Here is a 72,089-nt window from a genome sequence, read left to right on the forward strand (position 1 = left end):
TCTCTTTACAGTATTTCCAGGAGAATCTTTGCATTTGAATAAATTCCAATCTATCAACTTTTTCTTTCTTGAATCATCCTTTTGATGAATTTAAATGTCACCATCAAACCCTAGGAATTCTAGACTTTCTCCTATATTATCTTATACAAGTTTTATACTTTTTCTGTTTTACAGGTATGTCTAAAATCCATTCTGAAACATGTAAGCTTTTGTGTACGTCGAATCACTTGTTGAAAAGGCTATCCATTCTCCATTTTATTGACTTTACTTCTTTGTCAAAGATTAACAGACTATAATTGTGTCAATCTGTTTCTAGGATCTCTTCCATAGTACTGATTTATATGTTAACTCTTCTTCCAATACCATGCTGCCTTGATGGCAGATTAGGGGGAAGTGATTTTTCTCACAACCTGGAACTCAAACAGCAGCAAGAGAAATACTTCTTTGGGAGGTGAGTGAAAAAAAAAAAAAAAAAAAACTCCATATTGGACAGAGTCTTGAAGACAGACATTTTGGATACAAAGACAAGACAAGACCAAGGAACAGAATTGGAGCAGATCTCCTGACAGAAGCGGAGAAAATTAAAACACAAAGTCGGAAAAGATCCAAAAGTGCTGGGAATCTTGGAGCGGTGAATCCCAGAATCGGAGGGGCAGCCTGCCCTGGGCCGACCCAGAGGCTACTCGGCCCAGTAAAGCGGCACCGGGAGACGTTTGAACACCGCTGTGAGACTGCAGCCACTCAGACTGAGAACTGAGGTCCCTGAGTTTGGGGGATGAAACCAATACATGAATCCGGCAGACGACAACGGTGAGACCTCAACTGAGCCTAGCAGTAGGAGGATCTCTGGCACGGAGAATTTCTGGCATGGAGACCATTTTGCCTGGGGGTAACGGAGATCAGAGAGGCCAGAGGAAGCCTGAACCCAGCCTGGGTCCCCGCAACCTTGAACCCAGCAGCGAGTAGGACCAGAGGCTGGAAGAATCTGAACAGGGCGTAGTGACTGAGCTCCGTGCTCAGAAACAGTGGGTGAGGCCTGAAAAGGGCAGTAACCCCAAACAAGAGAACCAGAGAAGGGTTGACTGCCCCTTCCCAGGAGTGGGGCCCTAGGGAGAGCAGAAGTTCCTTGAGCCACTAACACTCGAAAACTCCCCACAGGATAAAACACCTGGGGCAATACTAGACAAAATCCCCGCCCCCGGGAGCTTCACTCGCAGAACCTCATCTACAGAACCCAGGAGCAACTATACCCAGCAAGTGAAGCCGGAAGCATCTTCCATAGCTCCTCACACCATCCTGCTGAGAAGCGAAGCTGAGAAACCAAAGGCAATCAATCTGACACACACAGTGGTCAGATACCCTCATTGACTATTCTGTTATTTTGCTTTTGTTTACCTTCTGTTCTGTTTTGCTTTTGAATGCGTACTGATTGATGAATAATGAACATTTATACACTGATACACAGTTTTGTTTCGGCTTTTTCATTTTCAGCATTTTTTAAAGGTACCTATTTATTCATTCTTTGTTTTTAGAGGGTTAGGGCTGTTATTATTATATTTTGGATTGATTTTGCATTGTCTCTTTCAAAACTCTGTTTTCATTTGTTTCTATTTCTCTTGTTTCATTCTAACAAACTTTTTTTGTACACTCTCTTACTCTTCCTTTAATTCTTTTTTTAATTATGTATATATTTTTTATTTTTTAGACTGCATTTTGATTAATTGTACACAAATGGGGTACATCATTTCATTTCTTTGCTTGTGCACGATGTAGATTCATACCATTCATGTAATCATACATGTACATAGGGTTATGATGTCTGTCTCATTCCACCATTTTTCATACCTCCCTCATGAACATATCCTGTTTCTCCTTTGCATTTGCCTTATTCACCCATTTGAATCTATAAACCCTTTTCTATCACCCCATCTCTTGTAAAGCCTTATCTTGCAGAAAGCAAATCACCAAATAAATAACCTAACGTTACATCTTGAAGCCCTAGAAAACGAAGAAAAAAATCAACATCAAAAGCAGTAGAAGACAAGAAATAATTAAAATCAGAACTGAAATTAATGAAATAGAAACAAAAATAATTGATAGAATTGATAAAACAAAAAGTTGGTTCTTTGAAAAAAATCAACAGAATTGATAAACCCTTAGCCATGCTAAGGAAGAAAACTCAAATTACCAAATTCATGATGAAAAAGGAAATATCACCACAGACACCACTGAAATACAGACAATAATCAGAAACTTCTTTGAAAATCTAGACTCCAATAAAATAGAAAATCACAAAGACATCAGCATATGACCTACCCAAATTGAATCAGGAGGACATAGAAAATTTAAACAAATCAGTTTCAAGCAATGAATTTGAAGATGCCATCAAAGCCTACCAACAAAGAAAAGCCCATGACCAGATGGATTCTCAGTGGAGATCTACCGACCTTCAAAGAACTTACACCAATACTCCTCGAATTATTTCAAGTAATAGAAAAGGAGGGAACCCTTCAAAACCCATTCTATGAGGCTAGTGTTACACTAATACCAAACCCAGAAAAAACACATCAAGGAAAGAAAACTTCAGGCCAATATCCCTGATGAACATAAATGCAAAAATTCTCAATAAAATACTGACAAGTCACATACAAAAAGCATGTTAAAAAGATAGTGCGCCATTGGGCACTGTGGTGTACTCCTGCAATCCCAGCAACTTGGGAAGCTGAGGCAGGAAGATCAAGAGTTCAAAGCCAGGCTCAGCAAAAGTGAGGCACTAAGCAACTCAGTGAGACCCTGTCTCTAAAAATAAAACACAAAATAGGACTGGGGATGTGACTCAGTGGGCAAGTGCACCTGATTTCAGTTCCTGGTACCAAAACAAAACAACACAAAACAATAAATAGTGCACCCATCATCAAGAGGGATTCATTCCGGGGATGTAAGGTTGGTTCAGCATATGGACATCAATAATTGTAATTCATCACATCACATCAATAGACCTAAAGACAATAATCACATGATTATCTCAATAGACAAAATTCAGCATCCATTCATGCTCAAACTAGAAAAACTAGGGATAGCAGGCACATACCTCAACATTGTAGAAGCTATATGTGCTAAACCCAAGGCCAACATCATTCAAAAATGGAGAAAAATTGAAAGCATTCCCTCTAAAAACTGGAACAAGACATGGATGCCCTCTTTGACCACTCCTATTTAACACAGTCATTGAAACTCTAGCCAGAGCAATTAGAGAAAAGAAAGAAATTAAAGGGATACTAACAGGAAAAGAACTCAAACTATCCCTATTTGCTGACTACATGATTCTATATTTAGAAAACCCAAAAAACTCCACCAGAAAGCTTCTAGAACTCATAAATGAATTCAGGAAAGTAGCAGGGTATAAAATTAACACCCATAAAACAATTGTGTTCCTATACACCAATGGCAAATCATCTGAAAGAGAAAACAGGAAAATATCCCATTCACAACAGCCTCAAAAAACAAACAAACAAGCAAAACCCTTGGGAATTGATCTAACAAAAGAGGTGAAAGACCTCTACAATGAAAACTGCAGAACACTAAAGAACAAAATTGAAGAAAACCTCAGAAAATGAAAGATCTCCCATATTCTTAGATAGGCAGAATTAATATTTCAAAATGGCCATACTACCAAAAGCGCTATACAGATTTAATGCAATTTCTATTAAAATTCCAATGGCATTCTTCATAATAATAGAAAAAAACACTCATGAAATTCATTTGGAAAAATAAGAGACCTAGAACAGCAAAAGCAATCCTCAGTAAGAAAAGTGAAGGAGGAGATATCACAGTACCAGACCTGAAATTGTACTACAGAGCTGTAGTAACAAAAATGGCATGATATTGGCACAAAAAAATGCATTAAGACCAATGGTACAGAATAGAAGACACAGAGACAAACCCACATAACTACAGTTATATTAAACAAAGGCACCATAAACATACATTGATGAAAAAATAGCCTCTTTGACAAACGGTGCTGGGAAAACTGGAAATTCATATGTAGCAGAATGAAATTGAACCCCTATCTCTCACCCTGCACAAAACTCAACTCAACTCAGATCAAGGACCTAGGCATTAGAACAGAGACCCTGCACCTACTAGAACAATAAGTATGCTCAACTATCCATCATGTTGACTTAGAAACCGACTTCCTCAAGACTTCCAAAGCACAGGAAGTGAAATCAAGAATCAGTAAATGGAATGCTTCTTCACAGCAAAGGAAACAATCAAGCACATGAAGAGAGAGCCTACAGAATGGGAGAAAATTTTTACCATCTGAACCTCAAATAGAGCATTAATCTCCAGGATATACAAAGAACTCAAAAAACTTGACACCAAAATAATAATAATAATAATAATAATAATAATAATAATAAATAAGAATAATAATAATAACTCAATAAATGGGCAAAGGAACTGAACAAGCATTTTACAGCAGAAGAAATAAAAATGGTCAAAAATATATTTAAAAAATGTTCAACATCTCTAGCAATTAAAGAAATGCAAATTAAAACTACACTGAGTTTCTGGGACCAAGGCAGGACAGCGAGAGGCTTTGCCGAGCAGCCCAGCTCCCTCCAGTGGCAGGTGGGGTCCACAGCCAGCTTCTAGAAGCAGGCCGCCCAGTGAGAGCTTTTCTGCACAGAGCCAACCCCAAGCCCTGAACCCACCAGCGGTCCCTGACCAGCAGGTGGCTTCTGGGACCAAGGCAGGACAGGGAGAGGCTTTCCACCAGCAGCCTGGCTCCCTCAGGCAGGGGCAGGCCCTGTCTATAGCCAGCTTCTAGGAGCAGGACTGCCCAGTGAGAGGATTTCCATGCAGAACCAGCCCCCAGCCCTGGACCCAGTAGCGGGCTAGGGGCAGCTTTCTTCGGAAGCACTGCATTATCAAGTTCCTCCAAGACTTCAGGCTACTGAAGGCTGGGAGGTGATATACTGGAAATCTACAGGGACAGTATAAGCCAATAGAGGAGATCTACAATATCTCAGAGTCCCACTGATATCTGACCACTATGAGAAAACAAGGAAAGAAAATGTCCCAAACAAACCTAGATACAATATCAATAAAACCCAATGACAGCACAGCAGAAGATATGTCAGAAAGGGAGTTCATCGTGTACATAATTAAAACAATCAGGGAAGCAAACGAGGAGATGAAAGAGCAAATGCAGGCATTGAAGGAGGAGATGAAAGAGCAAATGCAGGCATTAAATGATCGCACCAACCAACAGTTAAAAAAGCAAATACAGGAAGCAAAATATCATTTCAATAAAGAGTTAGAAATAATGAAAAAAAAAAAAAAAAACCAGAAATCCTTGAAGTGAAGGAAACAATAAACCAAGTTAAAAACTCCACAGAAAGCATAACCAAGAAGATAGAACACCTGGAAGACAGAACCTCAGACATTGAAGACAAAATATTTAATCTTGAAAACAAAGTTGACCAAACAGAGAAGATGGTAAGAAATCATGAACAGAATCTACAAGAATTATGGGATATCATGAAAAGGCCAAATTTAAGAATTATTGGGATTGAGGAAGGCTTAGAGAAACAAACCAAAGGAATGAACAATCTATTCAATGAAATAATATCAGAAAATTTCCCAAATCTGAAGAATGAAATGGAAAACCAGGTACAAGAGGCTTATAGGACTCCGAATACACAAAATTACAACAGACCCACACCAAGGCACATTATTATGAAAATACCTAACATACAAAATAAACACAGAATTTTAAAGGCCGCGAGAGAAAAGAATCAAATTACATTCAGGCAGAAACCAATAAGAATATCAGCAGATTTTTCAATCCAGACCCTAAAAGCTAGAAGGGCCTGGAACAACATATACCAAGCCCTGAAAGAAAATGGATGCCGACCAAGAATCTTATACCCAACAAAACTTACTTTCAGATTTGACAATGAAATAAAATCCTTCCAAGATAAACAAAAGCTAAAAGAATTTACAAAAAGAAAGTCAGCATTACAGAACATTCTCAGCAAAATATTCCATGAGGAAGAGATGAAAAACAACGATGCAAATCAGCAATGGGAGGAACTAGTCTAAAGGAATAGCCAAATAAAGGAGAAACCAAATCATGTCGAAAAACAAAAATGAGTCAAATGACTGGGAATACAAATCATATCACAATAATAACCCTGAATGCTAATGGCCTGAACTCATCAATCAAAAGACATAGACTGGCAGATTGGATTAAAAAGAAAAATCCAACAGTATGCTGCCTGCAAGAGACTCATTTCATAGAAAGAGATAACCACAGACTAAAGGTGAAAGGATGGGAAAAAACATACCATGCACATGGACATAGCAAAAAAGCTGGAGTATCCCTCCTCATTTCAGATAATGTGGACTTCAAGCCAAAACTAGTCAGAAGGGATAAATAAGGACATGACATAATGCTTAAGGGAAGCATAAATCAGCAAGACATAACAATCATAAATATCTATGCCCCGAACATTGGCTCATCCATGTACGTCAAACAAATCCTTCACAATTCCAGAAATCAAATAGACCACAACACAATAATACTAGGCGATTTTAACATACCTCTCTCACCACTGGATAGATCTTCCAACCAAAAATTGAATAAAGAAACCATAGAACTCAAAAACACAATCAACAATTTAGACTTAATGGACATATATAGAATATACCATCCAACAAAGAACGAATACACTTTCTTCTCAGCAGTACATGAATCCTTCTCTAAAATAGACCATATTTTATGCCACAAAGCTACTGTTAGCAAATACAAGAAGATAGAGATACTACCTTGTATTCTATCAGATCATAATGGATTGAAATAAGAAATAAATGACAGAATAAAAAACAGAAACTTCTCCAACACTTGGAGATTAAATAATACACTATTATATGATGACTGGATAGCAGAAGACATCAGGAAGGAAATAAAAAAATTTTTAGAAGTAAATGAGAACAAAGACACATCATATCAAAATCTCTGGGACACTATGAAAGCAGTACTTAGAGGAAGATTTATTTCATTGGGCGCATTCAATAAAAGAAGAAAAAATCAACAAATAAACGACTTAACACTACAGCTCAAAGCCCTAGAAAAAGAAGAGCAGACCAAAACCAAAAGTAGTCGAAGATAGGAAATAGTTAAAAACTCAAATTGCTAAAATTTGAAATGAACAAGGAAATATCACTACAGACATGAGTGAAATACAAAACATAATTAGAAGCTATTTTGAAAATCTATACTCCAACAAAACAGAAAACCTCGAAGACATCAACAAGTTTCTAGAGACATGAATTACCTAAACTGAACCAGGAGGACAGACACAATTTAAGTAGATCAATTTCAAGCAATGAAATAGAAGAAGTCATCAAAAGCCTACCAATGAAGAAAAGTCTGGGACCAGATGGGTTCTCAGCCGAGTTCTACAAAACCTTTAAAGAAGAGCTCACTCCAATACTCCTCAAAGTATTCCATGAAATAGAAGAGGAGGGAACCCTCCCAAACTCATTATATGAAGCCAATATCACCCTGATACTTAAAACAGACAGAGACACATGGAGGAAAGAAAATTTCAGACCAACATCATTAATGAACATTGATGCAAAAATTCTCAACAAAATTTTAGCAAATCGCATACAAAGATATATTAAAAAGATAGTGCACCACGATCAAGTGGATTTTATCCCAGGGATGCAAGGTTGGTTCAACATCCGAAAATCAATAAATGTCATTCACCATATCAACAGACTTAAAGTTAAGAATCACATGATTATGTTGATAGATGCAGAAAAAGCATTCAATAAAATACAGCATCCCTTCATGCTCAAAACACAAGAAAAAATGGGGATAGTGGGAACATTCCTTAACATTGTAAAGGCCATCTATCTATTGTAAGCCCATGGCCAATATCATTCTAAATGGTGAAAAAATGAAAGCATTCCCCCTAAAAACTGGAACAAGGCAGGTATGCCCTCTTTCTCCACTTCTATTCAACATCATCCTTGAAACTCTAGCCAGAGCAATTAGACAAACCAAAGAAATTAAAGGGATACAAATAGGAAAAGAAGAATTCAAACTATCCCTGTTCACTGATGACATGATTATATATTTAGAGGAACCTGGAAATTCCACCAGAAAACTTCTAGAACTCATGAGTGAATTCGGTAAAGTAGCAGGTTACAAGATCAATGCTCATAAATCCAATGCACTTTTATACATAAGTGATGAATCTTCAGAAAGAGAAGTTAGGAAAACTACCACATTCACAATAGCCTTGAAAAAAATAAAATACTTGGGAATCAATCTCACAAAAGAGGTGAAAGACTTCTACAGTGAGAACTACAGAACACTAAAGAAAGAAATTAAAGAAAACCTTAGAAGATGGAAAGATCTCCCATGTTCTTGGATAGGCAGAATTAATATTGTCAAAATGGCCATACTACCAAAAGTGCTATACAGATTCAATGCAATTCCAATTAAAATCCCAATGACGGGGGCTGGGGAAATAGCTCAGTCGGTAGAGTGCTTGCCTTGTAAGCACAAGTCCCTGGGTTCGATCTCCAACACCCCCCAAAAAAAAAAAAATCCCAATGACGTACCTTACAGAAATAGAGCAAGTAATCATGAAATTCATCTGGAAGAATAAGAAACCCAGAATAGCTAAAGCAATCCTTAGCAGGAAGAGCAAAGCAGGGGGTATGGCAATACCAGATCTTCAACAATACTACAAAGCAATAGTAACAAAAACGACATGGTATTGGTACCAAAATAGACAGGTAGATCAATGGTACAGCATAGAGGACATGGTCACAAACGCAAATAAATACAATTTTCTCATACTAGACAAAGGGGCCAAAAATATGCAATGGAGAAAAGATAGCCTCTTCAACAAATGGTGCTGGGAAAACTGGAAATCCATATGCAATAGAATGAAACTAAACCCCTATCTCTCACCCTGCACAAAAATCAACTCACAATGGATCAATGAAATCAGACCAGAGACCTTGCATCCTAAACAAGAAAAACTAGGTCCAAATCTTCAACTTGTTGGCTTAGGATCAGACTTCCTTAACAGGACTCCCATAGCACAAGAAATAAAAGCAAGAATCAATAACTGGGATAGATTCAAACTAAAAAGCTTTCTCTCAGCTAAGGGAACTATCAGCCATGTGAAGAGAGAGCTTACAGAGTGGGAGAAAATCTTTGCCACTCATACGTCAGATAGATCACTAATTTCCAGAATATATAAAGAACTCAAAAAACACAACCCCAAGAATACAAATAACCCAATCAACAAATGGGCTAAGGAAATGAACAGACACTTCATAGAAGAAGATCTACAAGCAATCAACACATATATGAAAAAATGTTCAACATCCCTAGTAATAAGAGAAATGCAAATCAAAACTACCCTAAGATTCCATCTCACCCCAATTAGAATGGTGAGTATCAAGAACACAAGCAACAATAGTTGTTGGTGAGGATGTGGGAAAAAAGGTACACTCATACATTGCTGGTGGGGTTGCAAATTAGCGCAGCCACTCTGGAAAGCAGTATGGAGATTCTTCAGAAAACTTGGAATGGAACCACCATTTGACCCAGCTATCCCACTCCTTGGCCTATACTCAAAGGACTTAAAATCAGCATACCAAAGAGATACAGCCACATCAATGTTCATAGTTGCTCAATTCACAATAGCAAGATTGTGGAACCAACCTAGATGCTCTTCAATTAGTGAATGGATAAAGAAACTGTGGTATAGTTATACAATGGAATATTACTCAGCCATAAAGAATGATAAAACTATGGCATTTGCAGGAAAATGGATTAAATTGGAGAATATCATGCTAAGTGAGATAAGCCAATCTTAAAAAACCAAAGACAAATGATCTCACTGATAAGTGGATGGTGACACATAATGGGGGGTGGGAGGGGGGCAAGAATGGAGGAAAGAAGGACTGTATAGAGGGAAAAGAGGGGTGGAAGGGGTGGGGGAAAGAAGAAAAATAACAGAATGAATCAGACAACATTACCCTATGTAAATTTATGATTACACAAATGGTATGCCTTACTCCATGTACAAACAGAGAAACAACATGTATCCCATTTGTTTACAATAAAAAAAAAAACCTACACTGGGATTCCATCTCAGTCCAGTCAGAATGGTAATTATCAAAAATAAATGAAATAATAAATGTTGGCGAGTATGTTGGAAAAATGGCTCACTCATATATTGCTGGTGGAATTGCAAATTGGTACAACCACTCTGGAAAGCAGTATGAAGTTTCTTCAAAAAACTTGTAATGGAACCACCATTTGACCCAGTTATCCCACTCTGGTTTATACCCAAAGGACTTAAAATCAGCATACTACAGTGACACAGCCACATCAATGTCTATAACAGCTCAATTCATAATGGCCAACCTATGGAACCAACCTAGGGGTCCTTCAACAGATGAATGGATAAAGAAAATGTTACACACACACACACACACACACACACACACACACACACAGTGGAATATTAGCCATAAAAAAAGAGTGAAATTAAGGCATTTGCCAGTAAGTGAATGGAACTGGAGGATATCGTGTTAAGTGAAATAAACCAATCCCAGAAAACCAAAGGTTGAATATTCTCTTTGATATGTGAATGCTAACCCTCAACAAGGAGGGGGGAAGAATAGAAGTCCATTGGATTAGACAAAGGGGAATGAAGGGAAGGGAAGGGAAGGGGCAGGGGAATAGGAAAGACAGTAGAATTAATCTGACATAACTCTCCTATCCTTGTATATGAATACAAAACCAGGGTAACTCCATATCATGTACAACCTCAAGAACAGGATCCTAATTAGACTGTTACATTTATTCTTATGTATGTACAATATGTCAAAATACACTCTACTGTCATGTATATCTAAACAGAAAAAAATTTTTAAAAAGAATATAATATCAATATCACACTCTAAAATCAATACATTTCATTCACCATAAAATAGAATGAAGGAGAAAAAAGATAATATAGAAAAAAATAGGTGTGGAAAAGACAAAAATAGTTTGATTGTTTGAAAATGGGAGAAGGTTCACTATGCCAGCAGTAAGCAACGGATTTGGAATGGCTGTACCAAGATCAGACATATTAGACCTTAAGACAAAAATTGGCATTAGAGACAAGAGCATTTCAAAAAGATAAAAATGCTAACTCATCAGGAAGACATACCTACTGTAATCATGTAAGAACCTAATGAGAGAGCTCCATTAAAGAACTTTAATATCTCACTTTCAATAATAAATAGAATAAATAAGAAGAAGATCAACAAAAAATAGAAGATTTTAAAAACTCTGACTATACCTGTTAAATAAGCTAGAGAACATTGGCCCGAGACTCTCCCTACTTTTAGTTGCAATGTCACAAACTGCAACCTAGTTCAATGCATAAACAAGGTGAAACCTTAGCTGGATGTTAGCCCATCTCAAACAGGCAAGAGTCAGCAACAGGAGGTGACCAGTTGGTCTAGTCATGCCCAAATACTTCATCACATCATGCCTGGGTGAGGGAGATGTCTAGCTGTAGTCAATTAAGTGATTCCTCTACTCTGTTTCCATGTTGGACTCATAAAAGGCAAATTAGTCCAATTAGACCTGATAGATAAATTTATATTAGAAACAAAGAACATTTTCTATAGATGAAAAAGGTTACCCCATCTACTTTGCATCCATGTTTGGCTCATGAGAGCTTACTGCTTGCACCATAGGATGGAGCTGTCTGAACCTCTTCTGACTCTGAACGTGGTTGCCCTTCTCATGAATTGTTCTCTGCTCAAATTATGCTTTGCTAAATTAAAAAGAAAAAAAGGAAATAAGCTATCATAATTTCCTCAAGTTTGTTCTTTTCCTCCAGTATTTTGTTGTCTGTTTCAGGTATTTTACCTTACTTTTTTTCTATATAAATTTTAGAATCACTTTACTGATGTCTACACAGTAACCTGCTGGTATTTGATTGGGATAACACTGACACCATAGATTAAGTTTAAAATACATGACATCTTAAAACAATTAAGTCTTCCAATCCATGAACCCAGAATCTCTCTTTAGATTATTTTTCTTTCCTTGAGCTTTATAGTTTCCACATAGAGATCTCACACGTTTTGTTAGATTATAGCTAAGCATTTCATATTTTAGTATTATCGAAAAAATAATATTTTTAAATTTCAAATTCCAACTGTCAACTACTGATGTATAGGAAAGCACTGACTTGCATATTGACCTAATATCTTCTGACCTTTCTACATTCACTCATTGGTTCCAGAACTTTTTGCTGTGTTGGTGATTCTTTGGGACTTTCCCCATAAACCATGTCATCTACAAATAAAATACACTTTCTTTTCTTTCTTCCTGATTTATTCACCTTTTATTTTCTTTCCTTTTCTTATCACATTAGCCAAGATTTTCAGAATATGTTAAATAGAAGTAGTAAGGATGTCTTTGCTTTGTATCTGACTACAGAGAAAGCATCCATTTCCTACTGCTATGATCTTAACTATAAACATTTGTAGGTGTTCTTCGTCAAGTTGAGGTTATTTTCTTCTGTTCCTAAGATATATGTTTTGTATCATTTCAAACTGCAATTTTCTCTCAAGTTTCAGTATTCTACAAGTGATGTCTCCTGATATTTGCCCATGGTTGATCATTTCCTTTTATGCTTGTAATTTTATGAGTTTTCTGTTTCTGTGTAAATATAAACTATTCTCTGCTCACAAAGATTCACCTATCACTGAATTTGCTTGAATGTATTCCTTGAATAGATTTTGAAAGGAAGTAACTAGCTTAGTCTTTAATATTCTCTTTAAAAATCTCTTTTCATCCATGCACCTAGGAGGCAAAGTTAAGAGGTGAATAATAGATGTGGATTCAGTGTTTTGGTTAGTTACAGAATCTTGGTTAAGTTTTTCAATTCCAAATTTCTTTAATGCTACCATTTCTTTATATAAAAAATTAAGATTGTAAAGTTCACCATTCATTTTTACTCAAAGTGTTTAAAGGAAGCTCGACACCTCTATATTACTAAGTCTGTGAACTCCCTAAATGGTGTTGCAAACTGACTTTAAGGTGGTCATTTATCTTTGCTTCTGTTTGGCTCTACAGAAAAGGTGATGGGATGCCACTCACATGATTGTATTACACTAGATGGCAAAGCAATGGGAAGTCACTTCAGTGATTATGTTACATTAAATGACAAAGAGTATGAATTTTACCCCTGTGATTACAATATTTGAAGATTCTGTCTTGCTTGCAGCCTCTCTATTGCTGGCTTCAAAAAAGTAAGCTGTCATGAATCATTCAGCCCTAAGGAATTAATTCTGATAACAACCTGAGGGAACTTAAATTTGAGTGGCTTTCCCCAGAGGAGTTTTAAGGTGAGAGCTCACCTCCTGACCCACAGAAACTTAGAGGTAATAAATGCAAATTAAGTCTCTAAGTTTATAGTAATTTGTTTACAGCAATTAGTGAATATAAGCACCAAGTTTCAGTTAAGTGGGTTAAGGTCTTTTAATGGCTTCACAGAAGTCAAGAGATGACCAACTGGGCATGGTGTCACACTCCTGTAATGCCAGCAGCTCAGAAGGCTGAAGAAGGAAGACCTCGAGTTCAAAGCCAGCCTCAGCAATAGTGATGCACTAAGCAACTCAGTGAGAACCTGTCTCTAAATAAAAAATACAAAATGGGACTCGGGGTATGGCTCAGTGGTCAAGTACCCCTGAGTTCCATCCCTGGTACCCCCCCCAAAAAAAAAGAGGTGATCAGGATTAAAAAACTAAAGTCTGCTTTCAAAACAATCATCACATTTGTTTAGAAAAGTAAAGAGAGAAAAAGAGAAAGGAAGAAGAAAGATCTCCTTTTATGAAAAGTCTTCTTTATTTCAGAAAGGCACTGGATTTTGATTTTTTAGTCCATAGTTATGTAAGGGAACAAATATAAAGTAACAATACTTTTATGATCTGAGGGCTTAATGTAGAAATGCACTATTTAGTCTTTTTAGTTTGTATACATTCATGTATACTTATACTTTATGATCAGCTGTACACACAAACTGTCTCCAAGTTTGATTTCTTCATTTCAAACTTGGATTTTTAATACTATTTGTATCAGCCACCTAAGATACTAAAGTATTGCCATGTAGAATGTGAGGAATAAAAGTCAATTTCAAAAAGCGTATTTCCCACCTGTTTGACAGTTATGGTCCTTCAGCCATGTGATAAAGTAATTCCCAAAATGCTTGACTCAAATTTGGTTTATCAAATACCGTTCTGCAAAAAAGCCCCATTCAGGTCAGACTCAGGCTAAAAAGCTACGCTGTGAAAAATTACCCACATTTCCACTAAACAGCTTGTGAACACACCAAATATGACATACCCTCCCTTCCTGTACCTTGGTTAACCAGCTTTGCTTTTTTTCCCAGAACATAGATCAAACTCTTGACTTCTTATTACAGACTGAAGTGATACTTGCTCTGTCCCTTCCCTGCCCCGATTTTGCATTTGACATTTACTGTCATAAAGAAGAATTACACTTCTGAATTAATACCACAAAAAAGCAAACGACCTATATACTCAGCTTTCCCAGATGACCTGTGGTAGTTCCCTAAGCATTTTTTCACATCATAGAAGACTTTGAAGTCATCTCTCCCAAAATAAATATATTTCTTTCTCCTTGGCTTTGTGGAATAGGGTTAATAGGAGATGCTGCCTTCATGTAAGCTAATCTTTAATATAATTCCAAAGAATAAGCAATAAGCAATGCCAGTTAGATTATATGTGATTTTCAAGTTCTTACTGCAAATAAATGCTTTGCCAACTATACAGGTATTAGGGTGCTTATATATAAAAACTTGCTTATGGAAGCCGGGAGAGTAACCCTAAATGTTTGTTTTCTTCTGTATCAATGACAATATGCTTGTCTGTGCAGTATCTACAATTTGCATTTTAATCTCTCCTGCCAGGGGAATAAACAGTACTCTGGTGATGACTATACAGAACCAGCAACAAAGTAAATAGTCTCTACAGATACTAAGAGGATAAGCTAGAAGCAGGAAGAATTGACTTCCAATTTCAGCCCTGCCACTGACGAGTCCAAATATCTCCAAATTCCTGCCTTCTTAACTCTATGTCCTATTCTCACTGTTCCAGAATCACACTGAAGTACCTTCAGCCTGTCAGGCAGTCAGCAAATGGCAGGAAGGGTTGCTATTGTGCCTGAGAAAGGTGCTGTACAGTGCCTTTCATCTGAATGACTTTCATGCATATTCCACTGGGTGTTTGTGATCTCAAAGAACAGAAAGCATGCCCCACCTAGAAACCTTTTCATATTTTATTATTTATTTCTTACCATACAGACTTCCTTTTTTTTCTCGAAATGACTAATTCTGTAGATTAACCCCAAGTTTACACGCATGCGCGCACGCACACACACACACACCCACACACACACCCACACACACACACACACAGCTCAAAATCAGTGAGGGCTCGTTAACATATAGTCCAGATTTTTCCCTTAAGAACAACTGTATCACCAGAACAAAGAAACCATGGATTTTAATGAATAGTGAATAAAATATAGTATGACTGAAAAACTATAATTGATACAAATTGATAGAGTGCTGAGGTGGTTAACCATCTGGAATATATAAAGTAAGAAATAATGTGAAAAAAAAATCTACGGGAGGGAAAATCTTTTCCTAACTTAACTTTTTTGGATTTTAGACACAACAATCACAAAGGCGTAGGATGCTGAGAATTCAGACTGTGTTGTCACTGTTCAGACAGAATGAAATTTGAATTGGACAAAAAGAATTAGATTCCCACCCATTTTATTTAGACGTCCCGTAACAAAGATCTTTCTGTGATCTTCCTTAGCACCCATCTCAGACCCTATGTTTCATTGGTCCTCATGAAGCATAACCCTTTATATTAAATCTTATGCTTCCTGCTTTATTATAACTATGGATGTGAAAAAATGCTGATGTTCATCTTTGCTTATAACCCTTTAAATATCTGAACAGAAACATTCAAAACTTCCTTTTCCTAGGGTTCTCCAGAGGCTACCAAGTTTAAGCAAACAAGGTTCTGTGGCCAAATCATTATATTCTGTCACTCCTTGTTCACACTTGACTCTAAAAAATTCTCAATTTTTCATATGCGTAATCTAGAAAGTAAATATTAGTCTTGCTTTCATAGGCAGCATTAGAACCAGGCACTCGTATTAATTTGTTTTATTACCTAACTTTTTACTTAATTTCCCTAAAGTCTGCCTAAAACTTTAGCTGCTCTGGCTGAAAAAAATGATTCAAAAATCAAAAATTCTTAAATAAAGGTCACCATAGCTGTGAAACAGGACATCAGTTTTGCAATCCATCTGTGCTTTCCCACTGAGCTGGGTGGAGCTGATCTGGTGGAGTCTAGAGATAATTGTGAAAGGAGCCAATCCAAAAGGGCAGTACGACCTATCAAAAGCGGGACTCTTCCTCTTCCACGGCTCGGTGAAGGCCAGGAATGAATTTCAAGAGTTGCTTCCGAACACTTCCCCTTTTGCTTTTCCGGGGTAGAGTCCCAAACATGCTTGAGTAATTGCCTTCCCACAAGGGAGACAGGGACCCACTGCTGGTGGCACTGATGCTCCGGTTCCTTCTTGAGGAAGACCTCCTCAGAAACTCCTCCCCCTCCTTGGAGACGAAGCACTCGTCGTCAGTGCTCGTCTGGCGGCTGAAGGCGCCCTGGCTCGAGTCCTCAGACACACTCATCTGGTAGCCATCCTCGCCGTCCACTGTCATGGAGCTGAGCCAGCTCTTACAGCTGCTCACACTGGATAATCGATCCTGGTCCATGAGAGCTGGGGCTGGCCCAGGCAGGATTCCAAACAAAGACAAGTCATCCATGTCCATGTTTTCCAAACTTGGGCAGCTACCGGCATCACCTAAAACATAAGAACAAAGTCTGCTGTGGGACGGATCTGATCATCAGTCATTACAAAGACACCAAAATTTATCTTTAAGGAGAATAAGAATAGCCAGGCGCCATCGCATGCCTGTAATCCCAGGGGCTCAGGAGGCTGAGGCGGGAGGATTGCAAATTCAAAGTTAGCCCCAACTATTTAGCAAGGCCCTCAGCAACCCATGGAGCTTTGACATGCATGAATAAGGGATTTCTCAAAGTCATTTGATGAACCATGTAGTAGGGTTTCATGAATTGTTGTTCATGGACTAGCTTCCAAGGGAAGGGTTCCATGGTCAGAAAATTATAATGTCAGAATAAATTTAAACAAAATGACTCATGCTATATTTTGATCTGGAATGTCCTCCAAGCATCCAAGTGGTTAAGGCTTGATCCCTAGCATGGAGCTGCTGTGAGGTTTTAGATCATATGGGGAGGGAGGAGGTATCCCTCAGATTAAACTATGGGATCTTGGACTCTTCCTCTTCTCTCTTTCACTTTCTGGCCATGAAGAGATGGGTTTTGTCCAGCCACATGCTCCCCCAATAATGTGCCACCACAGGTCCAAAGCAATGGTACCCATCCATCATGAACTGCAACCTCCAAAACTCTGAGCCAAAATAAACCTTTTCTCTTCATATCTTGATTACCTCAAGTAAAACTGACAGTAAACTAACATCCTTTATATGAGAACAGTTTGACCTAGCTGAGAATATGCCATTATGACTTGTAAGTCGCCAAATGATCATTTCTTATACTTAAGTGATTCTGGATACTTTCATTAAAATTCTCACAGAAATGAGGTTAAAATTAAGAAACACTTGAGGAAATTCTGTCTTGAGGATCTTCTAATTTAATTCCTCTGATGCTTAGTTACTACTTTTTTATAATTGTAATATTATTATATACCCATTTGAAGTACACGGGAAACACAGTCATAAATCAAAGAATTCACAGGTGTTTATGACAGAAGGATTTATGAGGTCAAATATAGCTAACGGTCTCAATATTCCAAGTTTTGTCTTGGGATACTTAAATGCACTAGAATGGTACTTACAAAGCATCCCTGCCATCCAATTTATCTGAACAAATTGAATTTTATCTGCTTGACTAATTTTTTTCCTCAGTCCTTCATAACCTACATCTAGGTTCTTCAAATTCAAAGGTCCATCACACCGCATCTTCCTGTTCATACCTGCCTGCTGTGGCACTGTTTTGAGTTAGTTGGTATGCTACTAAAGGAGAGTACTTTTAATGCTGGCTTTAGAAAAGCATGATGAGAATGTGAATCTGCCTCAGGAAAGGGTCTAGAACACCACATATTCACCACACAAACACCTATGTTTTGTGCTGATTTTTTCAACTTCTGCTCTCCTTTGTCCTTGGTTGACAATATAAAAAGAGTGCTCCTTTTCCATTTGATCTGCAGGGTTGAACATAGCTAGCTCTGCAGTAACTAGTCATCCTTTACTTTCTTCTACATATAACCTACACTATTTCATCTTAAAATGAGCTGATACATTTCCTTTGATTCTACAGTCAATTACCTTACAGAATCTTACCCTTTGGGTGTTTACTCTAGTTTTAGAAAAGGCAGACTAATAAACTCCCTCAATTCCTCAAATGTTGTGTAACAGTGACCTTCTGAGGATCCTGACCTGAAGACTGCACTCATGTGGGGCCATTCTTGTAGAGCCCAAGGACCGCTACATGTGCCCGACCACTTGGGGTACACCAGACATTGAGGTGATGTCTTTTCAAATACACTCACATCTATGAAAACCAGGAAGTAGTTTCATTTGCAAGACTGCAAAGAAGTTTTTGTATGTCTATCTAACAAATTTGAGACTCTCAGAAATGTTTTATGAATTTTTAAAAATATTAACTGAAAAACATAAAAAAGAGAAGTATCTGGTACATGTTTCAAAAACATCTATTTAAAAAAAGGAAGAACTTCAACCCATATCACTAAGCTATAAATAAAGACCTAGTTAGAGTTGTATCTGTTTAGATTAAATAAGGAACTCCCAAAACTAAAGAGCAAAGAAATAAATAACCTGATTAAAAAATGGACAATAGACCTAGGTAGACATTTCTCCAAAGAAGACATAAAAATGGCCAACAGGTATGTGAAAAAAAAATGTTCTACATCATTGATCATCAGGAATATGCAAATCAAAACCACAATGAGGTATCACCTCACTTCAGTAAGAACAGTAGCTATCGAATAGACAAAGGATAACAAGTGCTGGTGAGGATGTGGAGAAAAGAGAACCACTGTACACCACCAATAGGAATGCAACTTAATATAGGCATTATGGGAAAGACAACAGAGATTTCTCAAAAAATTAAAAATAGAACTATCATGTGACCCAGCAATCTCACTGCTATTACTATATATTCAAAGGAAATAAAACCAGTATGCCAAAGAGATATCTGCACTCCCATGTTTATTGCAGCACTATTCATAATAGCTAAGAGATGGAAGCAACCTAAGTGTTCATCAAATGATGAATGGAGAAAGAAAACATGGTACATGTACACAATGGAATCCACTGAGCCATAATGATGAATGAAATCCTCTCATTTGTGACAATATGAATGGAACTAGAAGCCATGATGTTAAATGAAATAAGCCAGGCACAGAAAGACAAGTATTGCATGATCTCACTCATATGGGAATATTAAAAAGTTGATCTCATGAAAGTTGAGAGTAGATTGGTGGTTACCAGAAGTTAGGGAGAATGAGAAGTGGAAAGAACCAGGAAAGGTTGGTCAATGGATACTAAATTATAGTTAGGTAAGAGTAAGAGATTCTGGTCCACTATTTAATAGTAGGGTGACTACTATAGGTGACAACAATGTACATTATATTCCAAAAGTTAGAAGAAAGTATTCTGAATGCTTCCACCACAAAGAAATGATGAAAGCTTGAGAAGACAGATAAATTTAACATGATTTAAATATTAATGTATCAAGTCGTCATGATACTCCATTAATATGTACAATTTTTGTTTTTATGTATCAATTTAAAAATTTTTAAATTGTATCTTTTTCTGCAAAGTGATTATCATTTTCAACAGATATCCTAGGTTATAAATAGAAAATTGAGTTAAGCGTTATCCAAAGAGGAAATAAGAAATAAAGTGTATTTCACACCCACACAACTAGTGGGTGTAGAGAATTGTTTGTACATAAAAGTTCATTCGTCAGGTTACATCAGTCACAAAACAAGTAGCAACCAACAAATATTAAGCTCAGTGCTTCCCTCCAGAATGCACAGAACGGCAATAGCTATGGATTCCCCATTGCAGAAATCTTGTACATGTCTGTCTTGGTTAGGGACAAGATTTCTCTGTATAAAGGTAACTTTTACAATTTGAACAAATAGTAGGAACTCTACCTGAAAAAAATGTGTGACCAAGCCAGCTTCAAGAAGCTTCAAGAAGCTTCAACAGCTTCTGAGAGCTACACAGCCCTCACACCATAATCACTTTCAGGAGTATAATTCATCTTCTTAAATAGTGGGCAAGTGAGGCAATTTTTCCTACTGCTCCTCCAATCTCCAGACACCTCTTGCAAGTGTGTGCATGAATGTGCATGTTTTATGTGTATAGAGAAAGGGTGTGATCTGACCTTCCCTCCTCCAAATATAGTTACTCCAAAGTTTATGACAATGAAAGACTCCTACCGTTGGTGGGTGCTGGACAATTGTTTCTTGTAATAATATTAATCAACTTAAAGGCAGAAATACTGAAAGGATGAAATGTTAATGTGGTTTCTGAACATGGTTCTGAACAGGAAACTGTCTTTACCCTGAAGCAGGCGCTGTTCCTGTAACTGCAGAGATCTGAACTCCACCCATTTTTTCTTCAAGGTTTGCTGTAAGAAAGAAAAAAACAGAAGTTCTTATTATTAGGAAGCCCCAGTAAGGAAAGCAATTTAATTCTAGGTATTGAGATTTATCATGAAAACTTTCTTTTCTTTCAAATGCTACAAACCCCTCCCATTCAGTTAAAAGATTTTTGTTGTATTTTGTACTAAAGGAGAATATTGAAAATACTAATTTCTCAAGGAATAAACTCGTAGCACCAATTCTTCTTTGAAAAATAAGAGAAACAATGAAATTTATATTTTTTAAAATGCTATAAACCTGGATTGTCTGTGTTTGTCAGACTTAACTAGCCATTTAGGGAAAGACTTGTACTCTAAAATTTCTCCAGATGCATGTGAAGTTAATAACAGAAGCTGAAACTCAAGAGCCCTGGGAGGATTAAATAAGCTGACAATGTCAAATAATTAGAGGAATGCCTAGAACTTACTAAATGCTCAATAAAGATCACCAATCACCTGCAAGCCTAGGTAGGGCACTAAAACCATGTTTTTTGTTATACATCTCTTTATTCTCTATACCACAAATGAGAACAGACCTGTTTTCAAATGTCTCTTGGAAGGCTAATCTTAGAAAACTGCTCAACACCCTGACTTCTTAGCAGTTCCTTCCTCGGCTGCTGCAGCACATGAGAACCATGACCCACATTGAGAAGGAAGTGTCCCCTCCCAAAGCGGCATGCAAGATCTGGCCTCCAGCACAGGCAGAGATGAGGCCACAGAAATCCAAAGCTGACCAGGCAGAAGGCATCTGACCAGGCAGTTGTCACAGGCTCACTCGCCCTCCCATTCCTTGTCCTCTGCTCTACCCTCCTTTTGCCTTTTCAGGTTTCCGTAGCCAGCCCAGCAAGTGGACACAGCTCAGATGTGCCATGGACACTCATCCTAAAAGAAAGACCACGTAATTGTAAATAAGCAGTCCTTTGTATAAAGCAAGCTAGAAAGATTGGATGAAGGTTAAAAGAAAGTGAAAAAAATGTACATTTGAGAGGGAGAAGTTTAAGGGACAGAAAATAATAAAATTGCAAAAACATCATTAAATGCATGAAATAGGTCTTTGCTCATTCTTCAAGGACTGAACAGTAACAAGGCAAAATCTTCCAAGCCTCAATAATCATAGCAGTTAAAAGTAATCCTTATGGTTGCCAATATAATATGCAAATAATAAATCAAAGCAATAAAATGCTTGGCTCAGTTAATTTCTTTCTCCTTCAGAGTCATAACATCTCTAATGGGTACAAGACTGCTGGGCTGCCTGAGGCACAGCCCTTGCTGACTTCCTAAGCCTGTGGATCCATGAGGGTAAGAATCAGGGATCCAGGAGGTATAGAACTAACCAGAACTAGAATGCACACTACCCCTTCTTTCCTGAAGAGATTTATCTCCTACAAGGGAACAGAGTCCAGTAGAGAAGCATAATAGTAGGTTGACAGTCAAAACTAAATATAGAAAGAAAAGGAAGTGATATGTCTGCATTTACTATCCAAAAATACAAAGTCAGGGCTTGCCAAGTATGTAATTTTTGTGAGCATACAGGTTTTAAAATAGCTAATTTGTTGATCTGGCCCAGTCATCTAAGTATGTCATCACTTAACACCAAGAAAATACCAGTGTAAAGAGCAGATGTGTCCAAGTGACTAAGAGTTTTTAGTCTGTAACTAAGTTTCCTTATTTTTCTCAGAGTCTGTTTCTTCCTGTGTTACTGACAGCACATTGTATATTTGAATAAACATGAACTCTCATCATTCCATGAGAACTGAAGCATATGTGAGTTCTAGCCATCCTGGGCCACATCACTTGACTGAGCCCAGTTCAGAGCCTGACCCAGAGCAGCTGGCATAATGTTTGACTATTGTTTGAAAGACCACACAAAAATGGCTTCAGGAAAGGACCTGCCACTACCACACGTTAGATTGGTTCCAAATATTTTTCAAGTGTTTTCAATCTACGTGAGACATAAAACTAAACCTCTTCCTAGCTTTAATACATTAACTGTGATTTCATAGGTAATATGCTATTTTATTTTTAAAATTTTCTCCCAAATATTATGGACTAGAAAATAAAGTTTTGCCATATTTTTTAACGGCTACAAACCTAGAGAATGGCAGGGCTAGATTTAAAACTAGACACCTCAGCTAGCCCATCCAATGTGCTGTTTGCATATTATCAATCTGAATCATAGGTTAAGAGAAAGGGAATCCCTGAAAAAAATGACTCAGAAGAGATCACTACTTTCAAAGAAGAGCTTTTGGACCCACGGAGAATCTTTGGGAAACAGAATGCTACTAACAGTGGACGCACAAAGAAATGCCATCACACAGATGGGAAGCCAGCCTGACCTTGGTTCTAGCTCAGACCCAGACATTTCTGACTCAAGAGATGAACTGAAAATTTCAAAATTAGAAGTGGGACAAAAATGAACCTCAAGGTCTATTGAACCTAGAGAAGTTAAAAGAGGTAACTATAAATTCAAATCCTATGGGGATGTATGGTTTAAATGCACCTGTTTGAGGCACAGAACTGAGTCAAGTTTCCTGCTTGAGAAATGGAACTTGGCTAAAGCTTTCATGCTAAGAAAAGGAGGTTGAGAAAAGCTACTGCTGTCTACCTAGAGAGGCAGGAGTACTTAGCATACTCTCATGACCTGAGCCAAGCCCCACACTGACTCTCCAGGGTAGGCATCCAAGCTACCAGACCTGGCTCTGAATTGGGAGTCTTGAAGTGCTGTGTGGAGGCAACTGTCCAACTATTTCATTTAGCTGAAGGAGAAGCTACCACTTAAGGGAAGCAGGTGGTCTAAACTCCAAAACATCCATGCATGTTTAACAATAGCAAAATCATAAAATTAATAATAAAAACTTGGATTCTCTACAAGCAAAACGAAAGCAAAGTGTTCAAAGAATGGTTGAGGTCGTGGCTCAGTGATAGAGCACTTGCCTAGTATGTGTGAGGCACTGGGTTCAATTCTCAGCACTGCATATAAATAAATAAATGAAATAAAGGTCCATTGATAACTAAAAAAATATTTTTCAAAAAGTTTCAAAGAAGTCCTTAAAACAAGAATGTTTATAATCCTCTGAGAGAGATAAATGAGATCAATATTCGTAAGAATAAAAAGTTTGAAACAAAGAAATGAAACAAGAACAGGTACACATGAAAAAAACTACTTGATGATAAAATATAAATAAATTTTAAAATTGAATAAAAAGAACACATTCTACATAGAACAAAGATAGTAAGAATGTTACTGAAGTTATTACTAAGGAAGATAAATCAAGAGACGCTTAAGATACGGTTAACAGGATTTCTAGATGATAATGTAGGAAGTGGTAAAGAAGGAATAGTCAAAGAGATCAACGTGATAGTTTCCAAATTTGAAGATAGTCACATCTTTAGATCAAAAGAGCACTGAGAATTCTAAGCAGTATAAATTTAGAAATGAGTCTGGAACTAATTTACATGTGGAGAAACTGTATTTCAATAAATATTTTTGTTAAATCTTAAAAGTTGCCAGAAACAATATAAAAGATTGCCTCAAATACAAATATTGGTATTTTAAGATTTGAAAAATAGTACTTGCCAGGTGCAGTAACACACACCTGTAATCCCAGCAGCTTGGGAGGCTGACGCAAGAGGATTGTGACTTCAAAGTTAGCCTCATCAACTTAGTATTGCCTTAAGCAACTCTGTGAGACCCTATCTCTAAATAAAAAAAAAGGGGGGGCTTGGGCCAGGCATGGCGGTACATGCCTATAATCCCAGTGGCTTGGGAGGCTGAGGCAGGAGGATATTGAGTTCAAAGTCAGTCTCAGTAACAGCAAGATGCTAAGCAAATCAGTGACACCCTCTCTCTAAATAAAATATAAAATAGGGCTGGAGATGTGACTCAGTGGTCGAGTGTCCCTGAGTTCAATCCCCAGTACCAATAATATTATTATTATAATTGTCCTCTAGAGAAGATTACCAATGGGGGGGATGGTATAGAAAGGGGAGTGCATAAAAGGTAGCTCAAGTGAAAATGGGGACAAAGTCACATTTGAGACAGAAATTAAGAAGTATTTATCAACTTAATACAATACATTTAAAACTTTTTAAAACTTTATCAATAAAATTTAAACACCAAAACAGTTCAAAAAAGAAAAGCAAAAGAAAGCCTGAGTTGTCTTACAAATAAGAAAGAATTGAAACAGCAGTTAAAAAGTATTCTCACCAAAAATGAACCTCAAACACAGATGATTCAGATGGCATTACAAGAATTCTTCCAGACAACAAAAAGCGGAAGGCAGTCCCCAGCTCGTGTTAAAAATCCAGTAAACTTGATATCAAAACTTGAAAAGGTGTCTGAGAAAATGAAATTATAGGCCAGACTATCTGTAAAATAAAGCCATTTCAAACAATGGCAAATTAAACCTCTAAGTACAGAAAAATGATTGTAAATTTAAAGGATAAAGCAAGTGGGCCTATCATAGAAATAAAAGTATGGTTTCACATTTTAAAAAATCTTTAAATGTCATTCACCATACTTTTGTTTCTGAGTATTTTTTTTGTCATTCATCATACTAACTGATATTTTTAAATGAATAAATAAGACCATCTTAACCGATGCAGAAAAGGTATGTGTTGAAAATTAATACATAAGCATTATAAAAACTACCAGAAAAGCGTTTTCATAGAAAGAGCTCATTCCTAGTGGAGAGAATTGAAACAATTCTTTTTAAAATCAAGAACAAAAGTTTACCTACTATTATGTTTTCTGTTTATCTTATATGGTAGGTCCTGCCAGTGTAGTAAAGTAACAAAAGGAACTGAATGTCATTTTGATAGATATTATCTTTCTAGAAAACCCCAAATAATCTACAGATAATTTTTTAGAAATTATATCATTTAACAAGATATTAGAATATAGTAATAACATGGAAAAATTGATTTCACATATCTGTACATTAACCATAATCCAAACATTTATCTCCCTTTTGCAAAAACAAATTAACTTTGACAGTTTTAAAAATCTAAATAATATGAAGCACTTTTTATACCTAATAAAAATGTAATGACAAAATATTAGAAGCATTCCCTTTGAATTCAAGAAAAATGCTACTACTATTTACAACTTACTAAAGATCCTAGACAATGCTATAAGAGAAGAAAAATAAATTAGTTAAATAATTGAACTAGTGCTTAGGATGTGGTTCACTGGTAGAGTGCTTGCCTACCATGTGTGAAGCCCTGAGTTCAGTCCCCAGCACCAATAACAACAGCAACAATAATAAATATTACTAATAATAATTAATATTGAACTAAAGGGGCAAAACTTTCATTAGCTTCAGTTATTTGTTTATATAGAAAAATTTAAGGAATTTATAAAACTATTATCCAAATAAAGTAAGTTTAGTATGACTACTAGATTTAAAAATCATATAAAAAACCAAAAGCAATGATTGAAAAAAAGATTATTTTATTGCAGCAATAAAAATTAGAGCATACATAAGAATAAATATAATAAAATATGTGAAAATGTCTGAAGTAAATTACAAAATATTTTGAAGTGCGCAAGAGACCTAAGTAAAAAGAGTGAAAGGTTTTGTTCAAAGTGAAAAAGAAAAGGTTATAAAGATTTTAATTGATCATTGATTTGATAGATATAATCTGATCTAAATCTGAAAAAAAAGGTTGTTTTCTAAAGGCATTTTTTAAATTGATTCAAAACATCACAGGAATGAGCAAAATGACAGAAGTATCAAAACCATTGTTGATGAAGAAGATAACAGAGCTTGTTAATGTACTAAACATGCAGGAAGAGGATACAAGATAAAATATAAATGTAATGGATAATTAATAAGTTCATAGTTTATGAGGAAAACCAAATAAAGGGAAGCTGTTTTAAAACAAAGCACAAATAAATACACTGCCTGTGATAAGCCACACCATCTCTGCACAGACAGGCCTCCTCACTGTAATGCAGGGGTACTATAGGAGGAAGAGGTCACTGGAGGCTGGGGAAGGGTCTGCAGGACTCTACCTCATATAAATGTCAAAGAATCTGGACTTCATGACTTGGGAGACTCTCCCCAATCTAGAAAAATGAGTTTTTAAGACCCTTAATGAACCATTTCAGGAAATTTTCACTGAATATCCAGCACTATGCACTGTCCCTTGGAAATTCTTTCCCCTTTCAGAATTGATAGTGTTTGCCAGTGAAATCAGGCTGAAGGACAAGAACAGCATTAAAGAGAGATAGTCTCTGTCTTAATAAAGGAAAAGAAGGACATTGCACAAGTCCTCTTTATTTTTCCCCCAAACAAAATGTAAATCAAAAGAGATCACAGGTGCATCTGTGAAAAGTCCTTCAAGCAACGTGCCTTCCTACTGCCTTTCTGAGCCCCATAGACACACTGAAGGAGGAAGGAAGAAGGTGATTTATACCTGTTTACAGAATTTGACATTCCTGCAAAGGTAATTGTGTAGCTCTTGATAATTTAGCAGTTCAGATTCATCATAACATTTCATCTTCAAGGGCTATCTCACTTCCTCAAATGGATCTTTATTCTACCACTCACTCATTCAAGGATGAAAAACGTACCTCGCCTTATTAAATCAAATTACCTTTAAAACCTGCAGCTTTTCTTCAAGTTCTGTTCTTCTGAGAATCATTGTTCCATCAAGAGTCTCTATCCTGTTTTAAGGAGGAAAAAAGGTTGGGGGTAAATAACGTGAGTGATTCATTTAAACAAGTTTCATCTTTATGAAGTTTGATACTTGAAGGACAGACCATACTAAAAATGCAACATAAATGTCACACTTCCACGGCCCTTCAAGTAGCTGGGACCTAAGCCAAATCTTCTCACAACATTTGGAGTAACAAAATGTGTAGCAGGGGAGCGCTCCCCTTGAAAGAGTAGATGAAAAGATCCTGCTTAATTCTTAAGTTTTATTTCATTTTATAAAAGTCTCTGTGTGATAACAATGGCTGCTCTCTACCAGAATCTATTCTTTTGGGACAGGTTGAATCGGTTCATGCACTTAATGACTATTTATTGAGCATCTACCACGTGCCAAACTCCAGACATTATACTATACGGAAAAGGTAGGATTAAAGCAGCAGGTACTGTGGCTCTCTCAACAGTGGAATCAACATGCTATTTCTTGATCCAGGGAGTAATCCTTTCCTCCTACGATTCAGGGAGCCTTTACCTTTATAAATTGCCTTATCACTTGAGAACAAGAACAAAAGAACCAGAACAACTATAAAATAATAACTCTTCTCAAACCTCTAGTTTACAAACTTTAATCCCAGAATTAACAGTATTCTTTCTTTCCTATGCCAAATGCTTTTCTAAAAATAGAAGGCTTATTCTATCCTGAGTGACGTGGTTTGTTTTGTGTGCTCAAATTACCTTTATTTTGACTACTAAACCATCAATCATTTATGAATCACATCTAAGCATTTTAAAATACTGGTTCAAATTCTTTCTGATAAGTAAGCTGTAACTGTGTTTAAAAAGCTGCAAGAAATTTCAGAAGGCATGGTAAACGCATTAAATGTGGAGACCAATTTTCCTCTATTTCTAATAGTGTCATATCTGAGATAATGAGCTAACAACAAGCCAAAATGCTGTCTGCTTTCTAATTAAGGCAGTCTTGATTCTCTGAGCCATAGAGGGGATTGCTGTGAACCTCTGTCACTGAGACTGTCAATGTGGATCTGACTTGTCCATGTAATAGATGTACACAGGCAAACCTACAGGCATTGGCAGGCCCTTTCCTTCAGTATCTGTGCAGATTTCCTTCCATTTGCCTGATCTGTGAACTTTCAAGTGCTATCCCCTCTATTATCCTTTATTCACCTGCAGTCTGCCCACTTCATCCATGTGAAACATACTTTTCTGACTCTTTTCTGACTCTGCCAGCATTTTCTCTTAGACTCTACAAGGTTCTGCCTTCGGAATCCAACTTTCTCTGAAGCAAGAGTGATCTCATCTTTTCCCTGAACTCACAGAACCCACAGAGGTGTCTCTGTCATTTACCCCCACCAGTTATCCTTCAAAACTACTCATTCACACCCCCCAAAATATCCCTGAAGCATCAAAGAGTATCCACTAGATTCTTTTAGCAGCTTATGATGAGAGCTGTAGCTGCAAAGAATGGATCCTGGTATCCAGAGTATGCGACCAAATCCAGCCCTGTCACTGACTATTTGGGTCACCTGTTTAACAAGGTCTTCTATAAGCCTCAGGCACTTCATGGACTAAAACCAACAACTAAGGGGCTGTGAAGAATGGATGGATAATATTGGAACTACATCAGTGAGAATAAAACCTAAACTCTTTGGCACAGCTGATGAGACCCATGATCTGCTCCCTGATCAATTCTTTTTTTTTTTTTTATGTCCTATATTCTCACCAACCTACCAGCTACCCATTACACTGGGTTTCCCTCTGTCACTTCGATATGCCAAGCCCATTTTGAGGGCTCAGAGGCCTCTCTCTTTACCGAGAATGCTCTTACCAAGAATTCCTATGACCAACCTTCGCTCCATTAGTCTCAGCCCCAGGTTTCCCTATTCAGAGAAGACCACTTAAAATATGTAAACTGAACAAGCAGACTTCTTATGCAGTGTTCTCTCCCCTTGCCCTATTTTACTTTCCTCAAAGCAATCATCAACAACCAAAATATTAAATTACTTATTTTTCAGACTTATCTATCTCCTTCCACAATTATTAGAGCTCTAAGAAGATCTTCATCTTTGCCTCTCCTGAACATATCACTAGTTACGTTAGTATTTATCTAATGGTATAATTTTAATGATTGAGTGAATGCCATTTGCTAACTACTCATGAAGGTCTTACTAGGGTCTAGGAATGTTATGATAGATGATGATGAAGCTGTTTCTCCTTAAGTCAGTCTTGACTCATGGAGGCTCTTAATGTCAATCTGAAAGTCAGTCAGGTCTCCAGTTGGAGAAACCAATATCTTATTAATAAGTCTGGAATATTGGTAGATGTTTTTGTGTTTCATGGTTGGAAGGGTTGAGCACACTTTATTTTTTTCTCCCAAATGGAACAAGGGAAAAATTAGTTGTTTGTGTCGTAAGAGGAAAAAACTCAGTCTTCTGACCTTTTATTTGTTGTAGCTACAAGGTTATATCAACAATGGAAATTGAATCAATTTCTCTCAGTCCAAAGAATGTGTGCCAGTTTAATTGAATTTGACATTGAAAATGCATTTGTAAATTCACAAAGACATTGGGGCTATCGATACCCACTGACTTCAGATGTTGGCATTATGTTCAAGCCTGAGGAAACCTTGAAAGACAAAAGGAACTGATAAAAATATTTGTACCCAATCCCAAAGCTGCAATATGCTATTGCCCCTCTTGTGATCCCTAGACAAAAAGTCTATTCATTCACTCCGCAAGCATTATGAATGAACATAACATCTTTGAAACCTGAGGGGAACTAAATGGATAGTTACCTTAGCATGTTTCCTGAGGATCTGATCAGGTCAACCACTTGCTTGTGTGTAAAGCCTTCTGTGCTCACTCCATTGATATTTACAAGGACATCACCTGGGAGATACCAAGAAAAATGAATGTTACATGGGTTGGTTAAATATCCCTCCTGACATGCAAATGAAACATAACAAGCAAGTTTTACACAATCTTAGAAATATTCAAAAAAATTTAAAGCAACAATCTCCACCTAACCTTCACTCTTCAAAAGTTTTCTTTCCTTGCTATGTAATTGGTTCCTAACAGGATCAAAGTTAACTTACCAGCTTGCAGACCAGCACAGTGAGCTGGACTGTCCTCCTGTATTTTGCAGATCATAGTGCACATTTCCGAGGAGCAGATGTTCTGATTCTGGAGCCTGTGGGTCTATAAAATTTAAAAAGATACAAAGTTACTATTTGAAACACTCAAACTGTAAGTGTGAACACATGAAATTGTGTCAATTATTGTTAAGTGGTAAATAGGTAAGTGCAAAAACAATTTGGAAAAGCTTTCTTGACTATAAATTGAATGAAAGGTAGCAATTTTGCAATTCTACCGGACAATGTGCAACCGACTTCATTCATAAAAAACATCTGGTATGAGAAATAAAGTGGGATGAGAGTGGCTCAAGATTTCCTGTTTTCAAGTCTAAGAAACCACCTGATGCTATCATCATTGCATATTTATTAAGAAAAATTAAATTTCTTATTTCCCCATGGGATAAAACAATGGTGACCAAGAGTAAAATCCTTATGTAGTTCTTGCAAGCTAAAACACTCATTACAGAAGAATATGAAACAGTATGCATTCAGCAAGGGAGACATGCCAGCAATGATTATTTTAGAGTTTTGCAAATAATGACAATCTTCCCTGCATTTATTCACAAATGCTACAATTGACTCCATTACTTTCATTTCTAAGCACTCTCCACTATGCCTGCCCTAAATTCTCACCAGTTTATCAGTCACCAATTAGAAAAAGTTTGATTTTGCCTCCTGCCTCAATGTGGCACAGAAGCAGTTTGTTGGTGTTACATTTTTGTTTTTGTTTTCAAATTATACCAAAACATTGAATAAATGTGTGCTATGTACAGCATCCCAATGACCCAAAGCAAACATATTGTTGTTTTTAAAGCATTTAAGTTATGGAATCTAACTCCCTTTAAAATCAAAATCAGCATTTTAAGCTGGGCGCGGTGGCACACGCCTGCAATCCCAGCAGCTTGGGAGGTAGGAGGATTGTGAGTTCAAAGCCAGCCTCAGCAAGTGAGGAGCTAAGCAACTTAGTGAGACCCTGTCTCTAAATAAAATACTAATTAGGGCTGGAGATGTGGCTCAATACTGGAGTGCTCCTGAGTTCAATCCCCAGTACCCAGAAACATTTGAGTCCTAAAAGTAATCCACATTACATTACTGCTTTATTGTGTAGAAATTAATGTCCAATGTTGATTCTTTCTTATTTGACAACCCCTGAGGCTCCACATGTCAGTCATGTGCAAGCAACATCTAGAAACTTAGATCCGTTAACCTCCATGGGATTTCTGCTCAATCTCTTAGACATTCAGAGTCCCCATATCTTAAAGGTAGAAGGGATTTTTAAAAGATCATGTAACACATTTCTCATCTATATCAGAAATGGCTTTAAGAGTTTTCCCACAAAATGTCTCAATACAGCTCAGATCCTTCCAGAGACAGAGGGTTGGTCTAGTTCATGTAGTTCATGAACCAAAGACAAAAACTGACATTCCTTTTGAAAACCATTGTTATAACAATTTTCCTTACCAGTGAGGATCTACCCTCCATCCCCAGGGATCAAAGTGAGAACAATACTGGGGAAAAATTGGATTTATGTAACTGGCACCTAAGTGTATTCTCAATGGATTTACATTTGGGGATTAGAAATGGGAGTAAAATAACAGACACCCCAAGGTTACAGAATAAGTACTTAAATATTTTTCTCCTCTCTCACTGATCTTCTGTCTCCCACTACAGGAGCAGTGACAGAATTATCACCTGCATTTCTTGGGGACATAAAGATCACACTGCCGTTTCTCATGCTCGATGACCTTTGTTCCAACCTGTCATGTATTGATTGTCCACTGATACCAACCACATTACTAGAGACTTTATATGTGTTATTGAAAATTCTCAAGGACCCAACAAGACAGTAATTAAGAGAATAAGAACTAAAGTGTACATGAGTGTAAAGTCTATGTTCTTATCAAGCTGCATTATTTCATATGCAGTGTAAAATGGGCACCCATGGAGAACTGGGAGGCTAGATCTGGTATTCTCCAAAATGTCACTCTCCTGGTAGGCTAGGACCCAGATATGTTTTTATACATGGTACACATGAGGGAGGGTATGTGAGGTTCTGTATGGCATGCAAACTGTTCCCCAAAGCATTTCCCCTACTTGTTGACTTCCTGCCTCACCAAGATAATAAACATACTGTAGCTCACAGGTTAAGCCATAAGCTCATGTTGATCTAAAAGGTTCAGTGGTTCTGTGGCCTGTTATCTACTCATGATACTCTTGACTCTTGGCCCATGTAGAGTAAGCATTTATGGCAGGAGAGAAACATAAGGAACTAGTGATAAATATAGCAGGATGAGAAAAATTAGCTACATGTATAATCATTTATCATGTTTTCAGTAGCAATTGCTGCACATTGCTCATTTAAAAAGAAGCAGTCACTGAATACACCATGTCTCTGTAAAAGACTAAGTAGTGTTTCATGTGACCAGAGAATAAAAGAGTACTATACTTCTAAAATCTGATGCATTTCACCAATTACTATGGAAAATTATAGATTTTACCAAATTTAAAAATGGAAGAGGTCAGAATTAGAAGGCATCTTCTTTTCTCCTATAACTTTCTCCTTGTTCATTCCATTTTGTTTCTTTACTCATAAAAAGTGTTTTACTTAGCACTTCCTGTTCCTGATCTTAAAATACATACTGAGTTTCCAATTGTGGGGCTGATATCACACCAAAGTGTTCTGAAAGCAGCACAAAAGCTAAGATCTAAAATCTGCAAAACACATCTAAAAGATATGTACAACTGCTATGGAAAGAAACAGTTATGCATAAGCTACTATCATTGTGCTTCACTGGACCAGATTTCATTTGACCTTACTCACCACCTCTCCCAATGTGGTCATGAAAAAGCAAACAACAAATAAAAAGTTAAAATTTTATGCATTGACACTGAAATACAAAGACAGTTAAAAATTTTCCTACATAATGAAGAATCTGAGTAGAGTCAAATTTCTTAAGTGTTTCAAGTAATAAGAGTGTCGCCATCAGAAAAAAAGAAACAAATCTCTCATTATGTCCACTAAGAAATCATGAATATCAAAAGTATCAGTAACTACACATGAGTACATGCATTCCACGTGCACAGTCTATCAAGTGTTTCTCAAATACTGAAGACTTGGAACCTAATATCCAATAAAAGAATATGATTGTGTAAAAACACATAAAGAATGCACATATTTAAAATGCACATCTGTAAAAAGTATCTCTGATCCATCTTACACTTAAGATGGAAACAGCTCAGTGCAAGGAGCTGTGCATATCTCAGGAGTAATATTTTCTCAGCTTCAGTGTTTTCTGTCTTTGACACCACTCAACACCCTGGAAAACTATTGCAAAACCATATACTGAATGAAATTCAGTCTCCATAGCTCTGTAATCCTAACTTCATTCCACTTTGCAAACATCATGACGCTATTTGCGCCACTTTCTTCCTTGCGAGTCTGGAAAATTTGAAAACTACCCACCTGAATTTCAAATCCAAATGTTCCATTGTCCTGCTTTTCCACAGTAACAAGCTTTCTGTAAATAATAATAATAATAATAATAATAATATTTTTAACTGCATGAAATTCAAAGTATCACATTTGGCACATATTTATCATTAAAAAATCACTGCAAGAATTAAGAATAGCTGGTATTTATGTAAACTATATTATGGTTTGTGTGTGTGTGTGTGTGTGTGTGTGTATGTCTTAGCAACAGTCTAGAGAGCTATGTTCTTATGTGTCCTGGTGAAAAAACAAAAAACAAATAAATCTCTTTACCTTTGAGACCAGGAAAAATCACCCAAAGAACTTGATCTGGTCAAAGCAAGCTGAAAAATAGAAAAAGCATACAGTTATCTCAAGGTCCTTAAAATACAGATGTAAACAGCTCTAACTCACAAAGGACCTTGTTCTTCACCACTCTCTTTGGCCCAGATCCTTGAAGGTTGTTACATAAAGGCAGTCATTTCCAATCCCTAGTGATAGCAAAGAAGAGTTGGGAACCTGGACTTTCAGACATTCCATTTAAAGTAAGGCACAGTGACAAGAGTTCATGTAATGTGGAAGAACTCCAAAGCTTCTAAAGATGACTTCATCTCTGGTCTGTTTTTAAAACAGCCTCTGAAGAAGAACTATAACAGCGTCTTATCACACTCAAATCCAAAGAAAATAGCCCCCACAGAATCCACGAAACCCAAATCCTTGATAATGTGCAGAGATGCTGATGAAACGACTGTGTTAATTGCAGTAGTTCAGGATGCTAATGTTTTTAGCAGGATAAAATAATCTCTACAGAACCAACTCATAAACAGAAACATAATTCAGGTGAAAACAGGGACTCAAAATCTCAATGATGTTTATGATTTATTTTTGCAATCGTTTTGGAAGAATGTAGTGAAATTTCCAGCCAAGAAAGGAAAGGAACCTCAGAATGGTTTTATAAATGGTATAAAAATATTACCTTCACTCTTCTACACAAAGAATAAAAGATCACATAAACATAAGCTTTTGGGATATATTCTACCATTTTAACAGAGAGGAGAAGTCAACAAAGGTAACACCTTATTTCTTAGGGGGCTGTAGCAGATTTGTGTGTGGTTTCTGTGTTTTGTTTGTTTGTAGCTTAGGAACGGTCAATTAGCCCATTCTCAAGTATTGTTCCAAGGACCCTAAACATATGGACATGCTGCTAGTTAGCATGTGGTATTTAACTGCCAACTTAATATGGTTGCCATATGTAAGCAAATGCATAAAATGTCCCAGTCCAGATAAACAGTCAGATAAAAAATAAAATAAGTAGAAGATAAGAACCAGAAGTAGAAAAACACATATAAGCAATTAATGCCTATTGACAAGTTATACAGAAACCTACATTACTCTGGGGAATTCGAATTACCAAGTCCAAAATGCCAGCAGTCTCATAAATTTTCTGGAGTGTCCCAGTGTTAGTAATTCAGCCACCAGTCAGTAAAGTTAACGTAATGAAGAGGTGACCTCATCCCACAGATTTTATGTAAATTAGTTTTATTTGCCTCTTTTATCAGTTTTGGACCTTACATTAATATCACCCTGAAGACTGAATGAAACAGAATGACTCAGAGGGACAAAGCAATACTTGGACTTGCTAAAAGAATCTACTTTGGATTTATAAAGCCCAAGAGTACATAAAGCCTACAGAATGTGTGTGGCTTGTTACAACCCTGACTGTGCATCTGAGGTATACTATGAATAAAGACAGAGACCATTTAGTTGTTAGTGGACTGCCTTCTTGAAATGAGGGCAATGAGCTTAACATTCCTAAGCATTCTTAATTTCACCCTTAGACTGTGCTCACAATTTCTTGATCTATTTTCATTACCTTCATCTGCTTGCCTTCCATCTTGAATTCAGATTCTTTAGTATTTAGGTTGACTGCATTTAATTATGTCATCTGTAATCAGAACTAAGGCTTATATTTTTAAAATACTGTTCTAGCTATATTGTCTTCATGTTATCCATATATTCACATATGGATGTTCATATGGACATGTATATGTATTTATACAAAGGACATATTTGACCAGATACTTCACAACTGTAGGTAATCATCTGCATGCTTCAGGTCTCTTGGGGGATCTATTTGCTTTACTTTCTACTCCAGTGCCTACCACAGGGCCTAGAATAGAATGGCAACTTAAAAATAGCAAAGGAGACAAACAGAAATAAACTACTAGACAACACAAGCAAGTGTCTATTGGGGGAAGATGCAAGTTAAGTGTTCAAGTATAGGAGCATTGTATTAAGATATTCTTTAACTTTGTCTTCATTAAGTTAAATATTCACTGGAAAAAACTCAAAGATAATTTTAAAAAGTAAGATAAAAGTTTCAAATCTCAAATATATAGCAAGTTTTAAAAATAACAGAAAACAAATAGAAGGCAGGAAATTCCTTCTATCCCAAACAACAGGAAGTGAGAAGAAATAATTAATAGAAAGCAAAGTAAGGCAGTAATGTCTTAATACACAACTGCAAAATGAATGAATGGTGACAAGAGATAATAAATTATTAAACCTCCAGCCTTGGCAATTTCAAATGCCTTTTTCCTAGGCCTATAATCAGAGCACTAGTAAACCTCAAGATTTCTTCCAACTGGCCTTTTAAATAAAGAACCTAAAATCTTTAAGGTCCACAAAACAGATCTGACCTCTAGAAGAAGGAACATTCCCCAGCTCCCACTTTCTAACCTTTCTATGTTGCCAGTTAACCAAAGATGAAAATATTTGTCTAGCACAACATGAGAAACACAGGTGTTCAATTCCTGAGCACTGACTCATTTGTATTATTGTGACACACACAGAATCAGACTAAGTCAAATTATAAATTAGGTTCCATTCTGGATTAGCAAAGAATCAGTTATAGGCACCTAACATAAATAAAAGTCAATTTAAATAAATTAGGCACCATCAAATTCTGTGACACTGGCTACATCTCCACACAGCCTCCTTGATTTGACCTGTGCTATCAGATTAAGGTGATTCGGAAATATTCTCGAGGTTCATCCACTGAGTGACATTAAGCATGTCTAGGGTCTTGCCAATGGTATTACACTTTGGGAACAGTTTCCCTTGCACCTTTTGCCTAAGTTGAGCAGCTCAAAGATGTGACTAGCAGGGTTGGTGCTCTCCAGACCACCCTGCCAGTCAGAGCTTCTCCAGACCTGTGGTGACAGCACCAAAAATCATGAATGAGGAACTGGTGTATAACTCACAGCATATGCTGGCAACAGCTGTCTTTTATTACACATTATCTAATATGAGAAACTAGGTTTAGCAATTTGGCAGGCTTGCAAACTACACATTCGGTTATGACTGCTGAATACACAAAGTTCCTTATCTCCTCACTGGCCACTAATAACACCTGGCATTGAACTTAGGATCATTCTTCTCTTTTCAGTCGGATGACTAAAAGATCAGGCATTAATATTCAAAATGTAATTCCTCCTGCTATGAAGCGATTCACAGCTATCTCTTTACTGAGAAACCAAGACCAAATACTTCAGCTGTCAGTTTGCAAAAGTCAGGGGGAATTTGCCCCTCGACCACATAACTAGCTTGCTTCAAAGAGGCTCAGAGTTCAGCCCGCTAGCCACTTATGCTGCTAAGTTACACACTGCTACTTCCTTGTCCAGCTCTGAGCTCTCATTTCCTGAAAGAGTGGGATTAGGAGACAGTACAGAAACACCGGTGGGGTTTTTTGTTTTTAATGTTTCAAAAGTCTCAAAGTATGTGTTCTGCTCCTTCCAGTCCCCTGTATCATCTTCACTTCCCAATTGTCCCATGAATCATGCTCCTCCACTTTCGAGTCAAGAGCATTAGGACTGCAGGATTTCCAGAGACTGTTCAAAGATATAACCGAATGGCTGAGCTGATGTCAATTTCCTGAATTGAAAGTGCCCTTAAGGAGCCTAAACAGAATCTGCAGCTTCCCAGGAAGGTTTGATGGAAACTCATGAACCTCGTTTTCATACCACAAAATGAATTAAAGAATATATTAAAAATTCTTTGCAGCATAGTTTCCTACCTAACATCATGAGATGATCACAATCCTCTGAAACAGGTAGGAAACCTTGGGAGATATGGTACCTGATGGATGTGCTGACAGAAATACTGAAAGCTCTTATAGGGCAAAACCAACCAAGAGATACACATTATGGAGTTCAGCACCAATTCCTTATCTGAACTTGCATGTGAAATCCGTCAGCCAGAAGCTGCCTACTTAGAAGTAATTTCATAACTAAAAGAAAACCAGGCCATGAGAATCCATTTGTGGTGCCACTAACACACAGTCAAGCTTCTTTCCTGGTTCTCATGATAGCATCCTGTAAAATCTGCTTTCAGTCAGGCCCAGTCACTACACCTCTGACCTCCCACATTACAAAAACTATCCACCTTTCTTCTTCCTAAAGAGTTTTCCATTCCAGGAATTTTTCTCCCTAAAACTATGTTCAAAATTAGAAACCTTACTGGGATGTCTGGTGCTTCCTACAAATGCAGCTATTGAAATAATATGCACACATAGAAATTTATTTTTAAACAATTCCGAATGCAAACATGAACTCATTCTGAAGATTAATCTGAAACTAGAAGCTAACCAGATACAGCTTTGCAGAAACCAAAGCCAACAATAACAAGAAGTAAGAATTGTTGACGTCAGCCCTGCAAGTGTTGAAAATAACAGTGGGCCGCAAAGCACCTGCTCGTGTGATTGCCTCACAGGGATCTTGTTGCCTGCAGTTCAGTCCGTGCCAAAAGGGTAATCATTCTCCCAAAACAAGTCTCTGCTCACCGACTCCCACGTTTCCAGAATAAGGTTCATAAATTATCTGCTGCTCAAACGTGCAGTGGCTCTCTGAACTGGTCAAATCATCATCATCTCTCTGTGTCCTCATGTTCTACATCCATGGATTCAACCCACCACAGATTGAAAATGTTCAATAAGCAACAACGCTGAATCTTTGAACAGTGAACATCTATTTAGAAGATTCCAAAACGTTGAGAGGAAACTAGAATCAAGTTTTGTTGATGAAAGTTGTATCAAATCAGAAGTTTGTATAAGTCAAGAGGTTTTGTTTCGTTTTAAAAGCAATGTTCATTACAGTAAGAAAGAGCTGTTTGAAGAGAGGAAGTCTAGCATGTACGAAAAAATGACAGAAGTGGAAGGGAAGGACTAGAAAAGAGAAGAAAATGTGCATACACTGATGGTTCTGGGGATGTATGTGTGTGTTCGTGAGCTTATCAATACACACACACATATTTAATATGCCTAAATCCTATTATTAACTTCCACCAGTAAACAGGTCTCTCCTACCAACTGCCTTTTCCTAACTCATGCTATCATTACTCAGGCTAAAAGCCAAATGTGCCTCATTCATCTTCCATATCTACAATATTCAAGTCTTTCTGTCTCTTCTCCACCGTCTCATTTCATCTTTAACTACTGCAAATTTCCCCCCTCACGCCTAGTTTCTCTTCACCAAACCGACCCCATTTCAAGAATAAGGTTCCTAAACTCTCTACTGTTCAAACACATTTAGTGGCTCTCTGCAGGTCGAATTACAGTCAGCTTCCTGTAGGTTTTCCATCTGTTGATTCAACGAACAGAAGACTGAAAATATTCAAAAACCGAAAAAGTTCTGGATCTGTACTCGACATGTACAGACTTTTATAATTATTCTCTAAAGAATACAACAAAACAACTATTTACATAGCATTTACATAATACTAGGTATTATAAGGGATCTAAAGGTAATTTAAAGTATGAGGGAGGTCATGGATAGTTTATACACTAATATTATGCCATTTTATGTGATTTTGACATCCATAGGGGGTCCTTGAATCAATCTCTCATAGATAGCAAGGGACAACTGGACTGCTTTCTCAGGGGAAGTTGTCCAAATGTCCTGCAAAGCAGCCTTGCTCTGAGGTCTCCTCACACCTCGGGCACATGCATGGGGTCCCACTGGCACCCTACCATTTGTTATACAAGCCTGCCCTCAAGACACTAGAACGGTGCCTCAGCAATAATAATTCCCTTCCTCTGTAATATCCTTCAAGGTTGTATTCAAAGGTGTGCTACCTGGATGACAGCATTTATGTCGATTTATTTTGTGTAATGCCTCTTCATTCTACTTCATGAACTGTAAACTCCTTCTCCAGGCAAAAAATGTGCTGTTCTACTCTGTGCCTCCTATGGGGAGCATGATGTCTGTCCCCGTGTAGCACCTCCTTGTAGGTGCTCAGAAGCTATCTGTTGCACTGAAATGTCTGAGCTGAAAAGTAAAGTAAAGTTGCAGGATTAGAGGACATGAAGGGTGGAAAGTAAGTTTCAACTCTGATTCAAAAATTTCCAACTTTAGCAGTAAGTATTCTACCAAAAGAATGAAATCATGGCCTGATCAAATGAACCATATTTAACATGATAGCTTCAAGCAAATAGAGAGAAAGGAAAACAGGCTGCTTTATATCTCAAAACTGAAAAAAGATGTTGGTGTTTTCCACATTGCTTTATTTTCAGATTGGTTGTTGATTGATAGAAATGTTCATCATTACATTAAACTGTGTACTGTAAAAATACTTTGGACTGAGAAAGATGGATAATCTGTTATGGCAAATCATGCCCTTGCCTTCACTATGAAAAATACCAAGACTTAACTCAATAGATCACTAAAAAATCATGAATCTCTCTCCATGCTATGACTCCCAGATCTGAAATCAGAAGGATGTGGAGGTACACATGATGTACACTCAAGATTTAAGTGCAAAAATCATGCTCTAAAGCAACTCTGAATATTTTCTAAATCAGTACTTTTTTAAAACTGAAATGACAGGATGTAACAAACCCTAAGAGTAAGTTACATAGACATATCACAAAAAGGTTAATTTTTTTTTTTACATATTAGAAATTGAAGGACAGAAAACAGAATAAATTCATTTGGACTTATATTTTTCTAAATGAGTTTTCATCCTTAGAGAAACATTCTGCAATAAAAATTTTAAATAACAGAATTTAGCCTTTCATAAGCACATTCTACATGTTAGTCACCATTAAGTACTGTTCATTTCCTTACTTAATTATCATAGAGCCTAATAAGGGTAATTCTATCATTATCTTCATTTTACAAGAAAGGAACCCGAATCTTAAGCTAGTGACTTGTGCAGGATGTCACAGCTACTAATAGCAGAGATGGTACTCCATCTGGCACTCACCTATCCAAAAAAGTCATCCTTTCCAAGAGCATGAGGTATATGCCAGTGCACTAGAGCTGAAGAAAAATAACTTAGTGCACAGAATTTGTCCTCAAGAAAAAGATTTCTCTTTTGATTATGAACTGAAATTACTGTCAAGGACTGGGAATATTGAGGATGGGAAGAAAAGAATCAATGGAGACAAAAAGGTGGAAAGATCAATAATTCTCATGCCCAATGATTTTCAGTTTACTTGAGCACCTCTTCAAATGAGAAAAACAGTCTTTCAAGATTAAAAAAAGGTGTTTGATTCTGGTCTCGAATCTCTGAATTGGTCCACTAGATCTGTGGGCACCTTACCTCTCTCCTCACCCCTAATCTTAGTCACTAATTCCACAACCAGTCAAAGATTTTTAGTATAAAGTCAGATGAACATACCACTCTGCTCTCAAGAGAATACAAACACTCTTAAGGTCAAAAATAGCAATCATACCTGCTTTCGTCCTCGAGGCAAAGTAGCCACAGTGTCTGCCAGCATTTGAATCCTTCTGTTATCATCCATGGTAAGATTTCCTGTAAGTGTGGGGTAAGAGCTATATGCTGAACCCGCACAGTAGTCCACCAAATTGCCATTGCTGCTTTGTTGCATAAGCCTTTGTAAAGACATTGTGAATAAAGATTACTCTGGCTTGCACATGGCTGAGTGGCCTTGCAGGGTGGGGGAAGCTAAATGTACTACCCTCTGACAAGTAATCAAAAGTAGCAAAGCAGAAAGAACCCACGTGACTCCTGTGGTTTGAGGTACTTGTTACACAAACCCTATCTTGCAGTTCACTCCCATTTCTCAATGCGTTTTTTCTTTAAGCTCCTGAGACAACCTCAGCAATTTTTTTACAATTAAAAAAAAACTTATTTTCTTTTTTCTCCCTCATACAGCCAGAACTCATCCTTTCATACTTTTTAGCTAGTTGTATTCAAAACTCCTTCTGCCTTTTTTTTTTTAAGAAGAAACACTTCCCTAAGTTCTACCATTTGTTTCCCATCCATGCTCTTCCTTAACATTAGCAGTACCAAAACGAGGATGTGCCGACAGATCTTGTGAACATAAGCAAGAACTATGGGTGCTGATCATAATGTTCTCTCCTAAAGTCCTTGTAATGTACTTTCCCCGAAGTAGACACTAGCTCATTAGTGTTCATCAAAAAGACATTCTCTCTGTCATTGAGGTTGTAACCATTCAGCATTCTTCAGGTTGCCCTTCTACTACTTTGTCCTCACTAAATTATCCATCATCTTTACACAGTAGAGTGGGAAGGGAAAGCCAGCACACTTAGGGCACAGTGTTGGCCATATCTTAGATTCGAAGTTGCTGCAGCATCAGTAAGTGGTCTGGGGAATGGAGTTGGCAAGGAGGTAACAGGTAAATCAAGATGCCAGTTGGTCCCAGAAAATGCCAATCGATGTCGAGGGATGCCAAGATTTCTCCCCCTGCCCCAGAGGTCAGAGGCAGATAACTTTGATAATATTGATTTTGTGGAGAAGCAGGGGAGGTAGGCTAAAGGAAGAATCAAAACGAAAGTCAAAAGGAGAAGTTTTCTAGAACTTAAAAGAATTAGAAAAGCTTTGCTCTACAGTGGAACATGTGTGCTATGAATCAAGGTGAATTCAGCTCAAGAAGAACTTTTCAAATGTTAGTAGGAACAGAGTTTCCAAAGATGGAGTCATCAGAAATTTTTAACATCCTAACACAGTATGACACATTACTATTAGATCTTTAGCTGTATATTATAAAAATAAATCAATAATTGAGGAACTGGAAATTTATTTATTATATAATTTATGAAATATGCTTACAAGCAGAATCTTTCAAATCATGGGCTCGCTAAGGCTTTTGGGTCTAACATTCCATCAATACTTATCAGTGTGGTCACACCTATTATTTATATCCTTATGAACTGGTCAATTTTTATTGGTCAGTTCCTGTTTTAATTGTCAGGTCCTGTCATACTAGTTATTAGATATTTTAAATAACATCCTGATCAAATGTGTCCTTTGTGATAAACGGTGGGAAAACACTAATTTTTTAGGAGAATGTGGCTTTCAAACATTAAACTCTTTGATTTAAAAAGGTGTTATACTATTTACAACTTTGCTTTTCTTCAAGATTTATCTGAGGACAATTATAATAGCCTGAACTCTCCTCCCCTACAGACTCCACTTTATTTTAGAAAGGTGATTCTGAAAATAAATCAGATCAAGCTGTCTACCAACTCAAAAGGTTTCAAGGGTACCTTATTGTGCATAGAATACAATCAAATAAAAAGAATTCCAAGCTCTTATCTGACTTTATTCTCTGAAAGGTTATATCACAAATTTTAGATCTTTCTTTTGAGATATAACATATTATACTTGGATTATAGTTAATTGTATGCAAGTCTATTTCTCCACTAATACCTAATTTCCTCTAATTGCTTTGAAAGTAAGGACCATCTTTTATTTTTAAATTTACACTTCATGTATTAAACATAAAAACTGTTCAATAAGTGTTTGTTAATAAAAAGAAATGGGTAAAAGCAATATATATTGAAAAAATAAATTTTTTAAGTTCAGAAATACTGTTGTTCTCAAGCATTAAAGAAGATAAACCAAACTGGTAGAAAATAGATGTACTATAAGCTCATATTGCAAACTGCTAAACCTCCCCAAGGGTTATCTGAGAGGTGAGGACAGAATCTCTCTTAAAACTGTCAGCCACATGCACAATAACTAATCTTCCTTTATTCGGGTAGGGAAGAATACTCCTCTTATTTGGAGCATGTTTTAGTCAGCTTTTTCATTGTTGTGACCAAAAGACCTGACCAGAACAATTAAAGGAGTAAAAGTTTATTTGGGGACTCAGTTTCAGAGCTCTCAGTCCATAGAAGACCAACTCCATTCCTCAGAGCACCAGATGAAGCAGAACATCATGGCAGAAGAGTGTGGTAGAGGAAAGCAGCTCAGGATATTACCAGGAAGCCAAGAGAGACTAAGCTCAGCTCACCAAATATATACCCCAAAGGCACACTCCCCAATGGCCCACCTCCTCCAGCTAACCCCACCTGTCTACGGTCACCACTCAGGGGATTACTGCACTGATTGGGTTAAGGCTTTCATACCCCAATCATTTCACCTCGCATTGTCTCACACACGAACTTTGAGGGGACACCACACATGTAAACCATACAGGGTATTTTGTTCGTACATAAGGAAATACCCTTGGAAGGAATTAGTCTTCATTTTGAAGTGAACCCTGTGGGGTAGAACATAAGAAAGATTTGGTAAGGCAGGTAAGAGAGATATGCCAGAGAGTGGAAAACGCAAGGTCTTGGAGAAAACTGCCAACCTTCTCTAATCCTCATGAGAATCTTAGGCAGCTGTAGAAGGTTCAGAGCAGGGTTCTGTTGCCAAGCTACTACTTAGATTCAAATCCTGGCTCTGCTGCTTTAAAGGATAAGCATTGAATTGTGTCTGTCAAATTCTTATGTTAAAGCCCTAATCCTCCATGTGGGACTGTAGTTAGAGATAGGGCCTGTAAGGACACAATTAAGTCAAAATGAGGGCAGACATGTAGGGCCCTCATAGGACTAGAGTCCTTGCAAGAAGAGATACCAGAGAGCTCTCTCCACCATGCAAGGACACAGCATGAAAGCGGCCATCCCAGGGCAGAAAGAGCCCTCACCACAAGTTGAACTGGTCAGCACCTTGATCTTGAATTTTTCAGCCTCCATAACAGTGAAAAAATAAATTTATGTTTTGTAAAGCCACACAATATGTGATGCTTCTTATGTTGTGGCATTTGTTATGCTATGGTGTTTGTCATGGTGGCCTAAGCTGATTAATATACTCTATAAACCTCAGTGTTCACATTTCTGAGCAAAGGCTTTTAGGGAGGAATAGAAAAAGTTGTCCATTAACAGTGCATAGTACAGAATAAGCTATTATTATTGGATTTCAAGTAATAAGAATTCAGAAAGAAAAGCTTCAAAGGAAATGATTTTGATTCTTTATGAGCTGCCCCTGACCATTACCAAATGACCATATATACAGCAGGGATACATCAGGGTGCACATGGGAGAGAAGTTGAGTGGTTGTTTAAAAAAGGAGGATTTTTCTGTGTCCTTCTGATTTTAAGATAGCTGTTGACTTTTTTCTTTATTTTATTTTGGTTGTTTGCCTCTAAGTGAACAAGACTTTATTTGACTTCCTAGACTATCATAGCATTTTGTTTTGCTTTGTTGGTTCACTAATTGATTTAGTTTTGGACTTTGCCTTTATTTGGATAGGAAGCCTTTATTTGTCTCTCAAGACTAATATAAGAGATGGGTTAATGTTACACAGGCAATATTTGATGATCATATATTTGAATTTATATAAGGTAAGTTTAATTTATATACATATATAAACAAATGTGTATATAAATAGGAAGTGTGTATGTGTATCATGAGGCAGAAATCATAAGTACACCAATAATTATAGAAGATATTGAAAAAGTAGATAACAATCTGTCCTTTTAAAGATCATAAAATGTGGATTATTTTACTGGTGTTACACTAGATTTTCCATTTGCTGGAGCAAACCTGGAACTTGTGGTCCTCCTGTCTCATCCTCCCAAGTAGCTGAGATTACAGGCAAGTGCCACCACACCTGGCTTTTACTTTCTCTTTATCATTTTCTTCCAACTATGCAAAATCCTTCTTCAAAAAGATTTCCTGAAGTTTCCATAAAATATTACAGTAAAAGAGAGAAACATAATCACAGAAAAGGAATTTTTATGGTGGAAAAGGATATTGGTTTGTGCTATTGAGAGCCACTGTTTCTAAAATGGCAGTTCTTTATTTCTCATGAGCCATTTATTACCCCATTTTTCTCTGCCAGACACACAGAGCCACATTTCCAAATCTTTTATCAAAATTCAAGGTAAACAAGTAACAATGTTCCTTCCTCTTCCCCTATTGCCCTGCGTCACCCTGAGACTCAGGTTTTACTTAATCTAACCCTTGCCCAATCGGCATGGTCTGTCAGCTTCACAGAATAGGGAAAGCCTTCAGGGCTTTGAAAAGTAACTTCTTAGAAAACAAGGAATCTGTTTGGGCACTGGAATTTTGTGTGGTACTTGGAACAACAAAATATCCACATAAGCTCTAGATGATTTCCCCTGGCCTTTGAATAAAAGCCAAACTCCTTAATCTATCCTTCACAGTCCTGCTTGTTCTGGTAGATCCTATGAGTTCATATTATGCCACACCCTGATCATGCTGGGTTTCCTTCTGTCCCTTTAACAGAAAGTAGTACCTTCTCAGGACTTTTGCCTTTACTGTCCCTTCTGACTAAAACATGCTACCCTAAACCTGTTTCACCTATATTCTCCCCCACATTCAATTCCCAGCTCAAGATTAACTAGAGAGACCCCAAATTCAACCCCATGGAAGGGACAAAGATGCTAAGTTACATCCAAACAACTCCAGGGAGAGTTTTTACCTTAGGGTTCCCCAAATAGTCCTCCCTCCAATCTGCTCACCATCTGCTGCTTGGATTAACTGCCACCTATAGGGATTTGTCTGTGAACATGATGAGGGAATCAACAGAAAAGGGTCAGCGGGAAGCAATAAAGAGAATGTGCCTCAGCTTCTCCATATTTGTTTCCAAAATCTAGGTAGGTGTGTGTGTGTGTGGGGTGTGTGTGTGTGTGTGTGTGTGTGTGTGTGTGTGTGCAGCATAAGGAACTACAGAGGAACAATAAGGTTAAATTTTAGGAACCAGAATCCTCTACTTTATTTCTATACTTGCCTACTTAAAATTTTAAATAGATATGAACTTTCAATTGCTTTGAGACTTAAATGCCATCCAGGGAAGAGGAGAATATTAATCATTTCTATATGCCCATAACCTAGCACAGAGCCTGAGTTACAACAGGCAGCAAGAAACAGTTCTTAAATTTATTTAATTAAAATAATAAGTCAAAAAGACACAGTACAAAGTATTAAGCACAGGAGAGAAACCAATAACAGTATGTCCCTCTTTCATAAATCCATACTATTTACAATAAACCTCAATAAAGAATAGAATCAACTATATAAAGAACTAACTCTCTCTCCCTCTACTCCTTCCTGTCTTTCCCTTCCTGGCCTTTCTCTCCTTAAAGTCATAAGAAGATACTGGCTGAATTTACAGAATGTCAAACTAGAAGGAAACCCAGAGTCAATTTCATGTAGCTCCCTTTATTTGCTCGTGAAAAAACTAAAACTTCAAAATACAGCAGTCTTCCCCAAAGAGACAGAGTGGTTTAAAGACAGAATTACAATTAAATTGCAGTCTCCTTCCATTGAATTCCACAAGTATTTACTGAATATTTAATGATAATAACATGTAGGCAATGGGCTATATGTGTTTAATCTCATAGGAGCCATGAGAATAGCACTTTATCTATCATTCTTCCCCAGAGAGGACAGGACACCGAAGTTAACATAGTTGCCTAAGATTACAAAGCTAAAACCCAGGACATCCAAAGTAAGGGTCCAAGGATGACAAGGTTGAGCACTCTGCAGTACTACTCCTCCACAGCTATGCTAACTCTGAGCTTGTACAAATGAGCCAGACATGACCCCTGACTTCGCAGAGATAAGCATCCAGTAAAGGAGATAGATAATGAAAAAATAAGTCTCCGTATGATTGCAATTCAAACAATGGTTCCAAGAGATACTATGGACTTATCAAAGAAGATCAAAATATTCGCTTTACTGCAGCTCTACTTGTTCCCCTAAGAAATTTACAACCTTGATAAAATGCTGTGATAAGTATATAAGTAGTCATAATGAAAGAAAAGTGCCAATCATTAGTCAGTCTGTTTTGCTTTGATGGTCCCATTAAGAAAGCACATAAAATAGGCACAGGGAAGTCTTGACCTCTTGTATCTGTAAGAGTGGTCTTATTTAGAAATAGGGTCTTTGCAGATGTAATCAAATTAAGATGAGGTCATTAGGGTGGGTCCTAATCCAATATGACTAGTGTCCCTATGAGAAGACATGAATACCATGTGAAAACAGAGACACACTGGGATTGCAAGTTTTGCAGTTATAAACCCAGGAACACTAAGCTTTGGCAGTCACCACCATAAACTAGGAAGAGGCAAGGAAGGATTGTACCCAGAGTCTCAGGAGAGCAGCTCCCTGCTGACACCTGGATTTTAGGTTTCTATAGAACTGCAAGAGAGAAAATTTGTTGTTTTAAGCCACTGAGTTTGTGAACATTTGTTATAGAAGTCCTGGGAAATTCATACTATCCATTTTTACTATTTAGAGATATTTAAGACAATATTAAAAGTAGAATGTCCTAGTCTGCTCCCAATTAGATGACTACCCAGCATCTCGTTGGCCTGAGTATTTACACAAAGTACAGTAGAAGCTTTTGTTATTGTTGGGGTTTTCAAAAATTTTCTGAAATAACAAATATTGAAATTGTATAAATGAATATGTGACAATGAGTTGAGTTGAATTCATAAACAGTGACACCTTCTTTTTAGCCATGCACTGTCGAATTTCTATTTTACTAAGAAGCTGGGAGCAAAAAGACAGCAAAATGAGTGGCTTAACCTAAGACAGATGGACAGCTGGCCTTGTCCCAAAAGCAAAAGCCTGGGGAATGTGCCATGCAGTCCCAACACTGAATCTCCAGGGACAGCCATGAGGGCTGTTCCTCCTCCCAGTGGAAAAGCACAGCAGCTACTGCCTGCCTGGCAGACCCCTGACAGCCTGGTCCTGCCAGTTAGCCAAAGTAGGTGTTATCTTCTACATTGGAGTACTGATTTCCAGTGTTGAACAGCCCATTTACACCTCTGATTATAAAAAAGTAAAAATATTGTTGTGATAAAACCAGTGAAAGGAAGGGAGGAGGACCAAGACCTAGTAGAAGACAGCAGCCCATGGCTAGGTTTCAGGTTATCTTGTTTCCCTCCCTAGCTCTACTTCCTGCCAGCCACAGGGATTTGACAAAGTCAGTACCAGTTTGGAGTCTGTTTTCCCATATTCCCAGTGCAGAAAGAAATACCACATCATGATGATCAAAGCAAAGAACAGAGAAAGTGGAAACAACCTTGGAGAATGCAAAGTCATATAAAAAGAATTCCCTGGTGAATGCAAGCTGCACTTCCCTGGTGGCACCTTATTGAAGACCATCTTGGGCCAATTCCAGTACACAGATCATAGTAGTAGTGACACAGTGTCCCAAACCCTAGAGAATTCCATCACTTCACCTCCGGAGCCACACCTTCCTCCACACTATTTGCAGTGCCTCCCCTGACCATGTCCAGCATCCTCTCATGGTTGCACATCCTAGTGTGCATGCCTTCAGAGGAGGAAGGACACCTAATTAAGCGTGGGTTCTGAGGCCCTGGAGCAAGTTACTGATCTGTGCTTCAGTGTCTTTAAAGACTAACGTGATGTTTCCAAGCAGCCATGGGAGAGTCTTCTCAGGTAATCCAGAGCACACCTTAAGGGACTGTCCTGTGATTAGTCACATTTTGCCTTGGTAAAAGTATGAATACCTGTCTTTTCTTCTTGTGCACTCCACTCCTATCCCCATTCCATGGCAGAGCTCCTTCTCATTCATTCTGTGTCCCTCTAGAACTTAGAAGAGTGACTTTTTTTTTAAATCAGAGCTGCTCAGTAAGCATTTGATGAATACATTCATAATCTGCCCAAAGTTCTGGCAATTGATTAATTTCCCATTGATTTTTTACTTTGAGCAATGTAGATGTTTGTGGAATATTATTTACATCATTAGTATTATTATTAACATTATTAATATTTAAATGTAATTTATACTTACTGAGTTATTTGACTTAATTTCAATGAGTATGAAATTTTGCATTGAAAGCCTAACTCAAATACAATAATAATACACATTTTACATTCTTTCTTTGATAATAAAGTGCCAACTGAAACAAGCACCATCGATTTACTAACTTCTTTTTGAGGAAAAAAAGTCACATTAAATGTGCCCATAGATGGTAAGAAGTAATCTAATTTCAGAAATGCCAAGTTGAAGAAGGCGTGCATCGCGGTGGAAGGAGTGCTCTTTGAACTCTTGTCTCCCAACACAGCACCACCACCCCACTTGCTCCAAAATGTACACACATTAAACTAGCAAGAGTAAGACTTGCCAGATCAATCCTGTAGTGGAGAACATAGCTTCCCACCTCTTTTATCCCAGACTTACTTACTTACTTACTTACTTACTTTCTTTCTTTTTCTTTCTTTCTTTCTTTTTGGCTTTCTTATAAGTTTTATTTTTTCTATCTTTCTGATTGATAGGATCTCATGTTTCGTCACTTCTTCCTCTGCAATACCTGCTTCTGTTTTGCCACGTCCATCAGCATCTTCCTGCTTCAGGTTTGAGGTTCAGTCCTCATCACACCACATTAGATGACAACTGGTCTCCCTATGCACAGTCTTCTCAGCCTAATTCTTCCTATCTGATCATCTTGTGTCTTCAGAACTATTGAATTAAAACTTCTTAGCCTTGCATTCAAAATCACATAAAATTTAATTTTTACCTATTTTAACAGTCTTAACATTTAATGCAGATAAATTGGTTTACTTCTCTGAGATGCAATAGCCTTCCTTCTGACAGTTCCCCTGACATTATCAAACCTCAGTTTCTTTGTTTAAACTGTACTCTCTTCCTATGACCCTCTTCCTGTCTCTAGTTATTGAAATTCTATCCACTGTTTAGGGTCTTACCTCAAATGCCACCTCCTTTGTGAAATATTCCCTGACGATAGCCATCAGAATGTCTAATTACACTCCTGAATTACACAGAATGTCTAATTACACTCCTGAATTACACAGGATTTCGTGTAGGCCTCACTCATACATTCCATGACACATCACCATATACCCCAGTTATTTATTTTCAGGGTCATTCATTTATCAGGTCAGGAACCTCATTGTATATATTTTGACCTCCACATACTGAAACAATATCCCAGTGTAATGAAATTAGGAATAAATAATATATGAAAAATGAATAAATTAAATATTTGGAACAGAAATTCACTTTGATTAAATGTCAGGGAGGTTTCTGAGGTGACATGAAGGGAAATGGAGCAGATAAAAATAACTAAAATTAAGAACTTTATTTCTAGCTCTTTCACTTGTTCCTCTGGTAGGATGCTCAGAAACTTGAGAGAGGAATGCTGGGTATATGGTAATGCACTAGAGGATAAGACAGCTGTTGTCTTTGACCAATTCGTTTTGTTTAAATCAGGTAGAATAAGTCGAAATGAAAACAATAAGATGTTAAGTATTCTTGGGGTCAGAGAAGAAAAAAAAATGCAATCACCCAAAACCTCTGTTTTAAAATAGCATCAGAAAAATATGACCTCACTCAGTTTACAGGGAGAGGAGGAAATACTTTACGTCTTTCTTTCCTGCTTGTGTTAACTTCAGCTGATAAACTCTGTGACAGGGAGAACTTCAGTCCCACCTTTCTCCATAGTGCTGAAGAGGAATAAAAATGCAGGATGTCTAAGAGACATGTCTGAAGAGCAACTTCCTGGCCAGGGCTGATGAAAATTCTCCTAGCACCTCACAGAAGTACACTGATAGTGGCTGAGCACCGAAAAGACAGCAGCTGCTTACCAGAGCACATGTGCAGTGAAGAACAAAGAGAGCAAAATATATCACTGGCTCCTAGCCACAAACTAAGAAAACGAATGAAGGAAAAGCCAGATTGTATCGATCTGTCGCTCTTGTCTAGGATATGATATTCAACTCCATAATCAGTGAGTGGGACAGTACTTCCACTTGCTGGTAAGCAGATTGTTAATATTCTCTAGTCTTGCTCATGCTGATGTATTTCATCTCCTGAAATGATAGGGAAATGTGGTTGTGTCTTGTATTTTGTCTCACTCGTAACACCTGAAAAAAATGGTGTATATGTTACACACAAATGCATGAGCATGCAGGGATGGTGTCCTTCCCTCTTCACTTTGGAAAGAAGGCACAATTTTACCCCTAGAACCAAGGGGTACAAGGTGCAGTATTTGTCAACCTATTGATTCTCCTCCTTCCCTGGCTTAAAGGGTTGGTTTACTAACTGACTTTGTTGTTACAGTTTATTTTTTTTTAATTGATACTTTTAAAATCTTTTCTAAACTGTAGGGAGACCATGATGCATACTGCACACTGCAATGAATTCTGATTTGTTTTACAACTACTGCTAACTGATTACTTATACCTTTGAATTTTTCAAAGGGTAAAAATTCCTTTAAGTAGTAAATAGTTCATAAGTACACATACAATTGTAAATTTTTGATTCTATACCATGTCCCTTGTCAGTAGTTTGGTATCCTTTGCTTAGGGTTTACCTTTTGGAACATGGTTCACTTTCTCAAAAAACTGAAAAATCTAAACCAGTGAACTGCCCAGGGAAGGAAAAGTACTTGTACAGAGTGTTGGGAGCGATTAGGGACACACACCACACACAAACCACCTTGACTCAATCTGAACTTTCCCAACTTTTGACATGTGATTTCCCCTAGGGTAGGAATCATGTTATGGAACTTTCCGGCTACACAGAACAATGAAGATCATCTAGCACTTGCTCAACAAGCCCCCGGGTCCTCTTTGTCATTGTCCAAGTGAGTAGTAGTTGATTATTTACTTGCTTCCATGAGCTCCTGCAGGACTTGGGTACAGACAGGAACACAATTCTATTTTGCTTTTAAGTACTGGTAAATTGAATGCTCTATTTAGTTTTGTAATTGTCATTCTTTTTCTTTTTGTTTTTCTTTTTTAACTTTTTTTGCAAAAACTCTAACAAGATTGCAAAGAAACACGCCAAGTCGGCATGCAAGCCAGGTTTGAGAAAAAGTAGGACAGGCTGAAAGGAAACCAGTGGACGCCCCTGAAGAAACTGTACTTGCATTAATTTTTCTATTTTCATTCTTCTTTTTTCTCTCTTTTAGAGTTGGTGTTTGAACATGGCTAAGAATAAGCAAGACACAATGGGTTTTGCAAAAGGAACAAAAAAAAAAAAAAAAGCATTTAACTAAAGGGCCAGCATCATAGATTGACTAATGTTCCCCAAATTCTGAGTGTTCGATCTCTAGTTTTAAAAATATTGCATGTTTTTCTTTTCCTTAACAAACTAAATGTATGCACTCTGCACATTTCTTCTTGCATTGTATTCTTGGCAGATAAGAAACCATTATGAAATTTGATGGGGGGACCCTCAGTATCACCCAATACTACCCTCATTTTGCTGAGATGGACAGTTTTGATCCTGGGACACAGTAACCTACCTGGAGACACAATGGATCACTGGAAGTAGCTGTAAGACAAAGCCCTCTGCTTCCAGACCACTGCTATTCCCATCAAACCACACCACCTTTTACTGGAAGACCATCATTAGAACTTTGTCTTTTTCTCATCTTTCCTCATAAATCTGGCCCTCGAACCTTTCAATCATTTTTATTCTCTTTCAACTAACCTCTAAGATTTCAACATGGCATAACAGATAACTTTTCAATAAAACATAAAATAATCAGTTCATTTATTCATAATGACATCAAAAGTTCCAGCCTTTTAGCTTCACTATTTTGCTATTCCTTCTAGTAAAAATAATTCTTTGCTGCTATTTTCTGACTTAAAATCAAATTCTCATATATATTTCTGGTTTTGCTCTTTTCCTCCTCTTTCTCATGTGCTCAGATCAGATTGTGAAGATTTCTGAAGCCTGACATGAGAATCGTTGAGTGCTCAATCCTGCTGCCTACTGCCTGTCACCCATCCATCAATTCAAAAATGAATATGTAGGAATGTAGTTCACAGTCTTGGCAGGACAAATTTTTTAAAGACTGATTGATTTTAAAACATTTACCAAATTGCTAGAAATCTACTCTGACAAAAAAAAATTCTCAATACTAAAACATAATTATAGGAAAGCAGGAGAAAAAAATAGGTTTCATTCTTACAGGTACATGGAAACAGTCTAAGAGCAAACAGCACCAAATAAAATACTGATTTCCTTTTTCCTGTTCTTTGAAACTAAATAAATCTAAGGTTTTTTTTTGAGGGTCAGTTATTTGGGATGAGGTAGGAGAGGAGCTATAACATAAGTTTAAACATGGCAACTGGACTTTCACTGGAAAACAAAATAAACAAAACAAGAGAAACCCATTGTACTCAATATACGTGCATGAATTAACATGTTCTTTTTTCATGAAAAGTAATAATTATATAGATATAGAAGGGATCTCATATTCTAAGAAATATTCTCTCTCCTGAGCTCTTGATGTCTAAGATGAAACCTGAGAAATATAAAGTTAACTTAATATAAAAAATATTAAAATATAAAAAGTATGCATGGACATTGGCAAAGTCTTTTTTCTCAACCTTAGTGTATCAAAAAGGAGAAATTTGGGACAGTTATTACAAAAAAATTCTTAGGTGTGTTGCCTAGAAAAAATTATGCTTTTTCCCCTCAGAAATTTTTCCCAACAAGACAGAAAATAATCCTAAATATATTAGAAACCATAAATTTATTCCAAAACAAAATTTCTCTTCTTCAAGGAGAATCTTTAAGGTTTATTTAAAAGTGATTATAATTTACAAATAAATCTTTAGAAAATATTTATTGTCTGTTTCTGTCTGTCTCCAAGTGTTCAATCCCAAGCAGATGAAAACACACAAGTTGGAAGACTGAGAATTTCTTTTACTAGAAGCTGTCTCAGGAGTATCCCTTCCAGATCCTTGAATTTCTGAACTGGAGTTAGCTGATTGTTGAAAAGCCAACTTCTCCCACTAAGTTTATTTCATTTAGGAGAAACTGAAGTATGGAAAATAATTTTAGGGCAAAGAAAACCCTGAGTTTAGCCTTTCACAGACTGTGGAAATCTGGAAGAGAATTCAGGCAAGGAAGTCATGAAGAGCTAAGACTTCCATCACAGGGTTTGTACTGGTCAGGTCAACATGGACTCACTCACGTGCTACTAGGCTTTCTATTGTCTAAAAGAAGACAAGACACAGCTCAGCTGGTGCTCCTCAGGCATCCAGATGAAAACAAACTGGTTATGATCCCATGTGACTACTTCAGGTGGCACTTTTCTGAAAGGCAAGCCCATTGAACATTGGCATGGAATGTCAAGGGAATTTATGGAGCGTCTCTGAAGTTTTACAAAGTTAGAAAAGATATCTGGGGCAGAGGAATACTTAAAATCCAGTTAACTACAATAAGAACTGAACAAAATCACCTAACTCTTTTAAGTCTTAACAAGCAAATGATTGAGGATGTGGGAAAAGGAAACAGTCTATTCTTTCAAAGGACAGGGACAATAGAAAATTGTCTTAGTCTGTCTCTGGCATTTGCCAAAGAGAACATGCTAGAAGACACTATCAAGAACCATCGGTTTGTGGGTCACGGTTCCTTCCAGAGTAATCTAATTGTCTTTGACTTGCTTTTAATCTGTATGAATGTGGTGAGAATAGCTGAAGTTGCTTTACAGCATTTAGTCTCAGTGCTAAATATAGAAAATTTACAGAAAGATTCTTATCTACAGAGGAGTGGAAAACATTGTCATGTAGTGATGAAAAGTCCAACAGAGAGGAAGGTGGGAAGCGTCCCCTTTCCTGTGCCTGTTTCATCTGTGCACAAAGGTCCTGCTGGCTTCAAAGAAAACCTGTGCCCCAAATAATGGCTAAGTGTGTGGTGGAGACTTTAGAATAGCGTTATGAATAGCATTACCAAAAAATTACATGATACCTACAGGTACTGATGGAAAAATGACAAACTATTCAAAACCACAAAAACAGGGTAACTGAAATATTGTTACAAGGTGCAAAGAGAATCAATTTTGAACACTATAACCTCTAATATAAAAGAACAGAATTTTGGAACAAGTCACAAAAAAATGATTTTCTTTAAAAATTCCAATTTTATGACTTCAATACACAATTTTCAGTGACTCTACTCCTCAGATACTGATTCTTATTAATTAATCTCGTTAGTACTGATAAAGAGGGAAAAAAACACTATTGGTCTCTCTCTTCTCATATCACGTGATAGAAGTCACAATGGTGGAATGAGACAGACATCATTACCCTATGTACATGTATGATTACACAAATGGTATGAATCTACATCATGCACAACCATAGAAACAAAAAGTTGTACCTCATTTGTGTACAATAAATCAAAATGCAGTCTGTAAAAAAAAATTAAAAAAATAAAAAAACAGATGAGGACAAAAAGGTATAAGATGTACAATCCAAAATGTTTATAGACTTCCCATTCCATCTAGTGGAAAATTACTCATTGACTTACCAATGTATGTGGGAATTGTGTCTAAAAGAGTCATTAGTTTTTATGCTCTCACATACAAAAGGAATCAAATTCCATATAGCATATTTGGAGGAAACTGTATTATTGTCATTTGACAACCATGTTGTAGACATCATTTACAAAATCACATTTTGATTTTTTTGACTTAGAAAATATGATTAGAGTAATAAGATATCAAACCAATCAGATGTTTTCACTGCATTTGCTTTATACACTCTGTATAAAGAAAAGTTTAAATTGATGGTCCAGATTAAACTTAAATTTGTGTGTGTTTTTTTTTCCCAAAGAGAATCTGTGATAATTCAATTCCAAACAACATTTAGCAAAGCCCCGCTACGTGTGTGTCTCTGAACATGGAGAAACAATGCTGAAGTTAGGTGAAGTTAGGAAAGCCCCAATGTGCTACATAAGTCTCCAACCAGGAAGAGAGCTCAGTGCACCCTGCTATAGCACCAGAGAGAAAGTGACACAAAGTCATTCAAAGAAGAGAACAGATATTATACTCTCTTCTTTAGATAGAGAGGGATAGAGGGATTGCTTTGAAGGAAGAAGATAAGTTAAAGAATCAGTATAATTTCAACTGTTAGCAATGGTGGTCAGGGGAATGAAAGGAAGAGGAGAGTTGACAGAGAAAACAGGAAGAAGGGGTCAGTAACCAGGTTGCTGTGTCAGGAGTGTGACTAGTTTAAGAGAAAACTACCATGCACATGAAGGGGGCTGATCCATCAGGACCCTGACCTGATATGCTAAGTTCTTTGGACTTGATTCAACCATCAAATGTATTACCAATTTTTTTTTTTTTTAACTGAAGCATAAGTTAACTAATTTTAGGAAAACTGACTTGGCAGTGGATTTATAAGATAATCAAGGGGGAGAGAGATGAAACCTGTTCATCTAATGCCATAATCTATCTTAGAAATGGATGACAAAAGCCTGAACTAGCACAGTGTCTGAGGGGAAGGAAAAGGAAAGAGCAGAAGCAAGGAGCAGAGGGGTAGGCAAGAGGACCTTGTGGAGCAACAGGCTTGAGGGGCAGTGGAAGGGGACTCAAGGACTCTGCACAATTCCCAGAGACAGGGAGAATGATGCCATTGTGAACAGTGGTGGTAATGAGCCTAAGTGTTTCGCTCAGTTATCTGACCCTGATTTCATTGCCAGCACTGCAGTTAAGCTCTAGCAAATGGTAATGAACCCTTGAAGTCCAAAAATCAAGTCACAAAAGCCTTACTACATTGGGAAATCTAGTTTTTTTTCTTTTTCCAACTTTACAGAAGTCACAGACAAATGGAAAATCAACAAGTACGAAGGTTTTGCAGCTTTCCCAATTTTATAATTCCCAAGGATGTGCCATTTTGCTACATCTGCTCCCTAAAGCCCATCCTGGCCCTATCCTCCTTCCCCTTGACAATCAAAATAGCACTTCTCAGAAGTCTCCTGGATAGACATCCACCACTTATCCCAAAAGAATTATTTCCTAAGCACCTTCTCTAGAAACTCCTTATAGTTGTCCCTGGTAGGATTTTATACTCCAAATTCCATTCTTTTTGTGAGTTACAACCTCACTTCCCTGTTAGTTTGGCTCAGAAAGTTGTCTCTCCTAAATCTGATTCAATAATTTCATGTCCCGTACATTAATTGAGCACCTGCTATGCACAAAACTGTGAAACACAGGTCTGGACAGTGGAAAAATAAGTCTAAAATGAAAACATATATGTGGCGGATTGTATTTTTCAAATATGGACTCATGGGTACATTCATCCCACATGCTCTCCTTACGATGGGGGTTTTGAGAGGAGAGAGAGACATTCTCTCCCCTGGAGTCTGGGTAAGCCTATAGGAACTGCAGAAATGATGCTATTATGAATGAGTTACAAAAGGCAAACAGCTTCTACCCAGTTTTCTAAGGATGCTTGAAACCTAACACCAGGCTCTAAAAAAGCCAGTCAGCTCTTTGGGAAGTCCATGAGTGGGTGCTCCAGCCACGGTCTCCTCTAGGTCCAGCTGAGAGCCAACAACAAACACTGCACGTGTGATCCATGGAGCCTTCATAAGATTCCAGCCCAACCTCCCAGCCACCTCCACTAATCCCCAGTGGAGCAAAGACAGGTATTCTCATTGAACCCTGCCAGATCTGTGGGCAAAACAAATGTTGGTTTAAGCCACTAAGCCTTGGAATCATTTGTTACTTCACAGTAGATAACCAGAACAGATACAGAGCATGACTTCAAAGAGCTTACAGTCAAATCAGGGAGACAAGTTTGTTCACAAATGACTGCAGTAGTAGCACAGGTATGTTAAGTGAACCACAAAAAATATGAATGTGTATGCATAAGTGGGCATATCCTGGTTTATGCACAGAAAAAATTTAAATGCATAAAAATTTAGTAATAGTTACCACTGTGGAGTTTCCCTAGGACATAAGAGAAGGAAGATTTCTTTTGCCTATCTCTTGATATGTATTGCTCTTTACCTTACACGTGTACTTAATTCTCCAACTTGAAAAATAGTCTAAAGTGGTACAATAGTGGAAGAGGGAAAGAAAGGGACAAACAAATGCTGCAGGTTCCCCATAAGGACAATATGCAGCCAATCTCTTGGAACAGCTGCATTTTATCTCTGTGTGCTTCAGTTTCACATCTACACAAAAATAGTACTAACCTTATAGGGGCTTTTGTGAAAATAAAGTTCTGTAGACATAGCTAACACAACAGCAAGTACTCAATAAACATTAGTAAAATGTCTCAGAACCTCTAATCTGCTAAGCACTGGCATGGCATGTGGACACATGTTCCCAAGTGGGTGAATCAGACTTCCTGTAGGAAGAAAATATTCTTACTCCTCTTTAGATTAAAGGATAAAAGGGAATCAGCATTCTTAGGTGTGATTGCATGGGAAGGTATATGATGGTTTTGAAAACAAGCAATAACTTCTGCAAATGCCACATTGACTTACATTTTCCAAAATACCAAAAGACCACTGAATTTATACCTTCCACCCCACATCCCCATTTTGTTTCCCTTTCTTCATGGTTTTCATTGGGTGTGACAAGTCATCTGCGTATTACAGATGACTGGCCCACCACAAGAGGCCAAAGAGATCTGTACTACAATATTTTTGCGTCTCATGTTTACCTTTCCCTGTATTTAGAGAAACTGAACATTGCCTCAATTATGTTGAAGGAGAACAGATCTTTCCATTTGTTCTTGTATGTGCTTTTTCCATTCAAATTATCTAGGGTGGTGTAGGTTATTCCAAGATTGAGTGGAGTAATTTATCTTCTTGCTCAAAAGTACCCTATGTCATACACAGTTTGCAAAAATATGCTCTATCTAGAAGTAGGAAGGATTTGAGTAGCACAAGAGAATAGAGAAGGCAGAATCAATCATAAACTTACATGATAATAGGCCTATACCCATAGTATTTTCATAACTGATAATGCATTATCTCAAGGTTTATAGATTTCAGGGTAATGGCCTCATCATTCTGCCTGTGAACTCAAATGAGTAATGAGCAGTTCCTTTCTGACTCAGGACTTCAATTGTTGTTTCCTGTTTAGTTGAACTTACCCAAGTATCTTAGAAACAGATGAAATATTTTAAGTTCCTCAAAAGGTGACCAGGCTTGGTGCTTTTTTCTTTATGAACTAGGTGTTTCACCTCATACAAATTTCTGGCAAAAAATTTCAGGAAAATTTTTCTACCTTTTTTTTTTCTTTAATTTAGGGATGATACCAGCTACTCAAAGTGTAATGGGATGCTCTATATCCACCATAATTTAAAGAAAGAAAATGAAGATAAAGTTCTCTGAAGAATAGAGAAATTGAAATTTAAAAAGTAGAGAAAGTATGCTAAGTATGGTCAAGAGACAACTTACTGAATTTCATTAATTTAGTCATTTTAAATCCCTCTTGGTATTAAACTAGGGTAAGATTAAATAAATCAAGAGATTGACTAAGGAACAAAATCTCACTGATTCTATCTCTGCTAGGGAATGGGAATCAATGTGTGTGTGTAAATTGTAATGACTATGAAGAGCAGGCTATACAAAGTACATACTCAAAATTCTCAATGATATACAGTATTGAATCATATAGGGGCATGAAGAGTTCATAATCAGCTCTCCATAAAGTTCTTGAAGGAGGAAAATAATCACCAATAAGTATTTTGTGACACTTATTCAGTGCTTCTGAAAGCTGTTTCAAATCACCAGCCAACAAATAGAACACAAGATCAATGTGGTACAATGGAATTGGTACTAGGTCTTCCAGACTATTTGCCCCTTATTTTGGAAAAGGAAGTCATCATTGGATACCAGTCTATGACTCTCTGATATCTTCGAGGTACTATTTAATCATAAGTCATCGGCACAAGGGCTGCTTCAACAGAAGACCACTGAAGTTGACATTACTTCAAAACAGCAGGAAATATACCCCAGTAACCCATGGCCAGTGGCTAACACTTTCTCTGTGTGATCCCAGACCACACCTCCAGCTCTGAAAATGCCTCTATGCTTTAATCAGAAACAACAGGGAACCTGCTATCACTTCATCCCCTCTAGCCAAGAAATGTTTATACTTTCTTAATCACTTGGCAAAGTATACACGTGGTCCCTTACCTCATGCAAAGAGTAAGTTTAAACCTGTTTTTCATATGTTCATTCTTACTCCTCTGTATGGGCTACATATGCTTCTCAGTTCCATGTTGCATCTAGAGCCTGAGATGCAACTGAAAGTTCTCAAACTTGAAAGGTCTCAAACTTGCTTTCCATAATCTGCCTGTACGATGGAAGTTTATTGGTACTTAAAAATAGTTATTCACAAGCTAAACAATTGGAGTCCTATAATAAGAAATTCTAGTTTTTTGACAAAAAAAAGGAAGTAGAAAAGCATATTTTGTCATAAGAAATTATTTCTTTTCCTAAAAGCAAAACTTCTAGATCATGTCAATATATTTTCAGGGTTATATAGGGATTCCTGATGTTAGTAATATTAATTCTGATCAAGTTCCTTTTTCCCTTTCTCTGAAAGAATTGGTTTCAATTACAATATTTCAAAACCATATTTTTGCTAAGAATTAACAGTACTGAGTTCAAAACAATCAACACTCAGCAGACAGTACAAATAAACAAACAAAAATAATAAAGCTAAAGAGAAAACCAGTACCTAGTGACTCTCCTGCACTCAGGTGGAAAGACAGGTGCCTGGGCATCTGGCTGACTCTGGAGTCCCATGCACTTTCTTCTCCAGTGGGACCTGCTTGCCCAAGAAGACCCTTTGCTAGCCTTGAAAACCGCAGAAGCCATCACCTCCACCACACACACACACCTGACTTTCCAGTCATGCGGCTGCCTGTGGTCCCCATACCAGGAAGCACTGCCAGCACCTGCAGGCTCTCTGACTCAATGGAATTGTAAAAAAGTGCTGAATGGCAGTTCAGTGTCAAAGACGGTACATAAACATGCAAATGTGTTCCGTATCCAGAGGACAATATTCGATGAATTGAAGTTTCTTAAATTCTCTGAGCCTCAGTAACCACAACTACAAAATAAAAATATTTACTTTTTCAGAGTTGTTCTGAAGATATGAAAACATGCCTAGGATGGTGCTTAGCATGTAGTCCCTCAAAGAAACAAACAAAAAAAGACTTTATTAGTACTATTAATAGTGTTAAAAGTAACAGTAGCATTCATAGATATTTGGGATGCTGTTTGAATAATAATAAGGCGTAAATAAGTTGAGACCTAGGACATTACAGATTGATTGAGCTGCAGAACAATTGTGGCAAGTATTAGGATGATAAAGCTGAGAAACCTGAGTCAGCGAAGTCATCATCCAAACAGAGCAGAGATGAACCTACAGAAGTCATTCTCAAGGAGTGGCGCTTCACTTCTGCCTTGTCTGCAAAGATCTTTCTAATCAGACCATTCAAGAGGCTAATCCACCCTAAGAAGTCACTCTACCAGCCTCAAACCAATACCCAGAGAAGGTAGACCAGTAGTCAGACCCAAGGGAAAGTACTTGGATCCAGAGAGGCACCTTCAAGATTTTTGGTTGTAGCTCAGTGGTGAAGTGCTTGCCTACCATGCACAAGGCCCTGGGAATTGAACCCACAGAATCAACAAAAAGAAAATCAAAATTTTCATTGAAAAGAAATCATTGTTTATACATTTTTGCTTTTGAGATGTTTTAAATAACATTGAGAAGTCACTCCCCCAAAACTTCAGTGATGAAGGGTGAATAAACAAAAGATGATCATTTCCTTATTGCTTCCCAGAACCTGCTCTAAACTCCTGATGCTTTTGGAATTCCAGCGCATCCATGGATGAAAGCCTATATGCATTAGGCCCCAAAGTTTTAAGCTCCTTTCCTTCAAGTTCTAAATTACTTCTCCAAAAGTCAATATAAATATCCCTTTCTTGTACAATGTTCTTCTACAGCATAGGAGATTTTTCTTACAACACCATATTAACTCTCTTTTATCTCTATTTCCACTCTAATCTAATTTCTTAAGGGCAAAGTCTCTTTCTTTTTTACATTTTCATCTCCAGCATCTTACAGAGTGGCAATTGTCAATTCATCAGTTGAATCAGGCCCACTCTCTCTTAGGTGGATAGGAGATTGTTTAGAGCTAGTGACAACAGTGGCAAGATATACATCAGAGGTTAATGTCAACAGAAATGATGAGAAGGAACAGAGGGACTTATGTGACATGAAAAAAAAAAAAAAATACATCCTAGACAGATAGATCTCCATGTCTCTCAACAGACTTAGTGACCCAAGAGGCATCTGAATCTACCTATCCATATCCCAGTTTTAAATTAGCATTTTACAATTCTGGTTGTAACTTGGACACATAGCTGCAACAAAATCATAGTTACAATACCAGTAGGCATATACCCACTGAGAGAGGCCGGGCCCAAATGATGAGATGCTCCTATAAATACACAACACCATTTGCATTTAAAAATTTGGCACTCCGGGTGCAGTATTTGGTGGCAGCCAAAACTGCCTTCAGAGAGCAAATGGAGATGGAAGAAGAAAGAAGGTGACAGTGGAGGAGTGTGAATTCATATGCATCATCTCCCTGGCTCAGCAGAGCAAAGCAGTGAAATAATACATATGCCATGATGATTAATGCCCTGAGAGTCGATGACATCATGCTTTGGAGATCTAACACCCTGCTTCTCACATCCTGGGCTGATGAAGAACCCCATGTGATCTTAGTGAGTAGGAAAATAATAGTTTAACGGTGAGTCAGTGAAGACTTTAATCTTAAATATACTTTGTTTCTGAACAAATTTATTAGGCAGAAATAATTATGTTCATGTTTTAACCGTATATATATATATATATATATATATATATATGGGTATAAACATGTATATCTATTAATATGTTGTATATATATTGGTATAAAGAATATAGATATTCTTTCTACCAGGCCTATATAAGTGGTCACTCACCATTGGAATATGGTACTATGTGGTTGTACTCAAACTAGTAGTGAAAGGGAGGGCAGGACTGAGACCCCTAAATAATTTAAAAACAAGTAGGAACAAAAAGTACGAGTTTGAATATGGGGACCAAGCAGGGATCCATTATTCTGAGAACAAAGCTGAGAGGGCTTGTGTAAAACCAAGAAGTATGAGCAATAACAAGAAACAAGGAACATAAATTCATAACCATGGAGCAGAGTCTCCAAGCAAGAAAGAGGTAAACATACCCATCCTGGGGGAGAAAGGTGTTTAAGGAAAATAACTAGAGTTTCGAACTCCTCTAATTCATTAAGGGCAAGGAAAGTTGGAAACTTCCAAATATTTAGACTATAGAAAATTCAAGTAACATTGACTTAACCAATCACATCTACTTCTGCAGTTCTCCCTCCCTCCCCAATTTATAATGCAGCATGAATTGGAGAGTGTACAGACTAAAAAGAAAGAAAATGTTAGAGACTGAATTCCAAGTCTCTGTCCTTTGAAAACATCTTAACCTGAACATTTTAGAGAATAATTTGAAAAGCTATGTGACATGTATAAATAATGTAAATTCGGGCAAAGAATTATTTTGTTTTAGAAAAACACTGGCTTTTATCAACATACTCAAAAAGAGAAGCACAGGTCTTTCCTTACAATTGTCTTCTGTGCTCCAGTGCTCTGAAAGAGCAAACCAACAACATTAATCATTCTAATATTTTTGTTTTTCCTAAGTAAGCTCCATTCCTACTTTGCCATCAACATTTCAGATTTGAAATCACATCCATCACTACTTCCAATGATCTGCCCTCTTTTCTTCATCTCTTTCTTTCCCACTGTTTCTCTTTTCCCTACTCTAAGCAATTTTCCCGTTATTATTTCTGTGTTTGTTGTAGACAACTTTAAAATAGAGAGGATCCTGTCACCACCATGTATAACTTGCTAGCTTCATTTTTGTCTTTTTTCAGGTTAACACAACCTAGCTTGCAAACTAACTGAAGTTGTGAACACAGAAAAGAGTGTTCTAAGAAAACAGAATCTCAATTTCCAGGGACTGCCGTTTTTCCAGGTAATAAAGAGTCACTGTACGGTTGCATCATTCAGAAAAATAACTGTGATATGTGTTCCCTGTAGCATCAGAAGTACAGTAGACTCACTGTCCAGCAGTTTCCAGGAAGAGGTGGTGCTCCCTAGTCATCTCGGGATCTGTTTCTACGAACATAAAATACAGAGAGAAGGTAGAAGACATGAACTGTGCCTATGAATAGCTAGGCATTTCAAGGGATGGAATCATATAACAAAACAAGGCTCCACAGCATATAAAAGTGACAAAATCTATAAACAATTTAGAAAGCAGATCTCCCTGCATAGGTTATCTAATACTCTTTATGTCAACATGGTTAATATCAGATAGTTTTGAATTTATTTTAATTTTTAAAGCAAAAATTTTAAATAATAGATTCACAGAAAAATTGAGTAGAAAGTGCAGAGATGTCTCATATGCCCTCTAACACAATTTGAATCCTGCACCACAGTGGAAATATGATAAAATTGTGAACCTACACTGACACGTCATAATCACTCAAATGCCATAGCTTACATTAGCATTCACTCTTAGTGTTTAATAATCTATGGATTTTGACAAATGCATAATTATATATAGTCAATATTATGGCATCATACAAAACAGTTTCATTGCCCTATGAATCCTCTGTACTCCATAGATCTGTCCTCCCCACAACCCCCTCTACTTTTTATTGTCTCCTCTTGCCTCTAACACGATGTTATATAGCTGGAATCATATAGTACATGGCCTTTTCAAGTTGGCTTCTTCCACTTAGTAATATGCATATAATGTTCCTCCAAGTCTTGATATTGCTTGATAATCCCTTTCTCTTTAGTTCTTAATATTTCATTGCATGAATGTATCACAGTTTGTTTATCCTTTCACCTGAAGGACATCTTGGCCAATTCCACATTTTAGCAATTGTGAATAAAGCAGGCATACACACATGCGTGTAGAGTTTTGTGTGGACATAAGTTTTCAACTCATTTGGGAAAATACCAAGCAATGTAACTGCCAGATTCTATAGCAAGAGAGTCTAGCATCTATAAAAAACTGCCTGTCTTCCAAAGTGACTGTGCCATTTTGTTTTTTCACCAACAATTAATGACAGTCTCTGTTGTTCCACATCTTTGCCAACATTTGAGTACATTTTGGATCAGTGGTTTGGACTTTTATCATTCTGATAAGTGTGTAGTGGTATCTCCCTATTTTAACTTGCAATTCCTAATGACGTGAGGTTGAGATTTTCTCATGTGCTTATTTGCCACCTTTTAATCTTTAGTGAGATGTCTATTCAGATCTATTGCACATTAATGAAGTTGTTTGTGTTCTTATCATTAAGATTTATGAGTTCTTTGTATATTTTGGATAACAGTGCTTTATCAGATATACTTATAAAGATTTTCACCTAGTCCCTTGGCTGTCTCTTGCAAATAAGAAATTTTCAATTTTTATGAATTAATTTTTGCTCACCAAAATCCACAAATATAACAGGCTATTGAGTGTATATTTCCCTGTTACCACAGATATGGCAATAGGGCCCCAATATCAGGAGAAAGAAACAAGAAAAATGATAACTGGGCCAGTCATCTTCTTCAAGTCTTACTGGGAAAATAACACTTATTGCTCTCAACTGTCACGCCATCACTAAATAAGTCTCTATGGAAGCTCAAGAGGGAAAGGCATCGGGGAAATCATCAAAGTGTGAGGCAAGTTTTGTAGAAAAGTGAAGGGAGTAATACTGAAATTTTCCCAACCTTTCCACCATGGCCAAGTACAAGGGCAGTCAAGAAAAAAGTTCTTAAAGACTGGAAGGGTTGCCTGTAGGAAGGAAGAACGAACATTTTATTTCTAACTTTGACATGTGCACCTACAGTGTCCTTGTCAATCCACCCCCTGAACTAATTTGAACTGAAGGACAAGGAGACTTAGAGGGCCCAGTCTTAGGCAACCCACGTGCATGTGTACTTAGGCAAGTGAACTTGGGAGAAGTAGCTAGGTTTATGTTATTATGACATATTCCATTCACAAGGGCTGGCCACTGAACTAGTGGACCCCACAGCAGGATGCTGGGTGGGTATTCAAGAGATCTAACTGAAGCTGGATCTGTCATCTGTGCAGTTGCCAGGCCTCCAGAGACCTGAGAACTCCCACCCAGACACTTCCCATGCAGAGGGCCTCAGCCTGTCAGGCCACATTAACCAGAGACACAGGAAAAACTTTCACAGAGGACAGCCTACACTCTAATATGTAACAGACAAGTCCTTTTTCTCTCCTTCTTCCCTGGAGTTTCAGTTTGGATCATCCCAATCGAAGAAACCTAGAAAAGGGACAGGGAGAGAGAGATAGTATCCCAGAGGCAGACTTGTCTTCCATCTGGAAACTTTGTACCTGTCTGATGATGCTGGAAGATATAGTTTTGAATTGGACTGAATTGGAATGAAATAGGAACTTTCAAAAGACTGAATTGTTAGGGTTTTGTTTTTAACTGAAAGAAATGACCAAAATATCATGATATTTGCCCAGCAAAAAAGAGAAATTTGACAAAGCTTAAGTAATTTCAGAAAAAATTTCTAGTTTCATATATGTGCTCCAGGCATGTTTACATTAATCAAAGTAAACAAAATAATACAATATGCTATAAGGAAGAAAAGTGTCTATTAAAATAGTCACAAGTAAAAAATGAAGACATGGACATTAAAAATAAACTCCAGGCTTAAAAAATAATTATTAGGAGAATATGAATCAAATAGCAAACTATACAGGATTAATAATTATATTACGGAGAATTGTAGATTTTCAGTATATCACAGGAGTGGAAACACAGTTATAGAACAGATTCAAACCCTCATACTGTATATTGGTGAAATATTTTGCTGATTCATCAAAATGTAGTTTTATCTAAAGTTTTGTCATAATTAAATTTATACATAAATTATTGGGAAGACCATCACAGAGATATAATTTATTATAATTGATAGAATTATGTTCCAAAAATTTTGAATTTTTATTTTCTCAAGATGTTATGTCAAATATATTCTCTGTCATGTATAACAAAAAGGAACAAATAAAAAAATTTAAACTATTATGTCATACATTCCTACCCATATCAATAACACTTTTCATAGTTATTATTTTCTCATCTGAGATAATTAGGAGATAATATTATATGTCACATGCACACATGCACACACATACAAACACATACACACACTCATAACAAACTAATACAATATGATAGTACAGTTTAGATAATATGAAAAGGCTATCACAAATCATAATGATGTCTATTATCATCAAGGAAGACTAATTTGGTAGGCAATATTTGACATAGGCTTTGCAAGGTACAGGAAATATTGCTAACCAGGGGTGTCAAAACTTCATCCATGAAGCAAAGGGACTGCAGCAGAAACACTGGGAATAAGCATACATAGGATGGCTTAAAGATGCTGCAGAGACATCACCCAGCAGATTTTTAAGTCCTTTTGCAAATATCTATATTCTAAAAACATAATTATGAAGTAGTTATTGTAATCTTGTTTTCAGTAGGAAAACTGAGGTACTAAAGAAATCAAATGGTTTTTACTAGACTACTCATTGTAAGCAGTACATGAAGAATCAATTCCAGATTATTTGGATTTCTAATTGTATTATCTTTCCATTTTATTTTTAGGATTCTTTAGCAATAACTTGGAACAAATTGATGATATGATAAAAATATTATTCCATCAAAAAAAATTCTGACATAGCTGCTACATCCATGATATATCGTGATTCACATGGAAAATGTTCACAGTAATACCTTGTAACATGGTTACCATAAAGATTAATGATGAAATGTGACAGGTCTTAAAAAAATGTGGCTATTATTGTCAGCACTTTTTTTCTTCATCATTTCATTCATCATTACTGTCTGTTATTGTGGTTATATACTGAGATAATACCAGTAACATCCAGAGATGAAACAGTGCTGGTAAAAATATATTTAATTTGAAATTTTGACTGATATTTTAATACTAAAAATATACAGTTCAGGGTAAACAAAATTTCTCAGAATAGCTAGATTTGGTAATAATTTAGGTGTGCCAGTTTATGAACTACTCTGCAAGTGAAAAAAATATAAAGTAACATGTCAGACTTTGCCCCGCTGTGTATATGCCTTATTATCACCTAAAAGGGAACTTAGGAGATTAAGGCCCAAAAAGGCAAAATGACTAGAGGCTGAACGCTCACACATGACCCCATTCTTCCTTCATTCCCATCTCTTGACTTGTTGGCTGTTACTATCATAACATACATTTACATGCTCCCCAAATTCACCTTCAAGTTTTAAGAAAAGCAGCTAGGGTACCAGTAGTTTCCTCTACTCTTGGTTCTTCATTTTAGGGAAAGTTCTTGACATCAGCCACACGTGCCCCAGCCAGCTGTTCAGTACAACCTAACATTGCATTGAATTACCAGACAAGCATTTGACTTCACTACAGTCTATTTGATTTGTGATCCCTGTTCCTGTTCTCTCTTGGATCATTTTTCTCTTCATTCATTACTCCCTCTATGCAGGGTGGGTGGGTGGGTACGAACAAATCCAATAATTGATGCATTTTACTTTGTTCTCTTTTAACAGTCTCATAATGGTTTTACTGAGGAAAATCAATTAAACTATTGACTTAAATACTATTGTGGGATCAATTATAATTCCAATTAACTGGGCCATCTGGGTTGCTCATCACTAGTCTTGGAAAAAACTCATGATGGTGAGAAAAAAATGTCTCCTATTCTTTTTATTCATCACTCACCCTAAGATTTTCCTGTAGGCATTGGTGCTGGACTCTTGAGATCCCAGAACTGTTCTCCAGGTTGGCAACATCTTACCTCTGTCTATGACCACAAAGGGCATCAATACCATCCCCCTCTCTCCCTACTACAAGAGCTAACATGAACTAATTGCTTTATTATGTACCAGTATCTCTGCTAATGCACATTGTATATCTTATTTATTCACTTCCCTTAAGGTATAAAATATTGTTCTCTTCCTTTAAAAAGGAGGAACTTGAATTTTAGGAAAAGCACTGTGCCCTCAGACACAGGGGGTTCAAACTCAGGTGCATTAACACAGGTGCCCCTTCATCTAGGTTGCCCTGCATCTCCTTCAGAGCCAGGCTCCTGGTGCATCCCACACTGATGAGCCTCTAATGAGATAACAAGCCAGAGAAAACCCATAATTTTTTTCTTAAAATCCAGGTCCTCTAACCTTCATCCTTTACAAAATAAATATTCCCAGAGACACACATTCCCCTACCTCCAATTTGCTGAATCAGAATCACCAAATGTGAGACCCAGGACCAGTATTTCAACATTCTCCAGAAGGGATACATACATCAAAGTCTGAAATCCACTGGGTAGTCTTTCTTCTCAGACACCAAAGTGTATTTAACAAAGGCTTCCTGGAGACAGTGCCCTGACCCCTAGTGGTCTAGCCCCAAACTGTAACTCGGACATGATGCAATACTTTTGATCCCACCCAAATCTCTTCTTTTAACTGGCAACTTGTTTAAGTTTCGGTTGCCTCTGACTGAACTCTGATCACTTTATTTAGGTCTATCTTGCAGAAAGCATTCAAAAGCAACTAGTTTTGCTAACCTTTTTTGTAGCAACCACAAAAAGAGACACCCCATTCAATCAAAATGTTTATTGATTGTCTATTCTTTGCAGATAATGCAGAGCTGAAAGTGTATAGGCAGTAGGAGTGGTTGTTATGGATCATCCCCATGGAGGACAAGTGGCCACCTGAACCTTTGATGTCAGAGTCCCCTGTAAGTGGCAGGCTCTACCCCAAACATACCCACCCGTGTGGGCCTTCACGTGTCATACAACAGAAGTCTTTGACAGGTTGTATTTTGTTTTCTGAGAGCTTCAATCTGGCAAATACTCTGTGTAATAAGCATCTGTAACTCTTGTCCCCTACCTGTGAGGTTCTAATGCCTGGTAGATAAGATATAAAATCTTTGTTTTCTGTCCGTTTTCATTTGTTTGTGTACATGTGTATCATGTTGTGTCCACATGGTACTGAATTGGCCTATATGTAATTGAGAGTTTATAAATTTGAAAAGTCGAATACCTTTTGACTCACCCGAATTAAATAAATATGTGACAAAGAAGTTAACTGAAATTTGTTGGTAAGATAACAATAAGAGCTCCTGTCCTTAGAAAAGATAGAGAAGATGTAGCTAAAAAAATTATGAATTCTCTCTCACATTCTCTCTTTCTCTCTCCCTCTCTCCCCCCCATCTCACTCACACACACACACACACACACACACACACACGGTAAATTCCCATGAGCAACCTTACCCTGTCTTCATCACTAAACTATTGTTTGAGTTCTTAGTGCTTAGTAAGTTAAAACTTGTTTTTTCACCAGCTCCCTCCTTTCTTTCTTTTTAATAAGAACTTTTAACTTTCTAGATGAGTTTCTTTTCTTTGCTATTCTCCCTGCAATGATGCCATGTTCCTGTATTTATTAAAGCTTTCTATTGTCTACACGTCACAAACTCAGCAACCATCTTGGCAGAAGACATCCCCCCAGCAAGTCCCCTGACCATATGCTATAAGAAAAAACAGAAGCAACCTAGTGTCAATAAGTAGAAGTCAAAAATATTTAATAAAGAAAATCCCTAAGTGTCAGTCACCTTATTCATTAAACACTGGATAAAGAACCTCTCCAAAAAGAATTAGC

General features: G+C 37.2%; 1 protein-coding gene across 1 annotated transcript; it reads right to left on the reverse strand.

Moving 5' to 3' along the window:
- Positions 1–15,618: 15,618 nt before the first annotated feature.
- Positions 15,619–42,166, reverse strand: Cytip (cytohesin 1 interacting protein). Its single transcript, XM_047546522.1, has 8 exons — positions 41,934–42,166; positions 34,496–34,545; positions 34,196–34,250; positions 30,694–30,796; positions 30,394–30,487; positions 27,526–27,595; positions 20,847–20,913; positions 15,619–17,014 (listed from the first exon to the last, which is right to left on the reverse strand). The coding sequence occupies exons 1-8, from the start codon at positions 42,105–42,107 to the stop codon at positions 16,548–16,550; spliced, it is 1,080 nt and encodes a 359-aa protein (XP_047402478.1). The 5' UTR covers positions 42,108–42,166; the 3' UTR covers positions 15,619–16,547.
- Positions 42,167–72,089: the final 29,923 nt, after the last annotated feature.

This window comes from Sciurus carolinensis, chromosome 3 (assembly GCF_902686445.1).
Source record: "Sciurus carolinensis chromosome 3, mSciCar1.2, whole genome shotgun sequence".
NCBI lineage: Eukaryota > Metazoa > Chordata > Mammalia > Rodentia > Sciuridae > Sciurus > Sciurus carolinensis.

Excerpts from the sequence above, each read along its gene's own strand:
- Cytip (XM_047546522.1), bottom strand. The coding sequence starts at position 42,107 with ATGTCTTTACAAAGGCTTATGCAACAAAGCAGCAATGGCAATTTGGTG. Across the intron at positions 30,797-34,195 it reads CATTTGGATTTGAAATTCAG|ACCCACAGGCTCCAGAATCA; the intron begins GTGGGTAGTTTT and ends TAAATTTTATAG. Across the intron at positions 30,488-30,693 it reads CTGTGCTGGTCTGCAAGCTG|GTGATGTCCTTGTAAATATC; the intron begins GTAAGTTAACTT and ends GGTATCTCCCAG.